At 34.6% G+C, this 63,453-nt stretch overlaps 2 protein-coding genes across 2 annotated transcripts; one reads left to right on the forward strand and one right to left on the reverse strand.

Moving 5' to 3' along the window:
• The first annotated feature begins 961 nt into the window (after nt 1-961).
• Nucleotides 962-7,775, forward strand: LOC123534392 (G patch domain-containing protein 3-like). The gene is made up of 5 exons (XM_053520259.1): nt 962-1,347; nt 3,025-3,605; nt 4,479-4,653; nt 6,989-7,141; nt 7,546-7,775. The coding sequence occupies exons 1-5, from the start codon at nt 987-989 to the stop codon at nt 7,758-7,760; spliced, it is 1,485 nt and encodes a 494-aa protein (XP_053376234.1). The 5' UTR covers nt 962-986; the 3' UTR covers nt 7,761-7,775.
• A 28,887-nt stretch (nt 7,776-36,662) lies between these two features.
• On the reverse strand, nt 36,663-54,192 carry LOC123533708 (cilia- and flagella-associated protein 251-like). The gene is made up of 18 exons (XM_053520634.1): nt 53,611-54,192; nt 52,487-52,648; nt 51,831-52,000; nt 50,082-50,228; nt 49,190-49,293; nt 47,608-47,722; nt 46,957-47,115; nt 46,172-46,340; nt 45,266-45,295; nt 44,042-44,132; nt 43,075-43,143; nt 42,312-42,380; nt 41,731-41,916; nt 41,198-41,257; nt 39,509-39,588; nt 38,818-38,957; nt 37,490-37,663; nt 36,663-36,833 (listed from the first exon to the last, which is right to left on the reverse strand). The coding sequence occupies exons 1-18, from the start codon at nt 54,002-54,004 to the stop codon at nt 36,663-36,665; spliced, it is 2,490 nt and encodes an 829-aa protein (XP_053376609.1). The 5' UTR covers nt 54,005-54,192.
• Nucleotides 54,193-63,453: the final 9,261 nt, after the last annotated feature.

Below are 63,453 nucleotides of genomic sequence, written 5' to 3' on the forward strand. Positions count from 1 at the left end.
CTTTAGTTACAGGTTGTTTGTTTTTTAATTGCTTTAATGTCTTTTGTTTTATAGTCGGAAAATAGCATAATGCTAATGTTATATGTTTATAAGACCGACTCAAAATAAAGTTTCTTGTATCTTGTATCTTGGCAGGCCCTGCTAGCCAAAAAGGTTGATTAAGAGATTTGGCAAAGCAAACTGGGTCAGTTTCAAGTGGAGCTTTTCAGAGTTTGGAATTAAATTTACAAACTCTTCCCACTCCACTCTAATTTCGGCTTGGATTGTGCATGTTTAAAGAGAAATTACATCGTCTTAGCTTTCTGTAGATTCCAACAAAGTCACTTAGTCACAAAATGGTGTCCCTTGGTTAATCCCAACAATCCTTAGGCAATATTTTGTAAGTACATATTGACTTCATCTAGAAGTCCCTGACATAAATGTGCCAAACTATAGTATTGTACACAATAATTAGGAAATCCTAACATACCCTATCCCTCTATATCTTTAGGAGAAATGTCAAGAAAAAAAAAAAACGATGAGAGAATGAAAATAAAAGCTTACAGAACATTTGTTCTCCCGCAACTAGTACATCGACTGTTCAACTTTGGCACCCCATGCAAAAATCTCGAGCTAAAAAAAATAAAATGATAAACAAGTCGGCATCACGCTATGTCTGTAACAACTATGACTATACAAGTAGTGTTTTCCACATGATAGATACCATAAACTGTAAATCCCTAGAACAATATTATTGTCAAACTTCTGTAATCGTGTTTTACAAGATAAAGCATAACTTAGTCAATATAAACCACCATCGCCTCACACCTAAAGAACATTAACTGTTTAATTATACATTCACGCACACAATATTACTCCATACCAGACTTTTTTCTAACACCTCTTGTCATGTCATCTGCAGCGGAGTGCGAGAACATCAGCGTGTGGATGGTACGGTACAGTACGGTAACATACGGAGAATAGTCACAACAGTGTAAACAAACAAAATGGAGTCCAACGCAAATAAGTGTCCAAATGAGGAAGTTTCATACACTTTAATTAACAACATTCCGGCTGATTATCACTCATGTGACTTGAGAAACTATTTTTCGCAATTCATTGAATCTAAAGGATTTGTATGCTTCCATTTTAGACACAGACCTGAAAAGAAATCACTCCCACAAAGTAAACAAGTTGAAGAAACGAATGCTAAACGTTCAACATGTTGTGTTGTAAAGTTAAAAAGTGAAAAACTTCCGGAATTTTTAAAGCTGTATAATAGAAAACATTGGGTTGACAAACGTGGGGAAGTGATGTCACAAGTATGTTATATATCGAAAGTGAAAAATTCCATGGAAAATGGCAGTGGTAAGCAAATGATAATACCACACACACTTTGGGTCAGCACCCCTCCCAAACCGCCCCAGCCAACCTTACTCTGTGCATTTCAACACAAATTGTTTGTCCAAGGAATACAAGAATAGATCCGAGCTTGATGTTGCACAAAGAAATTTACCAACAGAGCCGGGACATGGACAATTTCATCGGTGGTTATAATAAAAATGCTATAAAAACCAACTGCTGCAGTGGCTGAGAGGGTAAAGGTGCTGGGTCAGATTACTCTGTTTTTGTCAGGGCAGGGGTTCGCTCCCCGTTATGGGCATTCTTTTTTAATGATTTTTTTATCTCAAGATAATTTCGTTAAAAAGAATATGAAAATATTACATTTAAAAAAAAAAGAAACGAAAGGATCGCCCTGACAAAAACAGAATATTCTGAAACGGTACTTTTACCCTCTCTGCCATCATGGCAGTTGACTTTTATAGCGAGTATTTTTATTATAACCACTGATGATATTGTCTGTGTACCGGCTCTGTTGGTACATATCTGTGCGCAACATCAAGCTCGGATCTATTCTCAATTTTTTATTCCTTGGACAAGCAGTTTGTGCTAAAACACCCGGAGTAAGTTGTCTTGTGTTTTTCTGAGCATTGATAGAATATAGGAGTTTTTTTAAACACGTTGAGCATTGATAGAATATGGGAGTTTTTTTTAAACATGTTGAAATTGTAACAAAAGTTGTTTTATGATCGAGACATACATGTGCTCAGTTTGTTTTAAAAGGTGAAAATATATTGGCTGAAGGTTGGCAGGGGCGGATTCCAAGGGGTGCTGACCCCCAAGTGACTGTGAATGTTATTGGAAGTGGCTATTCCGTATTCGTACAGGGGAGCAAAAAGACCATAAATTTTTATTCAGCACCTACACATAATCTTCCAAGTTAGGAAGGAGTGTAGTAATTAGAAAGAAGAAGTAAATAACATTGGAAGTGGCTAATTGTACGTTCCCCTACAAATAACCTGTATGAGAACGAATAGCCTTGCAGGCTATTCGTATGGCTTTCCCGTACGAATAGTGAAATAACCCACAGCTGGCTATTTGTATGGCAGGTTTGCATTATATTGTCCTGAAGTCATTCATCTGATATATTAAATAATTTTCAACCAATTTCTTTACTTTTCTGTCGCACATCCCGGGTACATCATTGGGTACACCAAAGGTTACAGACACCTCCTTCCAGGACTACTGTCTGGGTTCTATCCTCCAGAAAATCAGAAATCCAATGGAGAGCATTACAAGATATTCCATAGTATTTTAATTTAAATAGTAGATGTTTATGTGACACCTTTGAAATGCTTTTGAAAAATCCATTATGATATCCATCTGAACGTTGCTGTTATGAGACTTACTAATGTTTTGGATAAAAGAAATGAGCTGAGTTTCACAAGAACATGCTGATCGAAAGCCAGGTTGCAAATCATATAAAATGTTGAGCACTTGGGGTCTTCCTTCACCATCAAAAGCTGTAATGTCACCTATATGTGACCAGTAATGTTGCTGGGGTGGCATTAAACCTGATAGAAACAAGAATAAAAAAGGCAGCCTGGCTGCACCTCTGTTCATTGCAGATTAATATGTATATGGTCATGTTAGATTTTCTGTAAACGTATAACAAATTATGATTGATATCATTTTTCTATACAGATGCTGACATAGTCTTGAAAACAAGAGGCGAAGCAAAACAGATACCTCCAGAGCGAGAAAACTTTACTGAATCAGATCTCTTAAACCTGCCGGAGTTACATCCCCCTGATATCATGCCAAACGGAAATGTAGGCACACCCACTATGATATTTATGGACTACATAAAACAGTGCAGACTACCTCCAAGTATTATCAAAAAGCTTGGGCTAAGTTTTCCCAAGACAAGAAGTTCTAAACAGTATGGGAGTGTTCCATTTGATTACGGTGGTGATATAGCTGAATCTTGTGATAATAACAGTGATGAGAGTTCTCAGGTTTTGACAGCATCAGGACATGAAATTGTACCTGAGAAGGAATCTTGTGATAAGGAAGATTGTAACAGTAGTAAATGTACAGATGAAAATATCACTGAAATAAGTGAAAGTAGAAATATGTGTACTGATGCTGATCAGACAGACAGGAGTAGTAAGCCAGGAGGTGTCAGGAAAAAGAAGAGGTCTTGGAGAGATGCTGCGGCTAAAGAGAGAATGAAGTTGAATATTGAGGAGAAAATGATTGGTAAATCTGAGGAATCAGAGGAGGTAAAGTACTAGATGTTCTTGCATGGATTTGTCTGTAAATTGTAAGGCCTTATAACTTTATTGTTTCATTTTCTAATCTTTTGTCCAAGAGTAAGCTTTTACATATACAGGTGTAATATTTTCCTGTAATGTCCTGTATGATCAGAAACGTAAGTCAGTTTTTTATGTAACTGTATGAAGCAGATACTGGGAACATGAAAAATACAGTGCCAGCAGGTCAGTGTTAAACAGTACAGTAGTCAGTTGTTTGGAAACTGTCAGAAGTGGTTCATCTGTTCAGTTTGATATGTCAGAAATGGCCAATCTGTTTTTATGTCTCCCACCACACCGTGGTGTGGGTGACATATTGATTTACTCCAGTCTGTGTGTCCGTATGTCTGTCTGTCACAAAGCTTGTCAGCACTCTAAGTCGAACATTTCTCATCCGATCTACACCAAACTTCCACAAAATGTGTCTGCCAATAAGTGCTCGGCCAAGTTCGATAACTAGCCAAATCGGCCTAGGCACTTCAGAATTATGGCCATTGAATTACCAAAATCACTCAGATTTCTCGCATAGTTTTACCTCCAAACCGACCCCTATACTACTAGTAGTATAGGGGTCTTTTTGTTGTCAAGTAAGCGCATGCACATGTGGATTCAGTAAATAGTATATAAAGACTGACTTATTATTTAGATGATTAGGCAGTTGTGGGAGGCATGCGCTTTTCTCAAAAGCATCTCTAGTGTTTCAGATGGTTACATCAAAAATGGTCCATCTGTTTTGTTTGATTTGTTAGAAAAGGTCCATCTGTTCAGTTTAATACGTCAGAAATGGTCCATCTGCTATGTTTGTTACTTAAATAGTATTAAGAATAAAATTTTTGGTTGCAGGACAATGACTCGTGTGAGGAATGGGAGAGACATGAGGCATTGTATGATGATCCAGCTAATCAGGAGAGGAACAAAGAACGTCTGTATGAGGAGGAGATTGAACTGAAGTGGGAGAAAGGAGGCAGTGGTCTTGTGTTCTACACTGATGCACAGTACTGGCAAGCACAAGAGGGTGGTAAGGGTATTTCTTGTTCATTCTACTTCTGATGTGTGCTTATGTATGTGTTGATGTCAAAATTTTACAGGTGTACAGTAGGGTTCATGTGCGATGTGATTTTGATAATGTTCATCTGAAAATAACTTGTACAAAAGTTTTCTTAAGTAAAGGGATGTGTAGTGCACAAGACAAATGCTCACACTTAGGTCAGAGTCACACTTGAGGGTTAGCAGTTTCTGTGGCTCTGTAACAGCTGTTCAATAAGGAAATTTGCAATAACTCTGTATAATTGCACTCGAGATAAAGGCGTGTGGTTTGAAGTCCAGGTTTAAGGCCTTTTTGTCCTATCTAAAAGTTTAGTCCTCCTGTCATTACCGGGTAGGAGTTTTGAAATAATTTAGCTAAAATATTTACTAAGAGACAAGATTTTGTCATGCACAAAAACACGCTTGTAAAATAAAGGTCAAGATAACACATAATGGCCAGTTGATAGTGTCTCTGATTTTGTCCAAACTCTGACTTCATTTTGCATTGTGCAATCTTAAAATACTTATTTTCTTTTCCAAAACTTTGATAATTTTAAGCAAGGAATGCTGAAAATGTTCACCAGATGAACAATGTTTCCTTGCAATGTAGAGCAGAAGCTCAAAGGTCAACATTTAACTTGAGGGGCACAATCTCCACCTGTGATCGGGTTTTGGCTGTAACTTTGACATGAATGGAACTGGCGTGAAACTATTTACTGCACATTTAGAAGAGCTTTGATATTTTTCATAACATATTGTCCTTTCATCTTAAGTAGTCTCCTTGGTAAATAGCGGGCTTGACATTGTTGCCCATTGGGTATCTTTTTTTTATCTGGACTCATTTGTTTAACATAGTTTTGATAAAGCTATATTATTTCAAGATAGAAGCTGCGATCTAATCCTTTAGCACTATGAACTTGGACGTGAATAATAAGAACAACTGAAGTAAATTGCATTTTGATAATCTTTTCACATTATAAGGTTTCTCCCACATCACAAACATAGCAATTGGCATTTTTATAATTAAAGATTTAAACAATGGCATATTTCGACCGCAATGACAAATAAGTGTGTAAAAACTTCCCCTGATCGTCAAACACATAGTTCCTGTCATAAGGTAAATACCTTTGATCATCAGTTACCAGTGAATGTCATAAGGAAGTTTGGAAAACTTCAAGACCGCCGAGGATCAGACAGTGTCATTGTGCTTAATATTTATCGGTTGTGGTGATGCAACCCTAACAATTGTACAGATAATTTTCCACTGTAAAATTTCAATAATAGATAGTCTCAGCTCTAAACAAAATATGGTCTATACTCTGAGCCAAATATATCTCGGCTCTACTGATAATATATCTCCGCTCTACTGATACTGCTCAGAGTAAAATAAGATCTCCATTTTATTATTACATCCCCTTAAATGCAGCTGAGCCCGCCTGTTCCGAGCTGACCCAGCAATGTGAAACAAAATATACAACATTAGCATCTGTCCCGCATTGGTCATCAACAATGTACCCATTGTGCCATATGAAGGGAAGTAGCCAACGCAATATAATAATGCTTATTTGTATAAAGTTAAAGTGTACAATAAATTATGAATTATGTGTGCAGATAGAGACAAGTTTAATAATGACACCATCTAATCCCCAGCAGCCTAGAATTTTCCGCCACAACAAATTGACGCAGAAAGACAATTTGTCCGCCAAAATTCAGGCCTAATGTTCAAGGAATGTTGTACCAGAAGAACTAAGAAATTGTGTAATTGCCTCACCAATAGCAAGAATTTACATTTCATTTCCAACATTTGATAGATGGACCTTATCGGTATGATAGAAACCCTGAGTTTGAGTATCTATAGATATCATGTTAAGAGCCCTGCCATTAGTATGATTAAGGGTAAAATTTGACATTTGTCTATTAATGGATAAACGTTTCTTATTCATGTTACAATTATATACAGCTGATTGATTATGTTTCGACCTTGTCTGTTTTGCAGACAGTTTTGAAAGGGAGATAACTTTTGAGGTACTTCCTGTTTATAAAATTACAAAGGGAGAAAACCATGCCTAAACTAATAATTAATGGTAGCAATGGTTTCCTCCCTTGAAGCACTCAGCTCTACTGAAATAAACTGGCATTATAGCATAAAGCAATAAGCCTTGTTAATTATGATATTTATCAGTTTATTGTGCAGAAAGTTCTCAAAGCTTATGTTGAGAAACAACTTAGGACATGTCATACTTTATTGATATTGCTAACTTAGCAATGCTAAGTGATATTAAAATGCTGTTTTTGACTGTAGGAAACCCCAAATTATTTATTTATAGACTTCGATGAGCAGACTGCTGATGACTGGGATGTTGATATGAGTGCCTACTATGAGGAAGGAGCCGGGGACCAAGATGCACGAGATTTCCTCAAAATGAGGCAGGAAAAGCACAGACGAGAGGGGATTGAAGCCACTGACAGGTTTACAGCTGGTAAGATAGGCATTTGTTTCATTGATGTTAGCATAAGGTAGATTTCACATTTATACCAACTATTGTCAAATCAAGTGTGAAACTATTATATAGAATTAATCTACTGGACTGATGAAAGATTTGCAAAAACATTTATCTTGTGTGCTGTTAATAGGGAATAAAACATGTTTTTAGCTAGTTAAATATTTTTATTTTTAAGTAAAATGGCTTGTGTCCCTCTTTATTTTGTAGATTCTGTTTTCAGGAGAAAAAGTCATGAAGTTTTAAAGAAAATTACCAAGGACTCTGTGTCAGACAAATCTTTATCCTTAATTAGGAAACCTTGCAAATTTTAGATAACATTTATAAAAGACATGTGTTACTGAATTGCAGCATTGAACATTGCTAATTGCTTTACTCTCTAGGCATAGCAGTGAAAAGGAAAAAGGAAAAATCAAAGGGCTTCGAGGAAGATGCTAAGATAGGCAAGTTTGAGGCTCACACAAAAGGGTTTGGCCGTAAGATTCTTGAGAATCAGGGCTGGACAGAAGGTCAAGGCCTAGGATCAACAATAAGAGGGATAGCAGATGCTCTCGACAATGAGGGACAAAAACCGAAGGATAGGAGAGGCATAGGGTGAGGGACAGTAGAAGCTTTACCTTGTACAATTGATTAAATACTTGCTTTTTTTTTTCAATTAAATATAAGAATCTTTGGCCTAGTGGTTAAGGTCTCTGACTTCTGATCACTTCCCCTTATATCTGCAGGTTTGAACCCTGCCCAGCAATGTTGGGCGGTTAAAACCACCCCCGGTTTTAACCATCGGTTTTAACTGGTTAAAAGCGCCCCGGTCAATACTCCCTGAAGTGGTCAATACTGGTCAATTAGTCAATACTGACTGTTATAATATTTTGCAAAGTTTATGAACAATTAAATAATGACTGTTTAAGAGCATTTAAGGCTTTGATTATGGTGAATGCAGTCATTATTATTTAGTTAAAGCAACTTAATCAGTACTCCTAAAGTGGTCGATAGGTCAATACTGGTTGAATTTTTTGGTCATTGAACATTTTCTGTAAGATTGAATTAAAAAAATGTCACAATAAGTGGAAAAACTGCTAATTTAACTGAAAGTATTTCATAAACTGTAGCAGTAAGTGTTTGATTCACAAGTGATAATTCTAATTATTTTTACTGGTATAAATAATTTAATGAAAAATTGCTGTGAACACCTGGACCCTTTCATGGAAGTGGTTTGTGTTTTGAGAGCAGTTGTCACATTGCCTATCTGACACCATGTCTTACAATATACAATAGATATGTTTCTGGCCTGTTTATCTAGTCACTAATTAGCTTTCATGATCAATAATCCCACTGTACTATTCTCAATGCTTGAACAGGGTCACTTTATTTTAAAAATAAGTAATGCAATCATGGTATTCAATTGACCAGTATTGACCACTACATGTACTGATCAGGAAGACTGCACAGGACCAAAATTTGAATTGACCAGTACTGTCCATTTCGCTGAGTGAAATATATAGTAATAAAATCTTTAATTAATTTAAAATCAAGGCTAAGTGTAAGAAGATAAAAGCATTGAATAAACTAGAATTGACCAGTCTAAGTATATTGTCCAAAATGGAGCCTGACCAGGACACATTGCCAGGGACCAAAATTGAGTCGACCATTATTGACCAGTATACTTTTTAATGAACAGAACTTTATGTTATTCAGACTGCTTTATTATTTTTAGCTCACCTGTCACATAGTGACAAGGTGAGCTTTTGTGATCACCCTTCGTCAGTCCGTCCGTCTGTGCGAGCGTCCGTCAACAATTTCTTGTCTGCACGATAGTGGTTTCATTTATGATTTTATTTTAACCAAACTTGTACACAACTTGTATCACCATAAGATCACGGTTTCTTTCTTGAACTGGCCAGATGCCATTATGGGTTCCAGAGTTATGGCCCCTGAAAAGGCCAAAATTAGCTATTTTGACCTTGTCTGCACAATAGCAGCTTTATTTATGATTTGAATTTTACCAAACTGGCACACAACTTGTATCACCATAAGATCTTGGTTCCTTTCTTGAACTGGCCAGATTCCATTATGGGTTCCAGAGTTATGGCCCCTGAAAGGGCCAGAATTAGCTATTTTGACCTTGTCTGCACAATAGCAGCTTCATTTATGACTTGATTTTAACCAAACTTGCACACAACTTGTATCACCATAAGATCTCGGTTCCTTTCTTGAACTGAACAGTTCCCAATATGGGTTCCAGAGTTATGGCCCCTGAAAGGGCCAGAATTAGCTATTTTGACCTTGTCTGCACAATAGCAGCTTCATTTATGATTTGAATTTAATCAAACTTGCACAAAACTTGTGTCACCATAAGATCTCAGTTCCTTTCTTGAACCGGCCAGGTCCCCCAATGGGTTCCAGAGTTATGGCCCCGAAAGGGCCAAAATTAGCTATTTTGACCTTGTCTGCACAATAGCAGCTTCATTTATGATTTGATTTTAACCAAACTTGCACACAACTTGTATCACCACAAGATCTTGCTTCCTTTCTTCAACTGGCCAGATTCCATCTTTGGTTCCAGAGTTATGGTCCCTTAAAGGTCCAAAATTGGCTTTTTTGGCTTTTGCAGCCATATAGAGACTTCATTTATGGTTTTATTTGATACAAACATCCAAAATATCTTCAACAACAATAAATCTTGGATTCTATGACAAATCAGATCCAATCATATGTTCCAAAGTTATTTTATATCTGATTACCTCCCCTGATTGTAATCAAAATGGATTTATATCAGTAAGTACTTACAGGATTATTTGAAATTTCATTATTGTTATTAGTTGGACCGAGACAATCAGGGTAGATAACTATGGACTGATTTTATGTCAAATTACCTCCCTTTATTTCAAATTTAAATTGTTATATCTCCATAACTTATGAAGATACTGATCTGAAATTTCATTTATGTCAACAGATTTATTTGGCAGGTCCTTCTTTTGTCCACTTACAATATTTATTTTTTTAATTACTTCCCTTTTACGTTACTATAAATAGCTTATTTTAATAACTTTTTATACGCCCGTTTGAAAAACGGGACGTATTATGGGAACGCCCCTGGCGGGCGGGCGGGTTGGCGGGCGGGCGGGCGGGCGGCGTCCACAGACCTTGTCCGGAGCATATCTTCTACATGCATGAAGGGATTTTGATGAAACTTGGCACAGTTGTTCACCATCATGAGACGGAGTGTCATGCGCAAGAACCAGGTCCCTAGGTCTAAGGTCAAGGTCACACTTAGAGGTCAAAGGTCAAATTCAAGAATGACTTTGTCCGGAGCATATCTTCTTCATCCATAGAGGGATTTTGATGAAAGTTGGCACAATTGTTCATCATCATGAGAAGGAGTGTCATGCGCAAGAACCAGGTCCCTAGGTCTAAGGTCAAGGTCACACTTGGAGGTCAAAGGATACAAGAATTAAAACTTTGTCCGGAGCATTTCTTCTTCATGCATAGAGGGATTTTGATATAACTTGGCACAAATGTTCACCACCATGAGGCGGAGTGTCATGCGCAAGAACCAGGTCTCTAGGTCTAAGGTCAAGGTCACACTTAGAGGTCAAAGGATACAAGAATGAAAACCTTGTCCGGAGCATTTCTTTTTCATGCATAGAGGGATTTTGATATAACTTGGCACAAATGTATACACCACGAGACGTAGTGTCATGCGCAAGAACCAGGTCCCTAGGTCTAAGGTCAAGGTCACACTTAGAGGCCAAAGGTCAGATACAAGAATGACTTTGTCCGTAGCATTTCTTCTTCATGCATGGAGGGATTTTGATGTAACTTGACACAATTATACACCATCATGAGACGAAGTGTCATGCGCAGTTCCCTTCTTTAGAATTACTTCCCTTTGTTGTTACTATAAATAGCTTATATTGTAACTTTTTATACGCCCGTTTGAAAAACGGGACGTATTATGGGAACGCCCCTGGCGGGCGGGCGGGCGGGCGGATTGGCGGGCGGGCGGGCGGGGGGCGGCGTCCACAGACCTTGTCCGGAGCATATCTTCTACATGCATGAAGGGATTTTGATGAAACTTGGCACTGTTGTTCACCATCATGAGACGGAGTGTCATGCGCAAGAACCAGGTTCCTAGGTCTAAGGTCAAGGTCACACTTAGAGGTCAAAGGTCAAATTCAAGAATGACTTTGTCCGGAGCATATTTTCTTCATCCTAAGGGTTTTTGATGAAAAATTTGGCACAATTGTTCATCATCAGAAAAGGATGTCATCCAAGAACCGGGCCCCTGGGCAAGGTCAAGGTCACACTTGGAGGTTCAAAGGAACAAGAATGAAAACTTTGCCCGGACTTTTCTTTTCATGCTAGAGGGTTTTTGATAAACTTGGCACAAATGTTCACCCCCAAAGGGCGGAGTGTATGCCAAGAACAAGGTCTTAGGTCAAAGGGAAAGGCACCTTAAGGTAAAAGGATCAAGAATAAAAACCTTGCCCGGGCATTTCTTTTCATGTTAGAGGGTTTTGATTTAACTTGGAAAAAAAATTTTAACCACCACGGACGTAGTGTCATGCGCAAAAACCGGCCCCTGGGTCTAAGGTCAAGGTCACATTAGGGGCCAAAGGTCAGATAAAAAAATGACTTTGCCGAACATTTCTTCTTCATGCATGGAGGGATTTTGATGTTACTTGACACAATTAACCCATCATGAGCGAAGTGTCATGCGTTCCCTTTTTTAAATTACTTCCCTTTGTTGTTACTTAAATAGTTTTATATTGTAATTTTTTTTCATTACAGCGTAGGGAAAAATGAGACCACTTTTCGTAGTACAACATGCATGCCATCCAATTTTGAGGTTTTTTGACCAGTCCTTCCCTGGTAAAGTTTTTTGTGAGGATTTACAATTTTTTTTTTTTTTTTTTTTTTTTTTTTTTTTAAGTTTAAACCTTCCCTTAGTTGTTACTAAAAATAACTTATATTGTAACTTTTTAAAATTTGGGGACTGTAAGGAAAAACCAAGCCCACTTTTTTTTTGGTTTACAACATAGATGTTACTTCCAATTTTAGGTGTATTTTAAGGGATCTCAACCCGGTAAGGATTTTTTTTTGGACTTTGGAAAAAAAAAACACTTAAAATTACTAAAAAAACCACAAAATTAAAATTCCCTTTGCAAAAAACAGGTGCTTTGAGTAAAGAAAATTGTGTTTACGGGCCCAAAATTTTTTTACATTCTTGGAAATCTTGTTTAAATTTTTTGGCCCTAGGGAAAAAAAACGAGACCAATTTTTTGTGGGGACAACATGGATGGTAACCCACAAATTTTTTGGGGTATTTTAAATACTATACCTTTTAAAATTTTTTTTAGCTCACCTGTCACAAAGTGACCCGGTGAGCTTTTGTGTTTCCGGGGCTTTGCCCCTCGCCCGTCGTCCGTCCGTGCGTTTAGTGCGTCCGCCCCTCCCTGCGGGGCCGTAAAAATTTTGCTTGTGACCACTCTAGGGGGTCACATTTTTCAAGGGGTTTTATAAAGTTGGTCAAAGTTCAAACTTGAAGATTTTCTAGGTCAAGTTCGAAACTGGGGTTTAAAGTGCCTTCAAAAACTAGGTCAGTAGGTCTAAAAAAGAAAAAAAAACCCTTTTGACCCTCTAGGGGGCCATATATTTTCCCAAGTCTTCATGAAAAAATTGGGGCAGGTTCACCCTTTATGATATCTAGGGCAAGTTTGAAAATGGTTTAGTGGGAAACAAAAAAATAGGTCAGTAGAAACTAAAAATTTGAAAAAAAACCCTTTTGACCCCTCCCAGAGGCCATTTTTTCATGGATCTTCATGAAAAAATTTGGGAAACGTTTATTTTTGATGATTCAGGCAAGTTCGAAAATGGGTCCGTAGGGTCCCCCCAAAAAATAGGGCATTTGGTCAAAAAATTTGAAAAAAACCCTTTTGACCTCTCTAGGGGGCCCCTATTTTCAATGCATCTTCATGAAAATTTGGTAAATGGGTTTAAACTTGAGATACAGGGGCAAGTTTGAAAATGGGGTCACGTGGGGTTTAAAAAATAGGTCAGTAGATCTAAAAAAAGAAAAACCCGTGACCTCTCTAAGGGCCCTAAATTTTTTTTGAGATTTTTCATTAAAATTGGTCAGAATGTTTACCTTGATGAATCAAGGGGCAAGTTCGAAACTGGGGCATGTGGGGTCAAAAAAAAAGGTCAAATAGGCTAAAAATAGAAAAAACCCGTGACCTCTCTTAAGGGCCCTATAATTTAAAAAAATTTTTCATGAAAATTTTGGGCGGGAAAGTTTTACCTTGATGATTTCTGGTCAGTTCAAACCCGGGTCCCCGTTGGGGGAAAAACTAGGTCATTAAAGGGCAAAAATAGAAAAACCTTGTTTTACCTCTCTTGAGGCCATATATTTCACAAGACTTCATGAAAATTTTGGGAAAAAATGGGTTTTTCTTGTTTTTTTAGGGGAAGTTTTTGAAAATGGGTCACGTGGGGTTAAAAATAGGGCAGTAGATTAAAAAAAAAAGAAAAAACCCTTTTGGGCCCTCTAAGGCCAAATTTTTCATGAGATCTTCCTTTAATTTGGCAGAATGTTTCACCTTGAAGGGTATCTAGGTCAGTTCGGAAAAATGGGGCATGTGCGGGCTAAAACTAGGTCAGTAGGTTTTTAAAAAAAGGAAAACCTTGTGAAACCCCCTAGAGGCGATTTTTTTAAATGGTTTTTCAGGAAAAAAAGGGCAGAATGTTTTTCCTTGAAGATAAAATAGGTCAAGTTTTGAAAATGGGGCACGTGGGGTTTAAAAAAAAGGTTTTAAATAGATCTAAAAAAAAAAAAACCCCTTTTGGGGCCTCTCTAGGGCCATATTTTTTCTTTTGATCTTTTATGAATATGGTCAAATGCATCCTTTATGTATCTAAGTCGATTCAAAAATTTGGGGCCGTGGGGGCAAAAAATAGGTTTAGTAGGTCTAAAAAAAGAAAAAAAACCTTTTTGACCTCTTAGGGGCCATATTTTCAATGGGTCTTTATAAAATTGGTGAGAATTTTACCTTAGATATCTAGGGGCAGGGGCGAACGGGGGCCCTGTGGGGGTCAAAAATAGGGGCCCGTATGGAAAAATAGAAAAAAAAATTGTGCCCTCCTAGGGGCCCAATTTTTTTCACGAGATCTTAAAAAAATTGGTGAGATGTTCCCCTTTGATGAATTAGGTAAAGTTTAAAAGTGGGTCACGTGCCTTAAAAACTAGGTCATTGGTCAAATAATAAAAAAACCTTGTGACCTTTAGAGGCCATGTTTTTAAAGGATCTTCATGAAAATGGGTAGAATTTTTATTTGAGTATCTAGGTCAATGTGCTAAAAAAACTGGTCACTATGTCAAAAATGAAAAAGGTGTCTTCTCAGTTAAACATGGGTCAGTGGGTTGGTGAGCGTTTTCAGGACTATGGTCCTTTGTTTTTTTTTGGGTTTTTTAAATTTCCTTTCCCCTTTGTTGTTCCTGTTTTTGGATTTAGATATTTTTTCTGAGGACTTCTTGCCCTAAAGGCAGTGTAACAGGTGGGATTAGGGCCATCTGGCCTTTTGTTAAATTTTACTGTACGCCTGTGCTATAATCGTGAATGTACAATATTTAAAATTTTGAAAAAACCAAATTGACCAATAAAGAATAACCCCTAGTATTCAATCGACCAGTATTGACTGGTATTGTCCGTATGACCGTTTTAAACCAGTATTGATGCGGCCCCGGCAATACCAATTCCCGGCTTTTTGCCAACATTGCTGCCCAGTGTTGTCATGTGAAGAAGTAATCTATTTGGCTTGCAAAAAAAATTGGTGATTATTCCCAGCCCTACTCCCCATGTGTGGGTTTCTGCAACATCAAAAAGCCTCCTAGATCTGCTTTTCGTCATTGTGATTTAAAATAATCAAAAAATATTTAATATAAAGCTTCAACCCTTTAATTTCCTCTGTACCCCCATTTAAAAGAACGTCCCCTCTTTGGACTGGAAATGTGATCCTATAAAGCATGTTTAAGTGATAATAGACGGTCATCAGCAGGCATGCAATAAAAGAACCTTTTTTATTTCCCCTTTTTTAAAGGGGTTTTTGTGCCAAGTTTTGCTCTTGGCCTATTTGTGTCTTCTGTCCAATTTTGTTTTGGTGCAATCCAAAAGTTTTTTGACCTGGTATGAAGCATTTAGGATCTGATTTTGGGCACTTGGGGTTTTTAGTTTCGATTCACCTTGCAAGACCAGAGCTACATATCATGGCCTCTGATTAGTAAAAATTTATGATTAAGTGCCCAGTATCTCAAAAAAATTAATTCATTTGGAATCAGAAAAATTAGGGGCTTTTTCCCGGATTTGTTTGGGTTTTTCCCCCTTCCCCCAACCCCCACAATTTGTTTTTACTCATGTCATTTTCCTTTCTTTGTTTTTTATTTCTGATGATATAAAATTTAAACTCTTTCCCATTGTCAAGATATGAACGTACAGTAACAGGAAGTGGGGGCACCAGTGTCTTATGGACTCCTGTCTAGTTGACCTGTTTCCTTAAATATGCCACATGGGAAGTGAATTTTATTTCAGATTAAATCAAAATTTGAATTATGTTAAAATTTTTATCATTGTTACAATTACTTTGTATATTACAGATTTCCTTTGTAAAATGGCAATTAAAATTAGGTACTGATGTCTGTACACATTTAAAAGAGTTTGTTTTTTGTTTTTTTCCCCCGATATATGGAGAGAAATGAACAGGAATAGGAAGAGTCAAAGAAAAGTTTAAATCAATGATTGACAACCCTGATGAAACAGACCCCCAAAACCACAAAAAAAAGGGAAATAAACCTTACCATCTCAAATACAGAGATGAAGTAAAATTTTCTAAAGCAGAGACAATTCATTTATCAAAAGATATAGATGCTGTTAAATAAAATTTTCAGTGAAATGGAAGCATTAGTTTTGTGCTCTTTTCTGCAATAATGGGTTACTTTTAAATATGAGGTTTAAAAAAAATTCTCGGAACCTTGTTTACAGTTTAAAGTAACTGCTTAAAATTTTTTTTTTTTTTAACAATTAAAATTTCCCCTTTAAATTTTTTTTTTTCAAAAAGTCCGGGCCCTTTTTTTCACCTTTTGGGAATGCCACCGACACAAGGGGGGGGATGGGAAAAATAATCCTGAAAGGGGTTTTTTTTTTTGGAAATTTGAAAATTTTCTAAAATTATGTAAGATTTTTATGTAAAATATTAAGAATTGCTTTTCAGTATTTCCCAAACAGTATAACTGTTGTTTTAATAACCAAAATAACATCAAATTAGCAAACTTTTTTAAAACAGCAAAAATCCTAAAAGGTAACACCGATTTGGGAATTTTAAACTCAGAATTGGGAAAAAAACACTTTTTTGCTTTGGGATTACGTCCTTTTACCAGAGGTAGATTTATAGGAGAAAAATGCCCCGCAGTCAAAATAGCAAATTAAAACTTATATTTTAACTGTGCTTGCATTTAAAATTTCTGTAATACAAGTGTTTATACGTTCCTGTATTTTTGGCCTGATGAAACTTATGTCATAAGAATGCAGTTCTAAAATATCATTAATTATTGTGAAGTTTTCCAAGAAACTTCCTTTATACATCTGGCTATGTGATACTGGTAATACTGACACTACAACAGCAAGCTCAACTGTACTGTTGCAACTGGTTATATATTTCTGCTATATACTCTGGTTGTAAAAAGAAGTTGTGTCTAATTGATGTGCATGTGCACAGTTTTATGTCTTCTTGTGGCTTATGTTTTTGTAAAAGGCAGTGTCAAAATGGTATTAAATGATGGATAAAAAGCAAAGCTTATGGGGATCGGGGGGAAATTTTTTTTAACTTTCCCCCCGAAGTTAGGGGGGAAAACTTACTATACAGGTTAAAAGTCAATAGTCATTATATTTTTATTGCAGTAATGTAGCTAAAAAAGAATAAAGTTAGAACCGAAAACTGCATTAGGAAAAAAAAGAGCTGCACTATGGGAAAAATCCCCCCGCGCCCTTGCCTTTTTGACTTTGCCCTTTTGACTTGGTGACATCAAAGCGTAGGGGTGGTTGTATCAAAAAGTACATGCATGTGAATTTTTTAAAGGGTTTTGGGGTAAGCGGTTCCGAGTAAAGTGCCTTATGCAAAAATTTAAGTTGGCCGTGACCATGCCCTTTGCCCCGGGGTGACCCCAAAGTCTGTAGGGGGGGGTTTTACCCAGAAAATACTTTCAGCATGTAAGTTCGAGGTCCGGGGTTTTGCAGGGGGGGTTTCGCATTTAAATCCCCTTCATGAAAAAGTTAACGTTGGCCCTGTGCCTTGCCCTTTGACCTGGGGCCCCCAAAGTCGTAGGAGTGGTTATCGAAAAGAAAATTTCAGCATGTGAAGTTTGAAGGTCCTGGGTGAAGTGGTTCGCAACAAATTCCCTTCTGAAAAAAATTTTAACTTTGGGCCCCTGTGCCCTTGACTTTTGACCTGGGGGGCCCCCAAAGCGTAGGGGGGGTTTATCATAATACTATCAGCCGTGAAGTTTGGGTCCGGGGTTTGCAGGGTTCGGGGAAAGTGCTTCTGCAAAAAGTTAAGTTGTGACTAGAAGGACGGACAGTTAAAAAAACAAATATGCCTCCTTCGGGGCAAAAAAACTACTAAAAATTTAAAAGACAAAGGGAACGGTCAAGTTGCTTGATCCAATGCTTTCCCTTTTAAATGTTTAAAAAAATTCAAGTAATGTTTCCTTTTCATATCTGGGTCCTTGAAAATTCTTCGCTCTTCAATGTAATGCAAGCTTTTTGGGTTTGTTTGTTCTCTGTGTTTGATGTTTCCAAATTGCCTTGCTCACCAAAACCCACTAACAGTGCCCTTGTTTCTGGGAACATACACTGTTTTTGGCTGTTCTCAGAAAATACAATATAGTGTCCGTAATAAATTCACTGTCCCCAGCTCTTCCCCAAAAGCAGAAACATCGAAATGGGGGTCAATCGCAGACCCCCGTCTGGTGTATATTCCGATGACCGTTCTACGGGTAAAAATTCCCCAGCATATCAAGCTTTTGATTCTGATATACAGATCTCATAAATGGGGGAAAGGGGCCCACTAAATGTTGAATTTTCACCTTTTTTCTTGAATTTTTTCCTTTGGGCCCCAAAACCCTAGAGGAAAAAAAATTACAAGATTTTATAAAAATGCCTATTCCGGATTAAAAAACAAAACAGTTTCACCACATTAAAATTGAAAATACACAATTCAAGGGTTTTAAAAAGTTACGCCTTAAATATGAAAGTGTGGAAAAGATAAAAAAAAAGGGGATAATTCAAAATTATACGGACTGGATTTATAGCTTTAGGCTAAACATTCCCTTTCTTTTAAATTTTAAATTGATTTAAGTTATTTTAAATTCCATAAAAAAAAAGAGCCATCAGTAAATGAGAAAGTTTAAAAATTTGCCTTGACATGAAAAGTGTCAGTTTACAAAAGGACGAAACGCATAATCAGAAAAAAAGAGGAAACCAAAGATTTAAAAAGTGATACATTTGTTTGGTAGATTCATTGAAAACTATCTGGACAAGACTTTCATCAGTATCTTGCATTTTGTAAAATTTCAAAGTCAATTACTCTGAAACCATACATGTTTTTCCTGAAATTACGAAGTTCACTTCACAGATTTTTTTTTTTGCCGTTTGACAAATCCCATCGGGTGAGCTCCCCAGAAAAAGTTTTGGGCTGGATGAAAGGAAAAGGTGGTAACCATATGCTGCCCATCCCCACCTCCCCTCCAACATCATACCTGAAAAATTCCGGGAGCAAAAAAAATCTAAGTAAAGTGATTACCCCTTTAAATTTTCAGCAATGGTTAATGATGAGCTTTAAAGTACAGTATTTACAAAAAGAAGGTTTCAAGTTCTTCCAAAAAAGGGGTAATTTTTGTCCCGTTTTCTTTCCTAAATGTGTTTTACAAAGGGTTTTGTAAATTTCCTCTGAATTCAATTCTTCATCAGGTGACACAAACCCCTGTTTTAAAAATATTCCGGGAAAATTCTATGGGGACCCATCATGGTTTGGAGCCTGTTGATTTCCCTCTGCCAAGTTTTTGCAATTTACGTACAAGTAAACCAAAAATTTTTCCCCTGAAAACCAAGTACCAAAAATTTTTTATTTGTAGGGTTTTTAGAGATTAAGTGTAAGTATTTTAATCTTTTTCAATTAGTGGTATTTAATATCCCTACAGTTTTGCTGGTCCACCAGTGTTTTTTTTTCCCGGGGGAAAGAAGGGGATGGCCTCTGATTTTTGGGGGGGGGGGGGAAAATAGCCAGTTTTTGGGGAAAAAACTGCCACAGGATCCCCCAAAAACCCCCAAAAAACTGCAAAAAATTGTAAATTCTGCTGCAATAAAAAGGGAATTTTTAGACCCTGGGAAAAGCTAACTATTTATTTAGGCTTTTAAAGTTTTGGGAAAGTGGAACCTTACTGGGGATGAATACTCATTCCCCATATTTAAACTCTTTTTTGATGCAAAAGGGTTTTTGTTTGGAGTTTTTTGATGGACGAGTCACTGCCCTCAGCTGTAACAGACAAGTTGTCTTCTTTTTAGGTTGTTAAGCACCTTTATATAAAGATTCAAGCCTTGTCTACATATAACAAATCACCCTGAAGATTGGAAAGTTTGGGGAATTTAAACCCAAACAAACAATAGGAAGAAGTATTTTAAAACCTCCATGCCCAATTTTGTTTCAAATTCTTTAAAGATTTAGAATCAGTGGGTTTTTTTCCCGTACTTGAGCTAACGTCTTTAAAGTAAGTAAAATTAGTTTAAAAATGATAAAAAATGACAAAACCTACGTTACATAACTTTAGGAAAAAAAGTGCAATCTTTTAAAAAAATACAACCCAAGTCATGCACCCCAACTTTGTTTTTTTTTTTTCTTTTCTTCTTCTTAAAAATTATTTTCCCTTCATAACTCAAAGTTTATTGTAGGCGTGAATAAAAATTGGGGGTTTTTTTACAAAGTTTTATAAGGGGCAAAACATTAAAATTTTCAAATTTTTACAAATAAAACTTGTACATTGGTGGACGAGGGAAAGTTGGACAGGACAGTGAAAGAGTTTTTGAAGCAGTAAAAATGGGTGCGTGTGTGCGACATCGGCAAATGTTCCATGATCTGTCCACTTGGGGGAAAAAGAATATTTTGTAATGAAGGCCTATTTTTTATTATTGTGGTAATGGTATTATTTTTTTTATTGGGGCCTTTTACTTTATTATTTGAATGTTCATACTTAAATTTATTTATTTCAAGAGAAAAAGAAAGGAAATTTGTAATTAAGGGGCCATTAGGCTGTTATAAAAATTAAAAAATTTCGATCTAAATATTGTTTCCCCCCAAAAATTTACATTTATAATTTATTTTGCTACCCAAAGGGTTTAACAAAGTACGTTCTTTCTGTACAGGCTACGGGTACCCAAAGGGACGCGGCAGTTTCCATTTACATTGGATTCTGCAGATTCAGCATCCGCAAAATGTCGACACCATTTTTGTAATAACGCTGGACTGTAGCTAATTCCCAACAATGCTCTTGGCTAATTTCCTATATAACCGATTAGGGGAGAAAGTTTGGAACGGCAGGAAAAACCGAACTGAATAGACTCTTTGAGTTGGGGGTTAGTATTTTGTCATGCCCCCACTTTTCCGTTAAGAAACCGGGTTGAACTTTAAATAAAAGCGTTGACTTTCGAAGTGTTTTTTACTTTTCCCCTTGCACCGGAGTTTATTCGTGAACTTTAGGTGACTGTGTTCTTCATATGAAATAAAAAGGGGGAGTTTAAAAACCTTTCAGGTTTTCCCTTTGATCTGCATGAAAACTTGCGAGAGCGTCGGCAATGTCAGGGTTGCAGGATTCAGTATAATTTGAAAATCATTGTGCATGTCCGTTAGTTAGAAAGTAAATTCGTAGAGATTAAAAAGTTTACTATAATTCCTTACCTGTTTCAACAATACAGGCTGTTTACCAATAGCTTCACACTTAAAACATGTCCGGATACCTTTACAGGCACATGTTTTTAAAGAATCGTCAATTTGTAAAGTTGACATGTCTTTGTTTGTGTAGCATAATTTTTACACGTTGTGAGTAACATTAGTTGTTATAGGTTATTGAAGCCTATATTATTCCAACACACAAATTTCCCTATCTCCAAAAAAAAGTATAAATTAATTAATGTAATATAGGAAACCTAATAAGTTGAATTTTATCAAATTATATCTTTTTTTTTTTCCCAATAATTAATTGTTTTAAACCTTTAAAAACTAGACCAAAAAACACCCTTTTTTAGCTTTTTATAAAAAATTTTGAGTGTTTTCCAGTTTTTTCCTTTTCCTGTCTTTTATGCACGCAGTTTCAAAAAAGCAATTTCCCATATTTTTTTATTTATCGTTTTTTCCCCTGGAGGGGGATAGTACACTGCAGGCCCTTTTGGCCAAACACAGGGGGGAAAGGAGGGATTTTGTGAATTTAACCCCGGGTTGTAGAAGGGTGTTATAAAAGGGCCCAAGACTGTCTTGGCACATTTTATTGCAGCAAGGGTTACCCCATTGATAATTTTTTGGAAAGAGAATGTTGATAGATCATTTCCAATGTTTTGATTTAAAAAAAAAAAAAATTGAGTTCGGGTTTCCCTTGGTTATTTACCATTTTCTTGAAAACTTACATGTAGAAGGAAAAGAGTGGGGGGAAATGGTTAAATGCACTGTAGCTGATATTGGACCCATAATTTTTTAGAATTTTATTTTCCCCTTTTAAAAACAAGTTTGCATGCTTTTAAAAGTCTAAAAAAAATTTGAAAGAGGCTTTATAGGGGACAAAGATTTTTTTTCCCTGACAAAAAAAAAAAAGTAGGGGTCATTTGTTTCCAAAGGGAAAGATTTTTCACGTATGTTTATTTGTTTACACAAAATTTACATAAGGTTACCTGTTGTGAGGTGGCGTACTGCTTTTGGTTCTGTTCAAAAATATTAATTCCCTCTCTCAGTATATTACAAAAAAAATGCCGGGATAAAAAAAAGGAAGTGGTAAGCCCTCCTATGGTCATCTCATGTGAAAGAATTGTATCCTCAAGGCTGTGTTGTCCTTTTAAAATAGTGCAGTCAGAAGTACGAATGAAAATGTTTTAAGGGGTTTGTATTTATTTTTTTTTGGGGAAGGTGTGTATGTGTGTAAGATTGGATTTGGAGGGGAGGTTAGAGCAACACACCAACACATTTTAGGTCATATGTGACTTTTCAAGTTTTGAAGGTGAAGAAAGACCCCAGGTGCCCATGCTGGCATTGTTTTAGGCATTAATATGTACCTAGGTAGAACCGCAGGCTTTTCCTAAGCAAGTTGGATTGCTGAAGTCTTCACCTCTAGCAAGGTTTCGAAAAACCGAAATATGTGAGGGGGAAAATTAATTGGGACAAGTTTTACATTGATAGTATAAACGGTTTTAAATGTCAACCCCTTTAATGCTAGGCAATTTTTGAGTTCAGTTTAGTATTGAAACTGTTAGGTTCAATGAAGAGGGAAAGAGACTCCCTCCCAATTATGTTGAAACAATACACGGGGTTTAAAAAGTTGGAAACTTTTTATTAACGGGTCCAAAGGGTTTTTGTAGCAATCCCAGGTGCCCCTAAAAAATGTTTTTTTGGATTTTTCTGAAAAATGAGTAAATTTTAAATCTTTGAACTTTACTTTTTTGACATACTGAGATCTCAGAAATCTTTGGACTACTTCAACATCTGATGGATTAGATTAAAATTTCTTGTAGAAAAATATTTGAGGTTATGACCTAAAGGCATATATATACACATTGAGAATACGAAGAAAGGTTTTCTAAAAGGGGAAAAAACTTTCTTTTAATCCAAAAACAATAATTACTTCAGTAATTTTTTTTGCCATCTCAGATTTAAAAACGAAATATAAAAATTGATAAACAAAAAGTTTAAAAAAAATGTTTTCAAAAATGTAGTGACGAAAAAACATTTTTAACCATAAATTATTAAATAAACAAAAAACTCAATCACATATTCAAAATATGTTAGCGACTTAATAAAATCAAGCCCATTAATCCATTTTTTGCTCAACACATAAAAGTAAATGCGGCGGTTTTATCATAACTTGCCATTAAAAAACATTTTTCTGTTTTCAAAAATTTTGCTGAACTGAGTGTTGAAGTCTTCCATTAGCTGCTGTAAGTTTTTAGATTATACTGTCTTCAACTGGACGAGTATATCATTGCAGAACAATCTCACAGCAAGATATATTTGACAGCTTTATGCAGCTAAATAAATAATACCATTTTTATTAATATTATAACCGAAGTATGTCAGTATAAAATAAATAAACTGCAAATATTGAATAAGACAATAACTGGATTTCAGTATTTTGCATTCAAAACAATACATTCTAAGCAATATACCTTAGTAAGTTAAATCACATGGTACATACAAGTTACACGATTGCTAAAAAAAATACCCAATTTTTATGAGTAATGTTTTGCAAATTTTTTTTTTCTTTTTCGGCAAAATTTATGGTGAAAAAAAATTTAATACAGTCAAGGTTATTTTGCCGAACTCTGTCACGGAACCTCCCCAAGAAAATTTCCTGTAAATTTTAATTGTCGACGCTCGAATACCAGTAGTTCAAACAGATTTTGCAGTCCTGTCTATTTCGAGCAAAGTTTACTGTATACTTAAAAATGTGACTCCCGTGAGATAAAAAAATTTCCCCGTCTTTAAACTCTAAACCCTTCCTCTAGATTGGTTTTGAGAACAATCTACACTGTAGTTAAAATCAAATGAAAGAAAAACTACAGCTTTCATCATATGGCGAAATATTATGACAAAAAAACAAAATGTTTTTGTATAATGTTATCATGTTTTGCTTTCAAACTTCTTACAAACATAAACAATATATCACTTTCTGTAAAAGAATAATATTCAATGTTTGTATAATGATATAATAGATTTTAATCTTTCATTTTTTAAATTTTTATTTATGTGATTGATTGTGTGGTTTGGGAAAAAGCCAAGCACTTCATTAGCAAAAATTCTGCGAAATTATTTTGAGGAAGGTTTTCACTGATACATCAAACCGGGCAAGTTTGTATCAAAAACTCTTGTAGCCACTGCTGCCACCTTCGGCGGGTACTAGCAAGTCATAAATATTTGCAAGCTCATACTCTGTCATATGTTTCCCCCGGAAATTAAAAAAATATGTAAGTTTCTTTTACAGGTAAATCAAATGCTTCTTTTGTATATATTAAGAAATTACTTTTCCCGTATGCTTTTGGTTTAACTTTTTGTACAGCGGAGATTGGGGACATCCTTTACTAATTCTTTAAGTAAAATTTTGGGTGTCCCCATTTTTCTTTTTTTTACTTTAAAAAAATAAACCCCTTAAATAAGCTCTATGAAAAATGAAAATAAGCCCCTTTTCTAGTTAGAGCAAAAAAAAAAATTAGTTTTTTATAGCGTCCCCATAATAAAGGGTTTTTGTTTGTAAGCAGTTTGAGGGCGAACAGTTTCTAACCCAACTGTCAAAAAACAATTTGAGGATAGTTCACCTTTATTTGAAGCATTTTTAAAAGGCCCCCTTTCTATGGCCGACCCTTTTCGTGTACATTTCCCAATGTTCCCAAAAGTTTTGTAAATTTTCGGGGGATAGACAAATGTGGTTTTGGGTGAATACCTGTCAAATGAAAAAAAAAACAATTGTACACTCATCGTTTGCAAAACACCTTTTTTAACAAACTTTATTCAAAGTACAATATAGTAAATAAGAAAACAAGAGCTGTCTCCGTAGGATGACAATGCCCCCGATGGCACTTTGAATGAAAGTTATGGCCGATGTTAGAGTTTAGGACCCTTTGACCTAAGGAGTGGGTCTTGCGGCGACACATCTTTTCTGTTAACATTTTATGCTAGTTATTTTTAAAAACCATGCATGAATGACAAAGTTTGGACGGACATGCCCCCTCAATGCACTATATGAAAAAGATCTTTAACGTTTTGTGTGACCCTTTACCTTTGAGCCGGACCGGGTTGTGTGACACGTATCTTACTGTGGTTACATTCATGCCAAGTTATTTTAAAAAACCCTCCATCGATGAAAAGATAGGCCCGGGCCGCCCCTCAATGCACATCCTTTAACATCTAAGTGGACCTTGACCTTTTACTACGGACCTGGGTTTTTGGGGGAACATGTCTTACTGTGGTACACATTTATGCCAAGTTATTTGAAAAACCATCCCCGATGACAAAAATATGGGCCGGACACGCCCCCAATGCACTATCCTTTAAGGTTAAGGTGACCTTGACCCTTTTAGTCGGACCTGGGGCTTGCGCACTGCCGTCGTCTTATGTGGTACACATTCTGCCAAAGTTTTTTTAAAATCCATCCCTCGATGACAAAAAATAGGACCGGAACCCCCCATAATGCCTATCTTTAATGTTAAGTGTGCCTTTACCTTTTGAGTCGGACCTGGGTTTTTGCGCTCTGCACGTTCTTATGTGGTACAATTCATGCAAGTTATTTGAAAAACCATTCATCGTGAAAAGATATGGACGGACACGAAAATTGGGACAGACCGAAGACCCACAGAGACAGACCGAAGACGACGACGGTTCAAAAACTATAGCCCCCCTTTGGGGGCAAAAAATTAAATTTTTAAAATTTTTGGGAATCTAAAATTAAACTGCAAAAAAGTTCAAAATTTTGACAGATGTATCTTTAAGAATTTTTTGGGATTAAAAAATTCACAGTAGGATCTCAAAAAAAAATAAAAGTAAGGTTAATTTCTTTCTAATTTTTTAAATTTTAGTTTATTGGCAATGTTTGACCCTGGCAAGAATAAACTTTTTTTAGTAAATGCAAATTAAAAAAAACTTTTGGCATAAATGAATTTTTACAGAGATTTGGGGCATTAAAATTTTTTGGGAAATGAAAAACCCGATATTCCCTTTTCAGAAACAAGCCCCTGTGGCGTACAGCTGATATTTTCTTTTTTACATGCCGCGAAACAAAAATACCCAGAGGAGACATTTACTACCCGCATGCCGCGTACATGCCGCTACTATTTTGCGAGTCACAGCTGTAGAGGAGGTCAAGTAATTCGGTACGCAGCACAGACTTGAAAAAATTAAAGGGGTTTGCTCTGTATGAGGAGGGGATTGTACAAAAAAATGTACATGCATGTAACCGGATATTTGAAATTTTTAACATTATTTTAGTTTATTTTAAATTTTTTCCCCCTTTATGAGTTACGCATTTTCTTAGATGTTTACCAAATCATGTAAAAAATTTATTTATTTATTGAAAAGTGGATGAAAAAAAAGCTACTAATTTATTTAACATAATTTTCATTATTTGGTAGGGTAAATACTTATTGATGCAGTCATTTCTTTTTTTTTTGTTTTTTTTTTGCCAAAGATCAGCTTTTTATAAAAAAGTTTGGTTTGGGGGAAGGAATTTTCATTAACAGCAGTTTCGCCCCAAGAGTCACAGCAGTTTCGCCACAAGAGTAAAAAAGTGTATGCAGAGGGGTAACAGCATGTACCCGCAGGATCGGGCCCGGAGTACACGAATGAGCTGAGGGTTACCCAGCAGTGGAGGAGTAAAGATGTCGCCGAGGGGTGTACACCCCAGGCTCATTTTTATGTGAAAAGTGATGTGCCGCTACATGTCGTTTTATTTCCCCCTATAAATTCCTCCAGCGAATCCCGGTATATGTTCCCGATGTAGAGCTTTTGTAAGCGGCAGAGGCCATTTGCATGTCAAAAGTGTCTACAAATTTCTTCGGTGTTTTGTGCGGTGTATATCTGCGTTCTATTTAAAGCCCTTTTTTCGTAAATTTGTCGACATATAAGTGTATGTAACCCGAAGAGACGCAGCAGGGTTTTTTTTTTTAAGGGTATGTACTACGAGTTTAAGGTTATATAACTTGCAGTTGCCTTTAACATTATAAATGATGGATTTTATTTGATTGTAGCCCCAGCAGAAAAAATTAAATTACATTTATAAATTTCCCCCAAAATGATAGACTCCACATAGTCCCGTTTCCACATAACGGTGAATTTGATCATTCAACAACTTCAAACTGAATGTAAAATGTATCAAATTTTAAGATAAAACATTTTAACCCGCTCTAGTCAAGGTAAATTTTAAAACCTCATGAGGACAACACGACCACCCTTTAAAACAAAAGGCTAGAATAGGATTTCCAAAAAGGGGGATGAAACATAGATTGAAAAAATTAATCAGGCTTCAGATAAGATGCATATTTTCGTAAAAAGTTTTTAAAAATTTTCAAAAACCCCATTTTTAAAACAAACCCACGCGTACTGATACGCATTGAAAAAAAAGGGGATGTATTTTTCTCGATTTAAAAAGCGGAAACCAATTTATCGTAAACAAGACATCCTTTTTGTAATCGGGTTATATCCCAAAAAAGAAATTTTTCTTTGTTTCTATAAAATTTTATCTCTTTAGAAGTTCTGTTACGTTTTTTTAGGGTTTCCCTTGTAGACCCATTTTCCCCAAATTCCTAATTTGTTCAAGAAAACGAAAAGAAAAAGGGGTGTTGAATAGTAGCAGGTGAAATGCAAGTAATGAAGTAGGTCCCCCATATGCGATTTCAGAAAACGGTGCAGAATAAAACCTACTTTGTTTTCAGGTAAACAATCGAAAACATGCAAAATTTTTAGCATGAAAAAGGTCTATATTTTATGTAAAAATTTATTCCATGAGTGAAATTTAATGCCAATTTGGCCTTTGATTTAAATGTGAAAAAGCGCGAAAAGGGAAAAAAAAAAAATTAGGATCTATTTATTAGGGGCTTCTTTGACAAAAACCCCCGGAAGCAAAATTTTGACTGAATTATGATTATAACCTCAAGTACAACAAACAAAATGGGGATTCATAAAAACAAACGCAAAGATATTGTAAAAAAATGCCATTTTTTCTTCAAGTATTTAAAGTGTGTGACAAGGTGACTGGCAATGCTACGCTAAGACATATTTGATATATAGGGTAACTGGAAAAAGGGCCCAAAAACTACTGTGGGGGTTTTTGAAAAAAAAAAAAACTTGCAGTAAAGTATCTGGTGTTTTTAAAAAGCAGTGGTGTAACTGAAATTAAGATGTAGTGTAAAGTAATGATGCAGTAAAAAATGTTAATACTTTTAATGAAGGGTAAAAAAATATTAGGGAAAAAAAGATTGGCAACAAAGGCACTTTGGAAGCACATGAATATCGAAAATTTTTTACAAACAGTTTTTATTACCCCTTTTAAATTTTCGAAAATTTGAAAAACCCTTTTGAAATTTTAAATACCCTTTTGAAAAAATCTAGGAGTAAATCCATTTGAAAAAAAAAATTGGGGGGGGGTAAAAAAACCTTTAAACCTAAAAACTTTCTGGAGCTCGATAAAAAAATTTTTTTTTGAAAACTTACAAAAAATTAAAATTAACATTAAAAAAATATCTTTAATTTTTCGACAGTCTTTCTTTAGGTTTAAAAAATGACCTCTTGTTTGAGGGTAGGAAAACCCTGGCTTCATAACAAATGGGACCTTGACAGTACAATCTTTGTAGACACCTTTAGAATCCCTTGCATTTACTCCCTGGCTGTAATATAAGGAAAAATCTGTGTGAGAAATATTACGAATACAAGCATACAAATACATTTTGCCTCTATGTAAAAAGTGTAACAATAAAATGTTATTTTTCTAAAGTTTAACTTTTAAAAAACTTATTTTTAAAAAAAAAAAATAGAATTGGATATTGGTCCGGAGGGGGAAGAAAATCTATTTCTGAAAAAATTTTTTTTACAAAAAACAAACTTTTATATTTCTAGAATAAATTGTATATTTATTGTGCTTCAACTATACTTAAATGAAAAAAAAGGCCCAACAGGGTTTTAAATTTGAAAATGGAAAAATTTTTAGCCCCTCCCGAGAAACCAACTAGTGGGTTTGCGCCGCTGGAAGACCACTGCGATCGTGCGTTGGTGGATCCTGCTGTTTGCTTTCAAAGTAAGCAATTAGAGGGAAATGACAGTGAATAGCATGTATCCTGACCCCCTGTGAGGGCAGGTGGTCTGGATCCATGTGGTCCAACGCCCCTATTTGGTTTTTCATGGCTGGTCAATAGTATTTTTTTGAGAAATATTTCAAAAAAGATGAGAAGTAAAATTATAGAAGAAGATTTGTAAGTGAAAAGACATTATCAAAAAAACATGGAAACCCATTATAACCTGTTTGAAAAAATTAAATTTATCAAAATAAAAAGTTATATTGTAAAAAGCGAATTTTTTTCTTTTAAAAGACTTACCCAACAATACTAAAATTCTACCCGTTTTCTTAGACTGTAAGTCTGTACGATACCCTTTAAACTTGTTAATTTTTGAAGTGAGTTTTTGATAATTTTTCAAAAGATTTCACTTAGTAAAAAACGTTAGTCAACCCATTCGTCTCTGTATTCTGAACCAGTACTTCGGCTCTTTCCAAAAAAAAGTAAACAGACAACTTCTGATAAATCTAGGGCAAATTCTTTCCCCCAAATACGTTACATTCGCAATCCGTGGCATGCAGGGATTTGGTCTAATCTCCATGTTTGTTGTTTTATCTCCTTTGTAACAGGCAGACAATCAGGCTTGTTTAGTATGTTTTAAAAATTTTTTATACTTTAAAAAATTTTTTAAATGAAAATATCCCGTTTTAATTTCAACGGAAGTAAAAAAGACGTGCCATAAAGAATTTGCTATATGTTAGATTCTTTTTACAAAATGCTTGCAGTGTACGATTTTTAAAATCTTAACAACATTTATAAACATAAACAAAAAGGGAAAGATGAAAAAAGATCTGATGAAATAAAAAGAAATTATAGTACCACATTTTCTGCATTTATTAATCTTAACCTTACCCCGCTAAATTTGTTAATGGGCGGCCATCTTTCAAAATTTTACGTACAATTTAAATGTTAAAAGGGGGGGGGGGGTTACCAAAAGATAGGTGAATGGCAAACGTACAGATCTTGATCAGCTGATGGATTGAGGGTGATCTGATTACCTGGTCGCTGGCGAATCAATCGTTTTCAGCAAGATAAGGATTTAAAATCTTATTTCAGAAGAAAATGGTTTATAAAATTATGCGGAATGTGGTACATCCCAAAAAACAACAGCTGCAAAAGAAAAAGCTACAACGAATAAAGAACAAAAACACAATCATGTGAAATGAAAGTAAGCCATTTTGAAATTTGTATCTTGTTATTTTGTGTTCTGTAACAGTAAAAGATGCCTTACAAAACTATTTTGTGTAAAACAGGCAAATTTGCATTACCCCCTTATTAAGTTTCGGTAAGTCAAATTTATATAGATGTTTGCTTACTCTATATCTAGAATTTTGAAATGTGATTGGTTAAAATTTGGGTCCAGGGTTATATAAAAATAAATTTTGAGACCGTCTCAGAGCAGTGTTTTCATTGGTCAATATCAAAGAGAGTTAAAAACCAAATTGGTTGGCTTTTTGTTTTCCCAAAAAAGTTTTAAAAACCCGGCCTTTTTCCGGGTATTCCTTTTTAAGCCTTAAAAATACAAAAAAAGGTTTGAAGACCAAAACTCAAATTTTATCTTATTAGTGCAAATTTTTTCCTGCTACAAGAGTATTTAAAGTTTTTTTTGAAAAAATTTTAAAAGTAATACAAAATGGGGTATAGCTCATTGACACATGGGACAAAATTTATGGTTTCTTTGTTGTTGTTGTTTGTGTTTTTTTTTTTTTTTTTTTGCTGTGTGGGTTTTTTTGATCTATAAAAAATTTTTCGGTTTTTTGTTGATACAGAAATTAAAAATATTTTTTGAACTATAGAGTTTAAAAAATTTTGATATTGCATTTGACTGCAAATTTCCATATTTTAGTTTTCTACACAAATGTTTTTAAATTGGTACACAACTGGTATTTAATTTAGACAAATAGAAAAATTAAATATTTTTTTGTAAAACCCGCAGGTAAACCCCCTGTGGAAAAACATAGCTATGCCCCAGTACATTGAACATGGAATATTAATAGTCATCTCTAGTTATGTATGAACAAATATTTCTCGTTCACAAAAAAGTTTAACAAACTGCAAATTTACTGCAAAAATTATGTTTAAAACAGTGGAATGACAAAGTTTCAATTGAATAAATGAATTTTTTGTAAAAATAACCCAAAAGAGGAATTTTAATAAATTCAAAATTATAAGAATCAAAGGAAAAAGATTTGAAACAGTTTTTATCAAACACTTTTCCCTTTAAAACAAAGTATCAAACTACAAAAAAGGAAAACATTAAAATTTTATAATTTTTTCCTTTGTAACAACTTAGCTTTTTAATATAATTAGGTTATTTAACTTTATTCTGTACAATACAGCAATATAGTTGGATGAGTTCCCATTTGAAGAAATATACTTGAAAAAGGGAATAGGTTAGTTCTTTTTTTTCCAGATGGGGATCAGAATTGTACGGGCAATGTTAAGTAATCTTTTTTTTATGTTGTTTTTCTCCAGTACAAAGGGTTTAAATATCAGACAGACAAGATTTCATCCAGAAAAGTGGCATAAGACTTATGAGTTGTATTCTTACTAGTGATACTTTTTATTCAAAAATTTTACATTTTGTTTATGAAGGTTCAAAAAACAGTTTTTCCCTCACCCCTAAAAAATATATTTAAACCATTTTGAATAGAAAAACAAAGGGTGGTCAATGGTACAAATAGGTATCGTGATTGGAAGAGAAAAGAAGGTATAGAAAAAAAATTATAAATGTGTCTTTTACTGAAAATTTGATCTGAAATTATTTGAAAATTTCAAACAACTTGTTAATTCTTATTATACTGCTAAAAAAAAATTTTTCAAACAATGGGAAATTTTTTTATAATAAAACTGCCCATCGATGCAACTCAATTCTTAGGTAAAAGCTGTCAAGTTATCCTCCTGTTAGAGCAATATATTTTTCTAATATATAACACTTGGACTTATATCACTTCTCTCAACTACATACATAATAACTTTATCTCTTTTTTTGCCATTTTTTAAAATATTTCTTTTTTTGACTGATTTAGTGAAAATATGTGAAATTTAAGGTTGTCCCATGACATACAAATGGTAAACTTTAACACTCCATTGATTTTCATTTCAGTCTGTATGATGGTACATTAGATTCTAGGCCTTATTCAATAAAACATTGAAATCTGTACTTAAAATTTCCCTTTAAAAAATTTTTTAAGCAAAATTTAATTTAATTAAATGAATTTATTTAAAACTAAAAAGTTTGTAATATTTTCAAAATATCTTCTGGGTTTTTCAACAAAATATGGAAAACAGAAAAAATATGGCTGCCATGAGAAAAACCAAATAGTGCATTTTCGACAGCATGGATCCGAAAGCCTGCGCAGACAGTTGGTCGGATTCATGCTGTTCGTAGCAATTTCTTGTTGCAAAGGCCTTTGAAAGCAAAAGCATGGATCCTGACCAAAAATGTGCGGATGCGCAGGTGGTCTGGATCCTGTGGTGCAAACCCACTATGTTGGTCTTTCATGGTGCGGTCAATTTGTTTTTCGAAGGGCAGAGAAAAGGACAGGAATAAGCGTTTTTTTTAAGGATATTTGGGGACCCCTGAAGAGGATAAAAAAAATTTTTTTTAAGATGTGTTGTGCTTTTTTTAATTCAAAGCTATTTTAAATGTGGCGTGACATAATAAACAGTATTTTACACAAACCTTTGGTTTACAAACGTCTTGTTTAACAAAAAAAAGTGAAATAATTAACATAAGAAAACAATAAATTCGTATCAAGTGCTTTGGAAAGTTAAATAAAAAAAAGTTGTAAAACATAGTATAAAAAAAAAATTTGTATATTACTTTTTTCCTTTTTATTTATTGAACTTAAGGATTATGGTAGAGCATATTTTGAAAAAAACATTTTATTTAAGATTTACACGGTTTTCACAATTTGGGGGTTTTAAAGTAGATACAGGAGATTTTCTTAATTGTAAGTCTGTAATGTCTTTCTAAGGTGGGAAAGGGCTAATAATTTTGGACTAATTTTTAAGAAAAGAAACAATATTTTCCCCCTAATTGTGCAAGTAAAAAAAGTCTTCTAATTTCCCTTGAAGAGCTCTCCTCACGTCCCCCTTCCAGCAGACCAAGAAAGGTATCAGATCTTTTCCCCCGAGGCGATGGGCCTCTAAAGCACTTAAAAAACATTCGTCAATTAAATAAAGTTGAAATATTTCCCTGAATTTGTTTTACACAAAAAAAAAAGTTTGTGTACTCCAAAAATATTTTCCCTTTTGTAAATTTAACTTATTAATCAAATTGTTAAATAGAAATTAACAATTTACATGTTTACTTTAAACATAATTTTTCCATAAGTTTATACTTTTAAATTATATTTTGAGATATTTTTTAAGACGGATTTAACAAATGTAGTACAAAGTTTTAGCCTTTTAAAAAAACTCTTCCTGATCCCGGTAAAATTTAGAGAAAAAATACAAACTCACTTGAGTTTAATTTCCCAATAGAATGGATCTGTCCCCCGAGGAAGAAAATTTCCATCGTAAAATACACACCAATTGGGGACCCCCCCGGAGCCAATCAGGGGATGCATCATGGGGGTTTCCACTAGCGGTTTGAATAGAAAACCAACTTTGTCCTCTGTGATGTATTAGATATTCTTTTACGTGAGGTCTTTAGTTGGTACCATGATAAAACGCAGGTTTAGAAAAGATACATTTAGTATTGCTGGGAAAAACACAGTTTGTATTATATGAGAAAAGACAGGAACTGATAGCTTTTAAAAAGGAAATCTTTTAGGTATTTTACTTTTGGTTTTTAAAACAGGATTTTTTATTAATTTTAAAATAGTTTTACCTGCAGTATATCAAAATGAAGGAAAAAAAATGTTCATTTTTTTAACCTTTTATGTGAACTAGTTGTGAAGTTTTAACCCTTTTCCAAGTGAATATATTTGGTAAAGGTTACAATAAAATTAAAACAAATAGCTGGTAGTTAAAGAATGAGCATAAATTTAGGAAAAAAAAAAGAGAATTTTTAGCATGTGTATTTTTTTTTTTATAAGTGACAAGGAGGAAATTTCAATACCTTTTACTGATGTAAATGAAATGTACGAGTTAAATTAACCAATTAGGTGAAAACATAGAGAAAGTGCGAGGGGCAAAGCTTACCTTTTTCAGTAGTCTAGCTAAAAAAGAATAGTACACTTACTTTTGTATCGGAGAGCCATAAGTTGGTCCCAGTTTAAAATTTTTCCCGCCCCCTTTTGTGTGCATTTATAACTTGAACTTTAACTGTGAGTAAAAATATATATGATAAATATATGTAAACATTCTAATTTTTGGAAGTATGGACAGGAATTTTTTTTTAACCTTAAGCGGGTTTGCGGGAAGGTTTCTGCTTTGCACCCGTGCAGGCTGTCAGGGGGATGTTCGCTTTTCGGCTGTAAATTTTTTTTTGAACACCCCCCCTTAAATAATAAAGGGGAGCCCAAATTTAATGATGGATCGTCCATTTTAGAAAAATTTGCAGGTAAGGGTTTAAAGGGTGAAAATAGGAGGCACTTTATGATAGATTTAAAAAAATGCAAACAGCATCTGTGTCAAAAAATTGCCTTAAATTCATCTTTAAAATTTCTTAAAACCCAAAGATTTTCCTGTAAAACATTTGAATGTATCTAAAAATTTTAAAATTTTTCAGGTTTTTTTTAAGGGGCCCAAAACAAAATCTTATTATCAATGTTTTGTCTTACTTTGACCTAAGCTAAAGGATGCCAAAATTTTTTTTTTCGTTTTTGCTGTATTTTTATTTAATATATCTATGCAGCTTAATTTTGTGAGATTTGTAGCAGCAAACTAAAAAAAGTTTCTTTTATCTGTGACAATGTACAAAGGCAGAGCGAAAAAAATATTTTGTAGCCACATTCAAGTCTTCAAAAAAACTTTAAAGTAAAGACTAAAAAGATGATGAAAATGGCCCCGAAAATGTTTCCCAAATGTCCCATTGGGTTACTTTTAGAACACATCTGTCTGTATATATTGAGAAAACATGATCTAACCAAATGAAATTATGTACAAGTAAAAAAGGCACTACAATCAAAAAACAAGAGCTGTCACAGGAGACAGTGCGCTCGACTATTTCGATGATGGATAGTGAAACTGGGCACATCTGAGGAAACTAGAGCTGTCACTGGAGTGTTTAATGACTCAATTGTGGATGAAGATATTACACAATAGCCTGAGTCTATGTCAAAAATATCAACTTAAAGTAATGAGAGGTAAAGATAAAATATATCAAAACACTATTTAAGTATATCCTAAGCAAAAAGGGGCATAATTCATTAAATATTGGTGCCAGAGTTATGCACCTTGTGTAATATGGTGCGGGTGATGATGTTGAACAACTATTTTAAGTTTGAATCAAATCCATTCAGTAATACCAGAGACAGAGTGAAAGTGCATCAAAACTTTAACCTAAAATTCTAAGTAAAAAGGGGGAATAATTAATGAAAAATTGGTGCCAGAGTTATGCACCTTGCGTCATATGTTGGTGATGATGTTGAACAACTATTTTAAGTTTGAATCAAATCCATTCAGTAATAACAGAGACAGAGTGAAAATGTATCAAAACTTTAACCTAAAATTCTAAGTAAAAAGGGGAAATAATTCATGAAAAATTGGTCCCAGAGTTATACACCTTGTGTCATATGATAAGGGTAATGATGTTAAACAATTGTTTAAGTTTGAATCAGATCCATTCAGTAATAACAGAGATAGAGTGAAAGTGCATAAAACTTTAACCTGAAATTCTAAGTAAAAAGGGGAATAATTCATGAAAAATTGTGCCAGAGTTATGCATCTTGTGTCATATGATGTGGGTGATGATGCTGAACAACTATTTTAAGTTTGAATCAAATCCATTCAGTAATAACAGAGGTAGAGTGAAAGTGCACCAAAACTTTAACCTGAAATTCTAAGTAAAAAGGGGGAATAATTCATGAAAAAATGGTGCCAGAGTTATGCACCTTGTGTCATATGATGTGGGTGGTGATGTTGAACAAATATTTTAAGTCTGAATCAAATCCATTCAGTAATAACAGAGATAGAGTGAAAGTGCATCAAAACTTTAACCTGAAAATCTAAGTGAAAAGGGGGGATAATTCATGAAATATTGGTGCCAGAGTTATGGCCCTTATGTCAGATGATGTTGATGATGATGAGGAATAAGTATTTCAAGTTTGAATCAAATCCATCAAGTAATTACAGAGATAAGTTGAAAAAAGAGAAAGTGTAAAAAAACTTTAACCAAGGTGGGGATGCGGAAAGACGCCGACGCCGGGTCGAGTAGGATAGCTCTCCTTATACTTCGTATAGTCAAGCTAATAACAATGACTAACACTCCTTATCTAGAAGTTCCTAGGAAGTTCCCATACCTGATCACTTGCTGTAACAATGAAATGTTCCTTTGTGATTGGTGGATACCAGGTCATACATTGTGGTACAGCACTTTGCTCTATACGATCTGTACTTGCCAAACGTAAATCATCCTTCGTACTGTTTTCTAAATCATACTCCACCTGCATAATCATACATTTATTTTCTACATTCTACAGTCAAATACATATATGAAGTTAGTATTTTCATAACAAACTTTTTTCGCAGAACTTAAATTTGTTGTAAACACTTAATATAATCTTATTCCTTTGAGTTAAAATATATCATAAACTGAGTCTCACATAATTTTGTATACTTCTTTAGTTCAGTTAGTCTTGACACAGAGTCTAATAAGGTGAAACTGAAAATTTCTGTCAAAAATGAAAGAAGTGCATAAAATAAAAATTCCAGTAATACTTCAAAAGAAAATTATTTAGAAATTTTGAAAAATATATCATAATGCAAACAGAGAACAAGTCTATTAACCCTTATCATGCTGGACACCATTGTTTCTGCATTTGCGACCAGTGCAGACCATGATCAGTCTGCACATCCGTGCAGTCTGATCATGGTCTACACTGTTTGCCATTCAGGTAGTATCATTTTAGTATGCACCCTTTTTAACAGTTAATGGTATTGTCCAAATTGAAAGATGGACAAGTTCATTATAGCAGGTAAGGGTTAAAGTGACAATGATTTATATTATTCCATGAAAAATACTCATCATTCTGACTAAAGCATCTTTTCAACAAATGAAGAATTATAACAGCAAAACAACCCCAAAGATTTTTGTACTCACAAGAAATCTGTCAGCACCTAGCGACAACAATCTGGGCACATCAGCATCAAGTTGTATACCAAACATTAAATCTTTAATAGGTTTGTAGTGAGCCCTGTATCTACCAAGATATTGATACGGTTCTACATCTATCCCACGACAGTGCACATATACCGACACTGTATACTCAGCATCCTGAAAATACACACATGTTCACGTTATGTCTTTGCAAGTTTCTAATAAACTAAAAGCATGCACTTTTTTGCATTTAGCATATTTTTAAAAGTGGTCAATCACATTTAAACAACATTTAATGACATTTTTTACTTTTTGTATATTCTGGTAGAGAATTATTTAAGGAACAAAAAGACCGATTACATAGAGTTAGATTCCTATTTGAAATGTATATTTTATTATTTTTATAAAATTTTGTAATTACTCCCCTTTAATATAAAAGTATATAAAAAGCTGGATGTTTCTTTTTATTTCGATACAATGTCTAGTTTTACATTTGCATTTGATAGACATATCAACTATTGAACAATCTGAACCAAAATGCAAGTTTAAAAGCTGTGTGTAGCTTCTGAATTCATTTATTTCCAATCTATCTTGGTTGCGCAACCAAGATAGGCAAAGGGAGGTAATAATAATTTTTCAAACTTGCGTTTCTAATGAATTCCATCTAAATACATAATTTTTAACGCAAATATTTTACAAATATATTACAATATGTCTAATATTTATACATTTCCTTAGGCAAAGTATGTTTATCAAATTTATACTTATGATAAAATAACTCTATCTTGGTTGGGCAACCAGGATAGGAAAATGAAATTTTAAAAATACCTCCAGTGAAAATCTAATTTGTATTAAGTGTTAAGTGAACATAAATGGGTGTAAATGATCAGCTGCTAAAGTTTCGAACAAATCCGTTACATGGCCAAAATCTGATTATCCACCTTTAATAAAAAGATGACTGACTGGCAGGAGTAAAACTTCCTTTAAGGTATACAACAGGTATTGGTAATATAAATATGAGCAGTCTTTTTTCTCCTTCACACATAAAGGGATTTTAATATTCCTGAGAAACCAGTAAGAGCAGCATGTTTAATGTGAAGAAATACAAGCTGCTTTGAATGGCTTTTATTTAATCAGAAAGACTGACTACATATCTAGGATGGAATATTACAATATTGTAACAAATCATGCAAAACCAGACTGTTAGAATGAAAAAAGTGGTGTATACAATACCATGTATGTTTTTAACTGAATCATAAGACACCTAGACTAAGCTATATATAGATGGAGTATAGATGAACTCAACATGTAAAAATAATGGGTGGACTTACAGCTGTAGCGAGATATTTTGAGTCGTGGGAGAACTCTATGTGTGTGATGGCATCCCTGGCATATCTAAATGGCTCCTGAACTTCATCCTGCAGAGTGATAGAATCCAAGATCCGAACTGAACCATTCACAAAACCCACAGCTGTAATGTAACAATATGCACATCAAAACTGAATACTGTCACTCTTCAATATAAACTTTTGACCCTATTTAAAAGCATCTGTAATTTTGAAGACAATGAAATTTTCTTTCTTAAATAAGTAATTTACAAACACAATCTATGAAAGTGCAGTAACAATCATAGTAGACTCTACTTTACTTGTTTAGAAATATCTATGTTTACCACATATTTGATGTCGCGGGAGTGAAATAAAGCCATTACATAAACTTGATAATACACTAGTGTAATAAAGCTTTGACGTCGACGTCGTTTAAAGTATCGGAGACATTGGTCAAACTGACTTGTTTATAGTAGTTAAAGAAAGTAGGTTTTTTACTTTTTGGCAGAAAAAGCTAACATGAGATAAAAATAATATTACATCTGTGATTTTTCCACATTAAATTTATTAAACTCGTTAAAATGCTCAGCAAAGCCTAGCATTTTATTATTTTAATCAACTCATTTGATAAATTCAGTATGAAAAGACACTCGTGTAATATCCTCTATATAAGAGAAAACAAACTTCTACATACCAAGATATGCTCCGTTGGGAGAGAAACTGCAACACCTGATGAGATTTCCTCTCTGGAAGGCCCGCGACACCATTACTTGTCTACAAAACATACATTTGTATTACTTGGTTTATATTCCACTATGTCAACTCACTATAGTAAACATTAGAACTTTCCATTTACATGACTTTGTATTAATCAGCTGATTCTACATAGCGTCTAAATTACTGATCAACCTAACAAAAATAAGTTTGTTCTCTGATAATCAAAGTTAATAGAAGCATGTTATTTTTACTGTATTGAAACTTTTTAAGAACCAGAGCTGTATGTAAATACAATCATATACCCCCATGATGGCCTGTTAAAGGACACCAGGTGTGTTACTTTTGGTTACGATAAGAAACTGTTTCCTGACTTGAGGTCACTGTAACCTTGACCTTTCAGATATTCCAAAAAGAACAGCAGTCACACACATACAACAGGCAATCATCCTATGAAAGATTTGTGTTTTGATCAGTTTCAGTTTCAATGCCACTCAGACCTTCCTTTTTCACCTACTGACCTCCAAATCAATTGGGGTTATCTACTGACCTAACATCAAACAAAGTTTGGCAGCCATAGAACTAAACCTTTTTAAGTTATAGATTAGCAGTTTAAGACTAGTATTCTATATAGCCTTGAACTTCTATCAGCTTAGCCCATAAATTACAGGGGTCATCTGTTAATTGTTGGTAGTTATCCACCTAAGTTTGGAGGCAGTTAGCTTATGTGTTCTTTAGTTACTGAACAGTAACAGTTTCAGTCTTGCGGTCACTTTGAGCTAGACTTTGACCTTCCGATCCCTCAGCCAATTTAGGTCAGGCAATCAGTCTAATGACTGCACACTTATAAACAATCTTTTGTTACTGTTTTCAGTTTCTAGGTCACTCTGACCTTGTACTTTATGTGTGTGTGTGTGTTCGGGTTTAACGTCTTTTTCAACAATTTTTCAGTCATATTAACGACGGTGTCTACTTGTAGCAGTGAGCACAATGCCCAACTTTATATTGCTGCCTCACTGGAATATCACGTCATAGACACATGGCATGATACCCCACCTAGTCACATTATACTGACACCGGGCTGACCAGTCCTAGCACTATCCCCTTAATGTTGAGCGCCAAGCGAGGAAGCTGCTAGTACAATTTTTTACGTCTTTGGTATGACACAGCCAGGGATCGAACCCACGACTTCCCGCACTTGAAGCGGACACTCTACCACTAACTAGGCCACCGAGGCAGTATACCTTGTACTTTAACCTACTGACATGAACTGGGGTCATGTAACAACCACAGGCTATAATGAAGTTTGACAACTGTAGGTCTAAGGATACTTCATTGAGCAAAACCTGTTTTCAGCCTCAGAGTCCACTGAACCTTGACCTTTGAAATATTAGGGATTGTCTACTGCACACAAGCAACCAACCTATGAAGTCTGATGACTGTAGGCCAAATCGTTCTGCGGTTACTGCATCAAATGGCCCTCCAACAGATTGATCATATGAGCAACAGACATATCAGCAGACATGAGCAAAACAATATACTCCCTTTTTTTCAAAGAAGGGCATTAAAAGAAAATGAAAGGAGAAATTTAGGATTAACAACAACTATTCTTACTACATTAATCAGAAAAAAAAATTCTGAAGATGAAGATTTTAAAATAAAAACTTACTTCTTTTCATAATTCCAGGCTTTGAGCAAACCAGAATAGCTTCCTATGACAACAATTGGCCTGAAATCATAAAGATATCATTAAGGAAGACTTTACGTCTTATCAAGATTTAAACATACACTGATCTTCATGCCCAATGTTTTCTTCCTGTCTGACTTGGCATCATTTTCCTGATGCATTTCAGTTAAATACATAAAGCCATCTACATCTAGTCACAGCTTAATTATGTTCGAAGTATTCTCAATAAGAGCTAGACATGCCATACATGTCAAGTATTTGGTGAAGTAAATAGAAAGACTGAAAGATCAAACAGTCATATAAATGTTGGACTGCGGCCTGAAGTTCTTACAACTGGTAACAAACATGAACCAAAACCATGGTGGAACAGTAGCAACACGTGTTAAAATTACTAATGGCCAGTACACAATTCTGATGCGGAGATGGTCTTTTGAATGTTCATTATAATTACTCACTTGATATTCCACTTAATAAGGACTCTGAAATTAAGCATAGGTTAGGGTTTAGGGACTCACTGTGTGGGATGAGCTGCAAGGGCATGTATTGCAGCATCATGTTCTCTATGGATAACCTTGACCTTGGTTCCATCAGCTGTCACATTTCCAAAGATAGCAATGCTGCTACCAACAACAAAGTCACGTATTACAAATTGCTTGGCTTGTATTGTAGCGTCAGGAGGGTAATTGGTGCCTTCTCTTGCCCTGGAAACAAACATTAAAATCACTTCATAGTAACAAGATGACAGGAATGATATACACAACTAAACTTTTACACTTCTAGGGAAAATCAATTAATCTTGATTCACAATATTTACAAAATACAAAATTTTGTTATGACATGTATTGCAAAATTGTATTATTTGCTACTCAGTGTACATTAGATATTCCTATCAACTTGAAATAAAAATCCTTATTTGCATTTAGTACATTCGTAAAATACCTTTGTTGTCAAGGTTTCCAAATCAGAAATTTATGGAACATTTTAATGACATTTAGAATAGTATATCCCAGCAAATGAGAACAGACAAGATGTTACCAAAACATGGACATAAACCGACAACTAACTGCTGAAGTGAGTTTCACAAGAAAATACTTACAAGCCAAAGAATTCTGGATTAAATGCAAAAGAGACAGATGCGATGGGTCCTAGATTCAAATCTTGGTACCTGTCAGTATATAAATATATATAACATAATGTTAGAAATAACAAGAAACATGATTAGGATGGCATAGTAAATCATCAAGGTGGATTGTTTGTTCACTTGCACAGTTGGGTTTAAAGGCAGTACTTCCTGATGACAAAGACTTATGAAGTGTCAGTTCCTGAGAAACCTGCTTACATGCAAACCTCTCACCGGAGTTCTTAAGTGAAAAAGGAGCATAATTTTGACAGAATTTAAAATGTAAGCCACAGTTATGCAACCTGCTCTGTAAAATCATCTTACGATGCCAAAACCTTGCATGAGCCTCAATGCATTCAGTCCAATAGTTTCTGAGAAACCTACTTACATACAATACTTTCACTGTAACTTCTGATGTAATAGCATGACACTAAAGACATGAAGGTTGCAGGCATTCAGCTAAACAGATTTTGATAAACCAAATGTTTAAAATTAGAAGGGTCATCATTTTAACAAAATAAAAGCTAGAGTTATGTACCTTGTCTAGTGAGGTCATCTAATGATGTCAAAGACACATATGAAGTTTGAAAAACCTGCTTATGTGTAAAACTTTTGTAATCCTGACATCATCAAAAGAGTGAGAACCAAAGTTCTCATATTTGAAAAATTTCAAATAGTTTTATTTGAAATTCACTAATTCTCTTTATTTTGACACAATAAGGCCTGCGAGAAAACTTACCAATGAACCAACTTTAAGCTCTGATCAAAGAATTTAACATGGCCTGCTACATCTCCAACCACAATATACCTGAAATTATCAAATTAACTGTTTAATACCTTTTTTAACCATTCAGCTGAGAAAAAGCAGACAAGTAATTCTACTACTGACAAACTGGTGTGGAAGATGAATGCTAATAAGTGTTTAGGCCTAAGGTATTTAATGCCAACAATTCTTCAGAAAGGGTTTATATATACAAAGAGATACTGCTTACCAGTCATTTTGACATTTTCATTTTCCCCCCAAAAAAGACGTATTATTTCTAGAAATTCACCCAACACTACCTGATCTTTTTTCATTAGGTCAGGAATGTATGGACAAAGAACATTTACAAAAAACACCAACAAAATATTTCATACAAAAGGTAAGAATTAATTGGTGTAATTTTATCATTAATGAGATCACATAATTTGTCAAGATAATAACAGACAGGTAACATCTTTTGACCACTCAATCAGGGTCACTCAAAATATTTTTGAAAGACCCTGAATCAACCAATCAGATAATCGTAACATTATAAATGCCAAACAAGAGCTGCAACATCAAGTCTTGACATGTTTTTGTTGTTGTTTTTTTTTCTGATCTAGTAAAGATAAGATCATAGCCTTCAGGCTGTCTTCTAAAGTTTAAGGAGGTCATAAAGTACATACAGATATAATCTTCTGGTATTGTACAGGGCTAACATTAAGTACAAAAGTGACACATTTTAGCCTACAGGTAAAATTTTTGACAGATTTAAAAATGCACCTGTCAAAATTGTTTTTTATAGATAAATAACTTCTGACAGTGAGAGAAAATATATCACTAACAGTGAAAAAAAATGCTATCTTTTTCACAAATATAAGTTCTTTAATAAACTCCTTTGATATTTTTGCCTTATTGTTTATGTGTGTGGTGTGTAATATATTAAATGAGATGTGTGACCTACCTATCTGTGGTTGTTATCACATTGATACCTCTGTCCTGTAATCTAATGATTTTGAGAGCTTTCTTGTTGGCTGATGGTTCAGAACTCACAACTGCAATCAGGATATTAAATAAATAAAAATAAAGATGTAACAACTGCAAAAGATTATTTCAAGGCAGTCACATAAGATTTTCTGTTAACTATATGTATATCAAAGTGTATGCATAAACTATATATAAGTCTACAAATATTTCTTGATAGATTCAAAGAAGTATAAAATACACAGAATGGCAACTGGCTGTAATCTCGCGTGAGCTCGTGTCAGAGCGTGATTCGGCGTTATCTTACTAAAAACAAACATCGGCGGGCATGGAGTTACAATTTGTACCTTTAAAACTACATTTAAAATACATGTTAACTTCTAAAACAAAATTAGTTTAATGTGAAATGGTCTTAAGACACGAAGTACACGTTTTCTTTTGCCATCGAAAGAAGCTTGGTCATACGGTGATAATTATTTTACCGATGAATAATTGCTTTCGCATACAAAATGGCGCGTGGAGAAAGCGCCACTTTCGGTAAACGAGATCTCGTTTTTTTGTCACGGGAGGTTGGCGAGATTTGCTCTATATGCCTGTCAAGTTGCCAATCTATTTATTTTTATAGCTCTTTGATAGATTTTGCCATTTTTCTGTTCATTTATCATTGACTATGAAATAACTATTATTGAACAGGGGATTAATCCAGGATTTTGTGGGTTTTTTTCCAAATCCTGAAATCATATTTCCCATTTAATTTATCTGTAGAATTTAAAATCCATAATTTCATGACCCAGTGAAAAAGCTGTATTGACTGAAACAATGAAATTTCATGGCAATGAAATTAAATGATTTCAAGGTAATTTTAATATAATAACAAAGCTTGTCAGTGTCACATGATACAAATACAATCAACTCATTGCAAAACTACAGAAAGGACATTTTACACTTCTAGACAATCTGGACATTGTATTAAATAACATACAGAAAACATAAACATTTCAACAAAGTAGCAGAACTTATCACACAGCTGTATTTACTGCTAAAGGAAACATTATACCTGCATACATTAGACAAACTTGTACCAGTTTATCCTAGCTACTTCATATATTCTATATTCAAAGCATTTCACAATGTTTCTATTCACTACCCTAAAAATGTTAGTAAACATTTACAAAAAGAAAAAATTCTTGTACACTCATTATACCTTCATGTTTGTAAATCTCCTCTATTTGCTCTATAGGGAAATAATTTCTAGATTTACTATACTTTCAAAGGCAAGTACTTGAATGACCTAAACAATTTCTTGGAATTACAACTTTCGGATCTTTCTAAGACAATTATTTGGAATATCGCCTTAACCTTTAGCCTGCTGGTGGCAAGTGATTCTGTCTTTGCGACCAGTGCAGACCAAGATTAGTCTGCACATCCTGCAGTTCACCATACAGTTAGAATCATTTTGGTAAGCACCCCTTTTAACAGTTAATGGTATTGGCCAAATTGAAAGATTAGAAATTTAACAGTGTATGGGATATTTTAAGGAATTTTAGTGAAGAATTTAATTAATTTTTTCCCATTTAAATAAAATATACATTGTAATATTCCCTAAAGTAAACTGGCGAGATATAAAACTTATAATATACTACAATTAGTTAGTATTTGTTTAAATGCAGTACATGAACTTGTACGACAATATTTGTCTTTTTCATTTAAAGGGCCAGTGCCAACTTGTTTTTTATACAAACATTCCAGTCTATAGTCAACTTCAAAGGTAAACTAAATACTTTTTATTTCAATACAGTGGTTGAGAATTCTAGTTTTATTTGAAATGCAGATGTGCAGAAGATGTTATTACTATTTTCAAGTTAGCATCTCAAGTGTAAAACTTGAAAACAATGAAATATTAACAGAATTTACCCATATACACTTGCAAAAACTCTTGTAAACCATTTCTTTAAGTTTGAAACAGTATCAAGTATTAAGATTACAAGACACAATATCAAATAAACAGACACATTCAGGCCGACGATTCTTGTAAAAAAATAGGTATTATGTATACATATGTTTACCTTCTGGCAAGTCAAAAGTATTTCAATAGCGATATACTTCATACCTTTAGTAACAGGTTTATTGTTATCCCATACAACAAGATTTCCGATGGAAGTGGCAGTGAGAGCTCGAGAACTGTTCCTCTGGAATATTGACTGGCTGTAGCGACCAACCTGTTTGTTGAAATCTTGGTCTGTCAGTGGAGGTGCAAAATATTCCATGTGACCATTGCTCTGTAACAAGATAAAATATATACTTTACATAATGGTCTGTGACTTCTATACCTAACATTACTCATCCCAATCTCAATTAGTAACTTCTTTAACACATGTGTTATTTTTTATTCATTTTAACTATAAAATCAAACTGTACACATAATATCAAAACCTGACAAAATATTTTAACCTTGATACACGGTTTTCACGGTTTTCAAAGATACTTTGTGTAACCTTTTGTGTAATGCTGGCTTTAATAAATTTCAGTTTGAAATACAAAATACAAGATACATGTACATCATTCTTCTCAGGTTTAAATTATATTATATCTTTCTGAATGTGTTCCTGGTCAAAAGTCAAAACTATTGCCAGTGAACTGAAGAAATGAGGGTCAGCCATTTTGACTATGACTGGCAAGCCATTGAATGTTTTATTACACATCAGATTTTTTATGAATAATTGATATATTAGCACAGTAACCATGTGTTGAATATAAAAAGGTCACAGTACATAAACTATTGACCACCGATTTAGGAGTCACAAAATATATATAATATATATAAATATATTTAAGCATTAATAAAACAGATGGTGAATTTCGTGAAAATTCTTAAAACAGAGATGGCAGTTTTACCCAATTAAAAAAGATCACTTGAGAGTCACTGTTGGTCACTAGATAGTGTATATCTTCTGGATTGAAGAGTATGAAGTTCTGTACGCCATACGAGGGTTTAAGCTGAGCAGAGCACAAGGGTGTCTCTCCATCCACCGTCCACTCCCAGATTGACAATACCTATATAAATATAACAGATTATGGGAGCATATATTATAATAAAGACTATGCAAAAATCAAAAACAGTGATCATATACATATCTTCTGAAATCAAATGCCTATTTCTCTGAGAATTACACCAGAAAGTCATCTGACAGATGTTATATCTACATTTACACCCATCAGTGGTCTTGGCAACCCAAGCAAATAAATCCATATCTTTTTTTTTTCTTTATGTATTTTGTTTAAGATGCACAGGTGTAACCAAAGAAATAGTTTTAGGAGGAAATGCATTTATGGTCTATAGACACAGGTCTTTAAAGCATAATTATGGTCTTATTAGTAATGTATATGCAACTAAGGTAATCACAAACCTTGCTGCATTTTAGGTGAAAGAAAACTCTGTTGAAGAAGTGACACCTATAGCTAAGACTTCATTTTGGGAATATATGTAAGAATTAAGGCAAATTCTTTAAGGTAAAAAAAAAAATGAACCAGCTAAAGAAATTGTACCTGTGATTTTGCTGCACTTAAAGTGGCTAGATACCTAGCATCCGGAGTCATTCCTACTGCAACAACCCCACCTTCATCACTTCCTGTTGTGTCAAATATTGTTTGGATTGGAACCCTGTAAGAAATTTGGAATGATAAAATCTCTTTTGATATCTAAGCATGATGAAAAATTCCAATGACAGCATCCAATATAAATCTCATTTATCATAATAAGGGTGTACACTAATCAGGTTAAGGCACTAAACAGAAAAACTATCCCAAGTGTTCTAAACAGTTACCAGCACATGTACCATTAAAGTACCATTCAAACCATGGCCATAGTGAGTACCTAAAGATGTATCATTCAAAACCATGGCCACAGTGAGTACCTGAAGATGAATCATTCAGAACCATGGCCACAGTTAGTACCGTGGGAGAATCATCCAAAATCATGACCACAGTGGATATTAGTCCAGAAGATATCATCAACAAGAGCTGTCCGTAAAACAGCCAATACTCGACTATTAGAAATATTGTCTCAGAAGCAGGAAAATATTACCCAAAATGTTAAAATATCTGAAGAGTTTTAAGTTCAAAAGGGGACATAATTTGACCAAAATGCATGTCAGAGTTATGAGACTTGATGCTTTCAACTAGTTTTAGAACCCTGAAGGCACATGTGAAGTTTCAACTTAATGTCTGCATTTGTTCTGCAAACAGTAACTTGCACACAAAACTTTAACCAGAATTTTCTAAGTCCAAAAGGGGACATAATTTGCCCAAAATACATGTCAGAGTTATGGGACTTGATCCAGTGAAGTTGGTAATTGATCTAGAAAACAAAAAAATAAGTTTCAAATCTATATGCCTTTAATAAGTAATAGCTGTATGTACTTGCACGCAAAACTTTAACCAGGATATTTTAAGTCCAAAAGGGGGCATAATTTGGCTAATATATAGGTCAGAGTTATGGGACTTGATGCTATCAACTACTTTCATAACCCCGAAGACTCATGTGAAGTTTCAATTCAATATCTGCATTAGTTTTGGAGATAGTAACTTGCATGTAAAACTTCAACCAGGATTTTCTAAGTCCAAAAGGGGGCATAATTTGCTCAAAATACATGTCAGAGTTATGGATTTGAGCCAGTGAGGTTGGTAATTGATCTAGAAAAAGAAAAAATAAGTTTTAAAGCTGTATGCCTTTAAATGATAGCTGTATGTACTTGCATGCAAAACTTTAACCAAGATGTGACGCTGATGCCGAAGCTGACGCCAGGGTGAGTAGAATAGCTAGACTATTCTTTGAGTAGTTGAGCTAAAAACTGTAAACATAAATGGCTCGTTTTAAAAGCAGTTTCACAGTTACTTATTACAGATACTATAAATACTGTGAAAACATTATTAAACATCAGCTAAAAATTAAATAAAAAAAAACTAAATTCCCATTTTAAATATTTTATCTTTAGAAATTCATGTCCCTATGAAATTTCATGGTAAAAGCTGTTGTTCGCAACAAATCAAGAAACTTTATTTCCCTAAAAACTTGAAATTTCATAGCCATGAAGTTAACTGATTTCACAGTATCTGTTGAAGTATATACCCTGTATATGTGTCCCAAACTATAACCATACTGTCTTTTCCCCTGTCTCCTGTCACCAACCACCGCTTGTCTTCACTGACACATGTACAACTGATAGGATTAGACTGTAATGCACAAAACATTGGATATCAATCTTCCCAAATTTGCAAATGGCTTCAACTTTTATCAGCATTTTACATGTAATATATGTAACCAGAAAGTGTTTGTGGTACACAGCTTTAGAAGTTAAGTTAATAACTAACTAAAAAGAAAATATGTGCCTCTTTAGACAGGTACGAGTTCTTCAGAGGTGCCATTAAACAATGTTACCCTGTACTTCTCCAACAAAATCATTCTTTTCCTTTGAACTATAACATAGTGGATAAAAACCAAACACTGAGTCAATTTACAATTTCCTAATATTCCAACGTTTTGGCTACATGCCTTCTTCAGGGAATAATTATTGAGCCAAGTCATGAGAAAACCAACATAGTGGCTTTGCGACCAGCATGGATCCAGACCAGCCTGCGCATCATCGCAGTCTGGTCAGCATCCATGCTGTTCGCTAATAGTTTCTCTAATTGCAATAGACTTTGAAAGTGACCAGCATGGATCCTGACCAGACTGCATGGATGTGCAGGCTGGTCTGGATCCATGCTGGTCGCAAACCCACTATGTTGGTTTTCTCATGGTGCAGCTTAATTATGATTTAACAACAGTTTTAATAACGTCAACATACGTTATGTTAAAATTGCGGGAAACAGATGGCAGTATAAGGGACGCAGTGTCATAGATGATATAAATACATTAGTACATTTGAATAATAAAAAAAGAAAAAATACTGACAATGATAAAAAAAAGTATATCTGTAAGTCAAAAGGGATATTTTATATTGACTACACTATGAACTTACATGTCCTTGAAGAATATGCTGTCTGTTACTGTTGAAGTCGTATAAGATTCCAACATGGGCACAGGAGTACATTATCACTTTTCTTGTATTGTCTGTCAAGTTCAACACAGGAACATTGCGATTCAGTCCAAACGACCAAATAATATTCTGCAAAAAGAGGAAAATGTTGATGTGATTACTATTATATAATATCATCAGTCTGGAGTTATTTAGTGTACGGTGGTTTTGACTCGAAAATAATACATTTTTTTTAGAAGCATTTACTTTCTGTAGGATCTGAATTGAATTATAACTATACAGAGCTGATTCTTCACTCAGGGCTAGGGTATTAGCAGTAAAAACTCGCAAGAGTTGCCAGTAAAATAAAGCACATCACCAAAGATAAAAAGCTTATTCTGAAATTTTGCATTTATGCATAAGCATGTATGTATGTGAATGAGGAAGGCATATTTTAGAGGGTGTAATGGTTGGTCAAGGGGTGGAGGTTAAGTAAAAAGCAACACTGAAAAACAGAGTAAGTAAAATGAAAATAAAAAAAAGATGTCAGAGTTAAGCAATAGAAAAGGGTAATTTTATGTGGATGGAGGGGGTATATGCGTGATGGGACAGAGGGTGTGTGGGCAGATGCTGCTTTGGGTGGAAGGGAAGGTACTAAGTACAAGGACAAGCAGACAGATGGACATACAGATATAGGAAAAGAATTCTTTATCAATGGGATGTGTGAAGTCTCATTCATTTACAGTAATTGGCATATAGTTACTGAAATTTGTAAACATCTGTTAACGCTTAGCCGTACATTTTGAGAAAAAAAATTCAAACAGCACCAAACCATAGAAAGAAAGAGTTGTTTCACATGAAAATTGAACAGCATGTAAAACATGTATATTACTCTACGAAACAAGTGTCAGTATACTGATATAAACATTGAATTCCGGAAAAGGACTGCATAACGGGGCCCCACTTTTTGACAGTCAAACGCCTTTAAAAACTCACCATTTTCAAAGAACTGTTACAGATGTTTGTTTTGATGCATTTGCAATAGCTTGTGTGTGTTGAAATTTCACATAACTAGGTGGAACACAGTTTTCAGCAATTGTTAATTTTTATATCTTTACAAATGACATTCATTTTCAAAGGGGGACAACTTTTTCAGAATATTTTAAGCATCCGTTGTACGCGACAGTACAGCAGAACATGTAATGGTCAGGTAAAATATTTGTAAAGATGTCGTTCGTTTATCAAATATTTCTGTGTTTTGATGATATACTCCTAAACCTTAAAACACAGACTGCTATGTACAAAAGGGGCATAATTTGATCAAAATTATAGAAAATTATAGAAAGAGTTATGGAGCTTGTGTCATTCATTGTGTGAAGTTTCATTCCATTGTGGTATGTAGTTACCAAGATTTTAATTCACTGACAACTACTAATAGAATTAAGTTGAGAAAAAAACACAGCTTAGTACAAAAATAAGTATAATTTCATAAAAATGACAGCAAAAATAATAGAGCTTACACATTCACTTTGTATTATCATCGCAAAGGCATATGTGAACTTTCATTTCGTTATGATGAGTAATAGTTAAAATATAAGCTTGTTGATTGTTAACAAGGTGTCTACACACAAAACTGATGCCATGGGTGCAGTAATCTTTTGTGACAGTCGTCACAACAAGCTTAACATCAACAAAATGATGAAACTGCAAAGTTTTCATGGTTTTTAAAAAAAGAAATTAAACGAAAATTACCAAAGCTGTATTTGACATTGTGCCTTCCAGTCCTGATTCTGGTCTCTCTGGTGACGGTATTTGTGGGGCCTCTGGTATCTCTGCCACCTGGGGCTCCTCAGGAGTAGGTTTTGGAGATTCAGGCTTGCTCTTCTGACTGGCAGCAGAGGAAGGTCTGGCTTGAGCTTCTTCTATAACCAAAGCAGAGTTGTTTGACTCATAATTATGATAATTCAATCTGCACTGGTCACAAAGGCAGAATCAATCTGTCTAAGGTTTAAACAATTAGTAACCAACACTCAATACTTGACTTCAGTGATGTGTAATCATTAGAGAACATACAAATAAATGTTGGTCAGAACATTTCAATTGTTTGTTGTTACAGATCTATGCTACCAGTTCTTGCAGCATAAGTTTTTTGCGTTACTTGTTACTGGGTAATTGAAAGAACCCATCTGTATATCTTTCAACAATAGATTCTACTTGTGGTTGGTGTGTTTTACAATGTATAGCTCTATTTGTTTTTGCTGAGCTCAGTGTGCCACCAGCAAATCTACCTCTTATCTTTGATTTTTTTAAATGAAACACAGAATGATAAGCAATACGACCTCCACAAAGTATCCACATGTTACTTCCTGTGTAGATTTAACAAAATAAAGTATTAAAGTTACTGTAACCTTGAGTTGCTTCTTGTTCCACAGGCTGTTCAGTTGTTTCAGCCTCTGGTTCTTTCACTTCTTCATTTGGTTCTTGCTGCTGTTGTTCAGGTTCTTCTTTTGACGTTTCAGGTGCCTCGTCGTCTCCACCGGCTGCCTCAGTTTCTGGAGCTTGTTCTGTAGCTGAAAATGGAAAGGTTCTCCTTTCATATTTGATATTGATTAACAAAATGTTTTAGGGAAATTAATCGAAACTGAAACGAAACATTTAAGAATATAAATCTACTTTCATTTTTATATCATATAATGCCAATACTTTCATATAAGCCTAGAAATTAATTCTTAACTATGCCAGTATCACACTTTTTAACTTTGATTTCAGTTTTTATAATGTCAGAGTGTGCATAAAAATATTCAAAACCATTTTTTTCTCAAACTTCTGGTTAAGTTCTAAAGCAAAAATTCTAACTAAGAAAAAGTCAGGCAAATACTTTTTGTCCAGAAACAAGGAAATTATTGTTAACAATTATCGGCGACATTAGATCTGGACTTTATTAACAAATAAACTTGGATCACATGCTTTCTTTTGACCAAACAAACACCTTTACAAAGCTTTAAATGTATTACAGTTTCAAAATAAGGAAAATATCCACTAAAAATCAAAATATAAGTAAGGTCAACTATCGATTATCGATAGCAGTTCAACAATTTAGTATCTTTACAGAGAGGCTGGCGGTGGTCACTATGTAATTCGTCCATTCTAACCTATTTTGAATGTAGCATACTGTCTTTTTATCTTTTACTTTTAATACTGTAACATTAAATTTCTCCAACAACTGTTTCTCTGACAGTGCCGACCAGTCATAATCTGAAATCAATTGTTGGTTGTACTGACATAGATGTAGATTTATATATTTAAGCAGCTATTTAATTTGAATTAAATTCAACCAAGATAAAGCTATCAAACTTGGTTACTTTACAGAACGTCTGATGACTGGGCCATGAATTAAGCTTATGAAGACAAAAGGCATAAATAACACAAAGCACTGGAATAAACAAAGCAGAATGTTTGATTAATTATTGTTACTGGTAAAGAAAATTTTTAATTGCTCTAATAAAACAACATAAGAATGGAAGATGTTTACCTTGTTCAGTTGTTTCAGCTTCCATTTTTTCTGCTTGTTCTTCTTCTCCATCAGCATTTTCATTTTTTTCCTCCTCAACAGATGGCTCTTTTTGTACAGGACTTTTTGACTGCCTACCAGCATCATCAGGGCCAGCCTCTGAAGGCTGCTCTACTTGCTCTTCTTGTCCAGGCTCCGGACTCCTTGACTTACGTCCAGCATCATCTGCTTTTTTATCTTCTGTAGGGCTTAAAGGTTTACCATCTTCTTCTGTAGTTTGCACTGGACTTCTTGCTTCCGTTTGTGCATCACCTTCACCTGCCTGCTGTGTTGGACTTGGTGGTTTCTCCTCTTGTTCTCCAGTGGGGGAAGTTGGTTTTGGGCTGGCAGATTTCTTTCCTTCTTCGTCCGCCATTCTGATTAAAACTAATGTAATTTAAGTAAATGACAGTCAAGATGATTTCAGTGATAGTCAAATTTATTTTAGACAAGCATGGAGAAGTGATTACAATCACACATTTCAATTTAAACCGCTAAATCTTTCCTTAGCAACTTTGTTTATTTTGTCGCCAGTGAAGCTAGCGTTAAGCAGTCTGTATACCGTAAAGCAATCCGTATTGTCGTACAGCAGTTGTCGTAATTGTTACCAAAATATTATGTTCGTACCAATCGTACAACATCGGGCATTTCCGTATTCTCCGGTAAATACGCGTAGCATAAAGGCCGAGGTGATCAGACTGATGTTTGTACATGCCTATTATTAAGTACATTCAATATTCATTATTTTATTACCCTCATCTTATCTGCTGCTTATCAGGAATTATGTAACAGTAGCTGATTAGGGGGGCAATTAGGCGTAATTAGATATCCCGCGCTCCGCTCAATTTTTGTCCCGACCCTCAATGTTTTTATGGCCGTGGAGATTTTTTTTTAAGTTGCAAAACTATCCTTTTTATGCTTTAAACGTGTTCAGTGATGTTAGAAATCAAAATCTAAAGGAATTGTCCCCTTTTAATTAATTATCTGTATTTATTTTTGACACATAAATAATTCCCGAAGTCTCACTTAATAAAAAATGAAATCCGACCTACCTACCCTAATTTTTTTAGCATGTTACCGGAAACAAATATTTTTTAGGCCTTAACACAGCAGGGGTCCCTACTAGACCATGAAGATACTGTTATCTACTCGCTACTGGCGTATATAGTTTACTTGTTAAGAAACGTGTGCTAGACTCTCATCTCCCACAAGAAACCACCTATTTTGAATTTATGACGCAGTGAATAACGGCCATGCAGACATCAGAATCGAACCCAAATTGGCAGTAAATAGTCGATTTCAGTAACTTACAAGCAGACAGTTTACTTATTAGACTAGCTTCCAGACTGATAATAAATATATTTCTACATTTTCCACTTTCTTTTGCCGAATTCAATTTCATAGACAAAAGCCAGTCTATTTTAGAGATTTTCACAGAGGAATGATGTTAAAATTATCAGTCTAGTACAATCCGAAATGCTCTTGGAGATATAAATGGCACATATGGCTATTAGATTACCCACGGATAATTTGGTACACCATGCTAGTGGTCAAGTGTTATACGCTGCTGATCATAAATCTGTAATAAACAATTTTGCTAGTTTTGAAATCTTGATGTGCCCTTTTGCAAATATATGTATTTACAATTATATGTTTATTTTATTTAAAAGATTATTTTAATCAGTAAAATTCTCCTTCCATAGCATTGTTTTGCCATCGCATTTGACAACTATTACTCAATGTTTAAGATTTAGCATTTGACATTTAATACTTCGCATTTGGCATGTGGTATTTGGCATGTGGTAAGGCGGTAATATAATGTAACTTCCCCATGCTTTATATTTATGCCATATATTAAATACTTACTTGTGTTTAGAGTATTACGCATTTTTGACGTTAAACTGAAGTATTTGGTAAATTGTTTGCCAACAGGTATGATGAACAAGCCTTCCATGAATGAAATTATAATAACTATTATTAACAAAATAGCAACCAAGTATGCCCACGGGCAGAATGTCGAGCCCGCCAGCTGTCAAGTGTGACCTTGACCTTGGACCTAGGGACCTGTTTCTTGCGCAGGACACTCCGTCTCATAATGGTGAACATTCATGCCAAGTTACATCAAAATCCCATCATGCATGAAGAAGAAATGCTCCGGACAAACTTCATATGACCTTTGACCTGCAACTGTGACCTTGACCTTTGAGATAGGAACATGGGGTTTGCGAATGACACGCCTTCTCATTGAGGTAAGCATTCATGCTAAACATAAACAAGATTGGTCCATGCATGTCAAAGTTATGGTCCGGACAAAATCGGATGGACGGACGCACGCACGCACGCACATACACCGAAAGTAGCGACTATATCGAGCTCACCGCAAGCGGGCTCGACAATAAAGTGGTCAAATAAAATAAGATAACCAGCGCATTCAAATAATATTACTGTATAGTTAGACTAGCTCCTAGACTATGATATATATCTTTTTACATTTTTATGATTAAATGTAGTGAACAGCACACTCCCGTGTTCTATAAATAGAACACACAACAGGCATACCATAATGCAATGTGCGAGCGTTTTCTATATATTACGAATTATTTACAATCTAAGTAAACTTCGGAAGGAATTAAAAAAAGGAACATGCCACCTGTATAAAATTGTCGCACCTGTTAACAGAATAAATAAAAAAAGATGAAACAATAACTAATTAAAGAAATATATTGGAACGAATGTAGGAAATGTACAAAATATACAGACATATTGTTTTAAAACAAGGTACTGTTAAAAAGTATGTTGCATGCACATTACCCCATATTCTGCAATAATAATACTAAAATTTTGCATTACAATATTTTGCGAATTCGACACGCCGAAGAGCACTTGTGGTTAAAACATTTAATGCTAAATCATTTTGATTAATAACGTTCAAAGAACATTATCAGCACAATTCAAATCATAACTAAATGTATTTCATTTTAAACTACTGATTCACACAACACAAGACGCAAACTTGATATGATACCCAATGAGGTGGTTGAGATGTCAGCTATGGTCGGTGTCCGTCAAACATTTCCTTATAGTGAAAATACATATTTATGCATAATTTGGTAGAAATAAAAATGGATTTGCTTTAGATTAGCAACATGTTTTATCAGATAACATCTTAATATTACTACCAAAATCAAATATCTACATATGTCACACTAAGGGGTCATTTGTTACAAAAAACAACATATGTATATCACAGAGTTGTTAATTGTTTCAACGAAGAACTGAATATGTGGCGGAAAATAATAATGTGTATGACTGTTTACTTTAATATATGACACATATGTTGTTCATCACATTTCGAAATTTTAATAAATTTAAGTTATGCGGTCATAAAATCTTTTTTACATTCACAAGTATTACATTTATAAACACTTTATAAAAATTACAAAAAATATAATGTTGACATAGATTTCTATTTGACGGTAACTAAGAAGAACAATTTGATTTTTTTTTCTCAGTTCTACATTTTTTTTAACGCTTTCAATTTGGTTTTAACAAATTTTTCCGACTGATTATATTTTTTCTCAATATTTTTTTAAAAACTGGATGTAACAAAATGAACAGAACAATACTAGTATAATAACATCATTCATTCATACGGCATACATACTGATGAAAAATCGGTATGTTATTTCTACTATGGATATAAAATAAAAAAGTTTCAGGCAATTTAACTGAAATAAAAAGTGAAGAAAAAAACATTTATTTGCGATATGCAGGCTAGAACTTGAACATAACGAAATAAATGCAAAATCTATGGTTTACTTAATCGTGGGCTGAGCGCGCGAAACTATTATAACTGTATATAGATAAAGAACAAGATACAATAGTTTCGCGCTCAGCCCTCGTTATGCTATTGCACAGTGAATGCACTGATTGTTTGTCCGCATCGAGTCCCGTGCTATTCTTAGATAGACCTTATCGGTGACGTCACAGATCCTTACATACGGGAGTGTCAGTCTATATCCTATGTCTAATATCATAGTCTAGTATAATCCGAAAATACACAAACCTTATTTTAGGTTTGTTATCAATCAATGTTAAGAACTGACCACTGCCTAATAGAGATCAGTGGTTTACTGCCACATGTTTATGCAATTCACTGATACCATCTGGTAGCTGGGATTTACAACTGCAGGTGTCGGCTGAGTTGAAATTTTATCAGAAATTTTCTGATAATTTCAACATCATTCCGCTGCGAAAATCTCTAAAATAGACTGGTTTTTGTCTCTATGAAATTGAATTCGTCAAAAAAAGGGAAAATGTAGAAACATATTTATTATCAGTCTAGTGGCTAGTCTACTGTATATTCAGTCACACCAGTACTCTCTCTACACTGGCGATTAATTGAATAAATGCATATGTCTCTATTTAACATGATATTTTTCACAAATCAATTAATTTTTATTTTAAACAAGTATATTTTTCTTGATTTATAAAGTAGTAGATAACTGAAGTTAACTGAACTATATAGTATGCAACATGCAAAATTTGCACACATAAGAAACTTACAAGAATTATAAGCTTAAATGTATTTCTAACTTTAAGACTTTTCTGTCTTTGGCAGAAATACCAGTTTTGACGTAAATAAAATGTGCATTCATGTAACAGATTTTCAAAGCTCAAAATTAATCCAATGAATACGACACATGCATTAGATTCAGAAAAGCGATAGACATTGTAACGAACAGAATACAGGATTGGAAGAAATGAGAGAATTTTGTCCAAAGCGTAATGACACTATTCATAGAGCAAGATTGCAGATTTAATGAGTGTACTTGACGTTTTTCACTATCCTTCAAATATACCACTTTAATATGCAATTATTCAGCCCCTGAACCTGGGCATTCATTAATGCACCAAGAGGCGAAACCACTGTATTATATATGCGTATATATTCTGTCTTTTTACGTTCAAGGTTTTAACACATATATCACAAAAGTTAACTTTTTTCCGCTACCATTTCTTGGGAAAAAACATGTTTTCTACTCATTTATTGTTCAGTTAAAGCTTAATTCCTTATGTCCACTTTATGACATGCCATAAGATATGTGTATCTTTCAGATTTTCCAACCAAGCACAGAGAAATGAAATTCTTTTCTAATACAAATTTCAACTCAACTGACCCTTGCAGTTGTAAATCCCAGCCACCAGATGGTCTCAATGAGTTGCATAAATATGTGGCAGTAAACTAGTGATCTCTATCTTTTAGCTGTGATCAGTTCTTGACATTGATTGATAACAAACCTAAAGTTATGTTTGCGAATGTTCGGGTTGTACTAGACTATTGGACATAGGATAGTAGACTGGCTCAGTTCACTACATTCAATCATAAAAATGTAAAAAGATATATCATAGTCTAGGAGCTAGTCTATTTACGTACCTATCGTTCCTAGGAAGTAGCAGTAGGACTACCATCCTTCATTAGAAACTAACAATTGTTAGCCTTATTTCAACTGGTAAATTAAAAGTACACAGCTATTATTCACCTGGCTGATTCAGTGAATGTCCATCTTTTTTTAGAACTACTTACCTTCGCTTTCTTTTTCTCCAAAATATAAAATGGGGCGGCTATCATTTGCTCCTAGCTACGAAAAGGAGAAAAGTCGAAAACTGTCCATTATGTGAAAGAATGAATAAATCGAGGCGCAACTCGCCGAAAACTGTCCATTCTTTCACATAATGAATAGTTTGAGGCTTTTCTCTGACTTAAACATGATCCTCACGAGAAAGTCGAGATTGTCGTGATATTATATATTTTCTATGAGACTGGCCTACAATTCATTGATTTGTGTCTCCGAATTAAACTAAAAAGAAGTAAAACTGAGTTCACATTGAATTGCATAATTATAAAGATTTATTGCAATTAAAAGTTTTTTTTAAACATTTATGATATTCAGTGCTGTTTTTTTTAAGTTTAAAATAGGTATCGTTTTTGTTATATTTGAATGTTTTGAAGAACCTTTACAAACTAAAAGGAAGCGGCTATTCTTACGGCTCTCCCATAAGAATAGTGAAAAGCCCGAAGATGTCTATTCCTACGGCAGTTTTGTATTACAATACATTGTACTGAAGTAACTGATATATTTTCAAACGATTTCAGAAATGACATGTAATCACATTTGGTCATTGTGTTATAAATAAAATGTCAGGTCTGAACTGATGCAAACATGTTTATAGCCTGGGAATCAAATCTGACAATTTCTAACTTTTATTATTATTATTATTATTATTATACCAGATTTGTTGAGCGCCCTTTTCATATGGAATATACGTTCAAAGGCGCTTTACAATTAAACATGTGACACATGGCAGATATCTAGGAAAATAACAAAACATGACATATGCAATCACAAAACTGAAACTGAACAATTTGATTAAACGCCTTTTTTATAAATGAGATATTCAATGGCTTTGTACATAATAATAGAAAATAATAGTTATTACAACAATATCATAAAAGAACAATGATAATATTTACAGCCTTATTGTAACAAACAGCCATGACCGCACCCCACCCTTGAGGTCGTTTTACCTCTATTGCCAATACCAGTGCTTTAAACATCTGGTACGCCCAGACGGGCTGCATATAGTGGTTCAACCTCCCGGTAAATGGTGCCATCATGTACTGTATTAGATAGAAATAGGGTAGAAACAGTCACAGTTGGTATCTATGTGTTGTAGAAAATTTTGAAAAGGTGTGTTTTGAGAGCTCTTTTGAATGAATTAAGTGATGAATGTTTTCTGAGATTGTCAGGGAGAGAGTTCCATAGTTTTGCGGCGGCAACCCTGAAACTTCTATCCCCGAAGGTAACCAGTCGACTTTTTTGTGGCACAAGGGTTGTTGCTGCACTTGCTGACCTCAGATTTCTAGTTGGCACGTACACCTCCAGTAAGTCTCTCATATACACCGGCGACTGTCCATGCAAGGCCTTGAATGTTTGAATGAGAATTTTGTATTTGATTCTATCTTGTATTTGAAGCCAATGAAGATCTTTAAGGATTGGTGTAATATGTTCAAAACGGGTTGTTTTCGTAATAAGACGTGCAGCTGTGTTTTGGACATTTTGCAGTTTGCTCGTTGTTGATTTTGGCACGCCGTACAAAAGAGCATTGCAGTTATCTAATCGTGAGGTCACAAACGAGTTTATCAGGGTTTTTGTGGCTTCAGTTGTCAAATATGGTCGAATATGACCAACGTGTCGTATCTGGCCGTAGCATGTTCGAGTCACAGAATTAACATGATGGTCCATGTGCATGTTCGAATCAAGGGTAGCACCAAGGTTTAGAACAGTTTTTGATGGTCTTATGCTCGATTCGCCAACTTTCAGTTCTAGATTTTCAACATGCTTGAAGTGTTTTTGACTCGAAAAAAGAATTACTTCAGATTTGTCTGCATTCAATTTTAACATGTTTGAATTCATCCATGAGACGATTTCTTTTAGGCATTGTTCAACTCGTGTGATTGTGGCTGCCTTTGATGCTTGGTCAACTGGTTTAAACGATAGATAGAGTTGGGAGTCATCTGCATAAAAGTGGTGGTTTAGACCGTGGTTTCTACAGATGGACCCAACTGGCTTTATGTATATCGTGTAGAATTTTGGGCCTAGAACAGATCTTTGAGGAACACTATATTTCATAAGGACTTGTTCAGAGAGTTTGCCATCGATGCATACTGTTTGGTAGCGGTCTGTTAAATATGATGCCACCCACTGAAGGGGTTTATCGGCGAATCCAAAATTAAATTCGAGTTTGTGAAGAAGGGTGTTATGGTCAATGGTGTCGAATGCAGCCGACAGGTCCAACATCACAAGTACTGTGACGTCACCTTTGTCAAGGGATTCGAGAATGTCGTTCTGAACTTTTAACAATGCGGTTTCAGTTGAATGAAATTTTCTGTATGCTGACTGGTTTATTTCATGTAATTGATTGTTCGTCAGATGTTCCTCAATTCTTCTGTTTACCACTTTCTCAAGGATTTTTGAGAGAAATGGCAGGTTGGAAACAGGCCTGTAATTCCTGAGTGTGTTTTGGTCAAGACTTGGCTTTTTTAACAATGGTCTTATTCGTGATGTTTTAAATGATTCTGGCACGATTGCACTTTCTAGAGAGATGTTAACAATTTCCGTCAATATTGGGAGAAGTTCGTTTATACAAAATTTCAAGAGCCATGTAGGAAGAGGGTCTAATTCACATGACTTATTAGCTGACTTCTGAACAAGCTTTTTCACCTTCTCTTCTGTTGCTGGACTGAAACTAGTCAAACGCGCGGTATCACCTAGTGATATGCGTCCGTCTTCTTGAGTAAATGATTCATTCTGATCCTGGGATGCAATATTAGTTCTAATTTTTTTCTATTTTGTCTATGAAGAAATCGCTGAACTCCTGTGCTAGTAGTTCTGGGTTCTTGCCTGATGGAAATGCCACTTCACTTGGACAGTTCAATAAATGTTTCGTTATTTTGAAGGCGCCATTTTGAACAAGCTTTTTTGGTCTCGTTCACTTGATTCTATTTTCTCTGAGTAATAATCAGTTCTTGCCTTTTTTAACATTTTGTTAACGATTGCGCATTTATAATACCTGCAAATTGACAATATCAGAAACTCGATGAATGCCAATTAGCACTAATTAGCGCAAATTAAGTGATCTGTAATGCATAGGTATTAGGTATGATTTCTTCTCACAAAGCACAAATATTATCAACGGCTTCCCAGGCTAACATGTTTAGAGTGGTTAACTGTTGTGACAAATTTGCATGTATATATGCACGAAATATAGATCAATAATTCTCCTAACTGGTTTAGTTGAAAATACTTGGTCAATATTTTTAGTGTTTCAATATTAATAGCGTATGTATTTACATCTACATCTGTACAACCAACAATCGTTTTCCAATTTATTTAGAAAGAAGACAAATTTCAGGTTTAATAAGTATTTTACTCTTACGATAAATTCGTTGTATTAAAATTGTTTGTTTATGTAACAAATGAAAGTAATAAAATGTGTTATACTAGGGGAAATCACTTCCCTTTTAGTCTTCTCTGGATTTCCTTATAGTAGATCTACCGGAAAAGTAAAGAAGTTGGGTGAAATTTTATCAGTCAAATTAATTCAGTACGATGTGTAAAATATTTAACTTGGCCTCAGTTGTTGTCCATGCTCTGTTGAAATGATCATGCGTGTCACAAAGTGTCAAGTTCTGATATTATGAAACATCCTTTAATAAAAATCATATGAGCCCCGCCATGGGAAAACCAACACAGTACGTTTGCGACCAGCATGGATCCAGCCCAGCCTGCGCATCCGCGCAGTCCAGTCAGGATCCATGCTGTTCGCTAACAGTTTCTGTAATTGCACTAAGCTTTGAAAGCGACCAGCATGGATCCTGACCAGATGCGCAGTCTGGTCTGGATCCATGCTGGTCGCAAATGCACTATATTGGTTTTCTCACGGTGCGGCTGAATTATGTACTACAACTTGTAATTCTATAGTACCTTTTGTTCCAGATGAAACCTAGTTTTCTGTTTGCATTAGTTGTGATTCTGGAGATATGTGTATTCCATCTAAGATATCGCCTCCAAGGTATTTGGCATCTTTAACTGGGGACAAGACAATGAAGATATAAGGGAATTCAATGGGTTTCCTGTTGCGTGTAACATGGAGGACCTGACATTTACTAGAATTAAATTCCATGTCCCATAAAGATTCCCATTTCTCTATCCTTGAGATCATGTTGTAGCCTTTGACAATCAGAGTGGGAAGTTACGACAA

This window comes from Mercenaria mercenaria, chromosome 12 (genome assembly GCF_021730395.1).
Source record: "Mercenaria mercenaria strain notata chromosome 12, MADL_Memer_1, whole genome shotgun sequence".
Lineage (NCBI taxonomy): Eukaryota > Metazoa > Mollusca > Bivalvia > Venerida > Veneridae > Mercenaria > Mercenaria mercenaria.

Coding starts and splice junctions, on each gene's coding strand:
- LOC123534392 (XM_053520259.1), top strand. CDS start 987: ATGGAGTCCAACGCAAATAAGTGTCCAAATGAGGAAGTTTCATACACT. Junction 3,606..4,478: donor AATCTGAGGAATCAGAGGAG/GTAAAGTACTAG, acceptor TTTTGGTTGCAG/GACAATGACTCGTGTGAGGA. Junction 7,142..7,545: donor CACTGACAGGTTTACAGCTG/GTAAGATAGGCA, acceptor TTTACTCTCTAG/GCATAGCAGTGAAAAGGAAA.
- LOC123533708 (XM_053520634.1), bottom strand. CDS start 54,004: ATGGCGGACGAAGAAGGAAAGAAATCTGCCAGCCCAAAACCAACTTCC. Junction 50,229..51,830: donor CAATGTCAAATACAGCTTTG/GTAATTTTCGTT, acceptor CTCTTTTTGCAG/AATATTATTTGGTCGTTTGG. Junction 49,294..50,081: donor AGCATATTCTTCAAGGACAT/GTAAGTTCATAG, acceptor TGTGCATTACAG/TCTAATCCTATCAGTTGTAC.